The sequence below is a fragment of the Cervus canadensis genome, chromosome 16, assembly GCF_019320065.1.
Source record: "Cervus canadensis isolate Bull #8, Minnesota chromosome 16, ASM1932006v1, whole genome shotgun sequence".
Classification (NCBI taxonomy): domain Eukaryota; kingdom Metazoa; phylum Chordata; class Mammalia; order Artiodactyla; family Cervidae; genus Cervus; species Cervus canadensis.
In genome coordinates, this window is record NC_057401.1 from 7,558,661 (window position 1) to 7,630,749 (window position 72,089).

General features: G+C 40.4%; 2 protein-coding genes and 1 non-coding gene across 3 annotated transcripts; 2 read left to right on the forward strand and 1 right to left on the reverse strand.

The window, feature by feature from the left end:
• The first annotated feature begins 5,117 nt into the window (after positions 1–5,117).
• On the forward strand, positions 5,118–5,224 carry LOC122454686. The gene has a single exon (XR_006273492.1). It is a non-coding gene; the product is annotated as a U6 spliceosomal RNA (small nuclear RNA).
• A 7,479-nt stretch (positions 5,225–12,703) lies between these two features.
• On the reverse strand, positions 12,704–31,110 carry UTP15 (UTP15 small subunit processome component). Its single transcript, XM_043488761.1, has 13 exons — positions 30,972–31,110; positions 26,313–26,481; positions 25,250–25,342; positions 24,975–25,159; positions 23,656–23,834; positions 23,072–23,197; positions 21,566–21,701; positions 19,927–20,011; positions 18,410–18,559; positions 17,580–17,681; positions 15,923–16,056; positions 15,697–15,755; positions 12,704–15,243 (listed from the first exon to the last, which is right to left on the reverse strand). Exons 2-13 carry the CDS (start codon positions 26,400–26,402, stop codon positions 15,023–15,025), a joined length of 1,560 nt encoding a protein of 519 aa, XP_043344696.1. The 5' UTR covers positions 26,403–26,481; positions 30,972–31,110; the 3' UTR covers positions 12,704–15,022.
• A 115-nt stretch (positions 31,111–31,225) lies between these two features.
• ANKRA2 (ankyrin repeat family A member 2) lies at positions 31,226–41,598 on the forward strand. Its single transcript, XM_043488762.1, has 9 exons — positions 31,226–31,726; positions 33,650–34,041; positions 34,641–34,799; positions 36,797–36,862; positions 38,886–38,983; positions 39,470–39,595; positions 39,853–39,919; positions 40,426–40,506; positions 41,080–41,598. The coding sequence occupies exons 2-9, from the start codon at positions 33,753–33,755 to the stop codon at positions 41,133–41,135; spliced, it is 942 nt and encodes a 313-aa protein (XP_043344697.1). The 5' UTR covers positions 31,226–31,726; positions 33,650–33,752; the 3' UTR covers positions 41,136–41,598.
• The last annotated feature ends 30,491 nt before the right edge of the window (positions 41,599–72,089 follow it).

The following is a 72,089-nucleotide window of genomic DNA, read 5'->3' on the forward strand; positions in this document are numbered from 1 at the left end:
TGTTGCTGGTTAAGAGACAATGCTGAGTAGAAACAGCAGCCTTCGTCATCAGACAAACCTGACTTTCCCCTTGCTATTTTCCTCTAGCAAGTTAACTTTCAAGATGTGCTTCAGTCACCCTTAGTGTGAAGAACATAACAGGAACCTTACATGCATTTTTGAGACTCTGGTGAGGACTGGAGCTAGTACTCAGCCAGGACTTGGTGAAATGGTAGACTTCATTATTGTTTATGTCTTCCTTTCTGGATTCAAAGGTCTTCTGAAGGACAGGGCATGTCTCACTTATCTTTTTGTGAACCCCTAGTATCTAACACAGTAGCGGATGCCTTGACAAGAGCCATTTCAGCAGACAGAATTGTCAGCTGATAGATGCGTAAAAGCTCTAAAGCCAGCAGCACACAGGCCAGCCCACACCAGGGCAGTGAGTGTCACTGGCGCCTGGCAGTGCCCAGAGTCAGGAGGGAAGCAGTGGGGACTGAACCTCCCCAGGGGCGTTAAGGGACATTGTAGAATTCTCCTTGTGGGACATTTGAAATGCTGAGATTCCAGACACCTAGCGACTGTTGCTTCTTTTCCTTTTTTATGCGTCATAGTTTATAAATATGTTTTACATTAACGATGTTTCCTTTCTGTGCACTGAGGCAAGGTATTCATTTTAGAGTGCTTCCTGACAAACACCCCACTCTCAGCCCCTTGCGGGATGCCGTGATGCATTCAAGCCTGACCAGTCCCATCTGTGTTCCCTCCTTTTGAGAATCCACCTACATCAACATCTTCCATGGATGGTTGTGATGTAAGAAGCACAAAGGCTCTGCATAAGCTCCCCAGACCCACCCTTGTTTAATATAAGTCAAATTTCTAAAGCACAGGGCACCACGCCCTAATCCCTCTGGTTGCAAAGCTCTCTGTTCCTCTTGTCCTTTTATCTTTTGCCTCACCCCATCTCTTGACATTTGCACATGGGAGCATCAGATTGCAGGGTGGGAAGGGAAACGATCTGATTTCTTCTGTGTATTCAGGAAAACTACCCAGAAGCAGGGTGTGCCTGGCACGCATCTTTGCTCAGTGTATTCCCTTGTCGGGCTGTGGTCACACAGTTAGGCAGAGCCAGCCATGCTTTTCGACAAATCACCTGAAAGCCTCTTCCCCATCACTCATGCCTGGCCCCTACACCTGGAGGTACTGAGTCAGCAGATGCTGGGAACATCCTGAGTATGTGTAGTTTGAAAGTGCTCCCCAGGTAATTCTGTTAGGTTCTTCTCCAGTTCTGCCCTTGGGAAATACGTGTTCCCCGCGCTTCCCTTCTGAAGAACTACTGTTGGCATTGCTGCCTGAAAAGCCATTTCCTCACCAGCCACTGGTCTCATTCACCAGTGCTGTAAGGAATTTCACTATGGACCACAGCCTCAGAACCAAGACTACCACTGAGGCTTAGTACATACCAGGGCTCTTATACTAACTTATTTAACCCTTACAACACCACCCTGAAATACTTGTTTTACCAAGAAAGTAACTAATAAGTGGTAAAGGCCAGTTTTAAACTCAGACCATACTCGTAACTGATACTCTTCATGGTCTCTTGCAGTGAGTTTGAAAAGCCCTCAGAGGTCATATACTTCGTTATGGTCAAACTAACCCCCATCACCATGCTGACCGATCCTACCTTGGTCCATCTGGCTCCCTCACCAGCCCCAGTCTCCCCATCTCTTTGGTCTGCTCAGCCACATAGCTTCTAAAAACAGTATTTAAGATCTCAGTGTTAAAAAAAAAAAAAAAAAAAAAAAAAAAAAAAAAAAAAAGAAAGAAAGAAAAAAAAAAAAGATCTCGGTGTTTTTCTACTGATCTCCTAAGTCTACTGATCTCTGGTCTTAGCTCAGGCTCTGCTTCCAGAAATGTTCTTCCATGCCAAGCTCGATTAGGTAACTTATCTACACTTTCCTCTTGTTCTGTGCATTTCTTGATCACTAAACTTTTTATGCAGCATCGCGACGGTCTGTGTCTGCTTCCATCTCCCTCGGCTGACAGTTCACTAGGGTCAGGAGTATGTTTCAATCATCTCTGATTCTCTGACGCCCAGTACAAAATCTGGCAGAAGCAACAGATCACCATTTGTTTAATAAACATTGGCTTCTGGGGGGTGGGGGGCATCTCAGGGTCTTCTGTGACCTCACAGAACTGTCAAACTGTACAGTTTTCCAACTTGCCATATAAATGATGGTTTGCATTTTAGTTGCAACAATAAAAATCTTTTTTTTTTAAAGAATAAATAAATAAATAAACATTGGCTTCAGTGTTACCTCCACCCCTCACCTTACAGAAAGAGCTTGTCCATTCTCCCCTCGAGTCTTGGGTAAGAAGGAACATCGTCCAAAAGCCCCTTCATCTCTAGAGACCACAGACATATTATTTTCGTCTTTTCCTATTTTCCCTTTCAAACCCTCACCCCAATACACATATATTTTTTTATGCCTAAAGTGCCAGGGACACAAAAGTCTTGCTTAATATGCAAAAGATAAGCTCCCATTCAACCTCCAACTTTTCTAACAGACAAGTCACCTTTATCATCCTTAAATCTCTTTCCCACCCTACCTAGACTTGTTGGTAGGGGACTTACTGCAACAGGTGAAAATGGGGCCTCAGGACTTCTGAATGGAGGCTCCAAAATGTAGATGTGTGACAAATGGAAACATTTCATAGCCATCTGCAACCTCAAGGTTGTAGATACAAACTCTCTTGTCTTTCTCTTTTAAAATGCTAGGTCTTTGGAACTGCAGTTTGTGAGGTAGTGAGAGATGAGCAGGAACAGCCAATGGAACCACCCGGTGGTCAAGGAGCTCAATAAGCCAAGGAAGAAGGAACAAAGAATGGCAGGTGCTTTTCACAACTTCTCTGTAAAACTTTGCATCTGGTTTTATAGGTGACAAACATTTTTTATGGTTTCTACTAACAATTTTATAATTTCTATTGATCCCTAGAATGCTCATGATATACCCAGATTACTAAACATACTATCAACAAATCTCATTGTTCGTCACTTTCTCCCAGCTCCCCTGCCCCCATCATGCGTGTAGCTCAGGATCTATTCGTTCTGCCAGTCACTTCAGCACTGTTAAAATGTGCCACAGGTGGCTCAGACAGTAAAGAACCTGCCCGCAGTGCCGGAGACCTGGGTTCAGTCCTTGGGTGGAGAAGATCCCCTGGAGAAGGGAACAGCAACCCACTCCAGTATTCTTGCCTGGAGAATTCCATGGACAGAGGAGCCTGGCAAGCTACAGTCCGTGGGGTTGCAAAGAGTCAGACACGACTGAGCGACTAACACTATAACACACAAAATGGCTTTGATAACAAATACAGAATACCATCCTTAAAACATTCCTTAGTAGAAAACACTGCATTCTTCCTTCACACAATATGAGCTGTCTTAAGAAATAGGTGAAGAGCATTTGAGAGAAGGATGGATGTGGTGTCCCACAAAACCTTTAACATGCTGCTGGGTGACTTACACCTTTGATACTGACTACGTGACGAATGGTATAAACCATAATAAGCAAACGTTACACTGCAAGATCAAAGCCTCAGTGGGAAAGTACCATTAATCACACCAAACACGTATTTGCTTTTTTTGTTGGCATCAAAATGTAATTGTTTCTGTATAGTTGAACATACCTCATGGTACAATGCTGAGCCAAATCTGTGTAGCTGGCAACATAAAAGGAAAGCTTATCGTCTTTCATCCATTGTATGAATGTGTTTTCCTCCAACCAAAATGATCATCTTGCATTAAAGTTTATTCTGTCCTCCTCTATCTATGTTGCCAAACCCAGTGCTTCAGGTTTGAGTAAGTACAAAAGAATGATCTATGTTTGTCCACTGGGCAGATTAAAGAAACGGCTTCTTTAATCCGGAGGTAGAGGGAACGAGGTCACAGACATATTTGAGAATTTGGAAAAAAGCTCAGATTTTCATCCTAAAATAATACACATTCACTCATATTCACCCAATTGTGAATTTACTTTTCAGGAGGTTCTTAGCCCTACCAGAGCCCTACTCATGGTCCACAGGTTAAGAACTCATACATTTGAACAAAAATTTCATAGGGTACAGAAATTAAATCATTTGCATTTCTTGGTAGCAATCCTATTACCTAAGATTAAATATGACAACATTTTAAGTAGGATTTAGTAATAAACCAGTTTTTAGAAAGGAGCTTTGAGGATCCTTCCCCTTTTGACCCCTCACAAAGAGCTTGTCCATAAATATCAGCAAAGCACCCATCTGATAAGGGGGTATTACAGAAAAATATATAAGGAACTCATACAACTCAACAGCAGAAAAAGAATAATCCAATTAAAAAATGGATCCAAATAACATTTGGATAGTATTTTCCCAAAGACGTCATCCAAATGGCCAACAGGTACATGAAAAGGTGCTCAGCATCACTCATCACCAGGGAAATGCAAACAAAAACCACAGTCAGAGGGTGAAACTGGGAAAGCTTAAGCTGAATCAACTCTGAATATTCATAGGAGCTCCAACACTCTGGCCACATGGTGCGAAAAGCCGACTCATTGGAAAAGTCCCTGATGTTGAGAAAAATTGAGAGCAAGAGGAGAAGGGGGAGACAGAAAATGAGGTGGTTAAATGGCATCACTGACTCAATAAACGTACGTTCGAGCAAACTCCAGGAGATAGTGAAGGTCAGGGAAGCCTGGCACACCTCCATTCATGGGGTCACAAACAGTTGGACATGACTGAGTGACTGAATAACAACAACAAAAGCTGAAAATAGGATATCTGCATAATCTCAAAGTATCTCGGAGAGGACACTGGCAACCCACTCCAGTACTCTTGCTGGAAAATCCCATGGACAGAAGAGCCTGGTACACTGCGGTCCATGGGTCAGACACGACTGAGCGACTTCACTTTCACTTTTCACTCTCATGCGTTGGAGAAGGAAATGGCAACCCACTCCAGTGTTCTTGCCTTGAGAATCCCAGGGACGGCGGAGCCTGGTGGGCTGCTGTCTATGGGGTCGCACAGAGTCAGACACGACTGAAGTGACTTAGCAGCAGCGGCAGCAGCAGCAAAGCATCTCTCTTAAATATTTCTCAATTACAGTGCTCGCTTCGGCAGCACATATACTAAGGTTGGAACGATACAGAGAAGATTAGCATGGCCCCTGCGCAAGGATGACACGCAAATTCGTGAAGCGTTCCATATTTTTTAAAAAAAAAAGAGAAAAAAAAAATATTTCTCAATTACAAAGGGAAAAATAATAACCTAATGGTAGAGAAACCTGGCCTGCAATGCTTTAATTAACTAAGCGAGCAAAGCTAAAGTCACCAGTAATAAGACATATAGACATCATGAACACCTGACATGGCACTCTGAGAAAGACACAAGGTCACTTGTGTGATATTCTTGCTCAAAACTCGTAACCTGAATCTAATCATGAGAAAACATCAGACAATCTCAAATTGAGGCTCATTCTACAAAATAACTGACCAGTCTAAAGTTTCAAGGTCATGAAAAACAAGGAAAGTAAAAGTCGCTCAGCTGTGTCTGACTCTTTGCAACCTCATGGACTATACAGTTCATGGAATTCTCCAGGCCAGAATACTGGAGTAGGTAGCCTTATCTCTTCTCTGGGTTATCTTCCCAATCCAGGAATCAAACCCAGGTCTCCCTCATTGCAAGTGGATTCTTTACCAGCTGAGCCACCAGGGAAACCCAAGAATCCTGGAGTGGGTAGCCTATCCCTTCTCTAGCGGATTTTTCCCGAGCCAGGAATTAAACTGGGTTCTCCTGTTTTACAGGTGGATTCTTTACCAGCTGAGCAACCAGGGAAGCAAGACTAAGGAATCATCACAGATTGGAGGAGATTGAGGAGACACAACAATTAAATGCAATGTGGGGTCCTGAATTGGACCCTAGAACATAAAAGGAATATCAGGGAGAAAACTGGAGGACCTGGCATGTTCTCATTAACAGCCTTGCACCAATGTTCATTTCCTGGTTTTGATTGTTGTTAACTTTGGGGGAAGCTAGAAGCTGCACTATTCCTAAAACTTTTCTGTAAAACTAAAATGACTTCACAATAAAAACATGATAAAATAAAAATCCTAGGGTTTTGAAGCCTTATGTCCTTGAAGCTTCCATTTTTACTTAGTTCTCAGGCAAGAGCTAGAGATCTCATTCCTTTGTTTAGCCCTGAGGGAACAAGCCACCTTCCACTCTAGTAGCCCTACTCTCCTCCATCTCAAGTCTGACATTTGCCTCTGAGGATTCAGCGTTCAAGCAGCAAATATTTATTAGTATCTCCTTTCTGCCAGACCCTACACTTAAGGCAGGTATGGCTCTGTCTTCTCACAGCTTACTTCTTCTCTTATCCATTCAACATTTCGTCAATTACTATTTAAGTGAGTCACCACTCAGATTTTAAATACTGTACTTACCCCTGTCTTTCCAGGATGGATCTAAGAGATTCATATTTTTATCTCCTATACTGCTGAGAAAGAAACCCAGAGGAGAACTAATCCATGTTACTATTTGGACTATTAATGTAACAGTTTATATTGGTTGAGCTTAACATTATCATGAGTGTTCCTCTGACTATCAAGTGACCCTCATGTTCTGTTTTCTAAGAAAATCTATCATTGATCACACAGCTTCCTTATAGCTACAACAGAGACAATGTTCTATTTACAAGAACAACCAGTTACCTGAGGTTCTTTGCAAGAGCTTGATGTGTTCACCTTTTAATGACTTAGATTCACCACATCTGTGGTTAATTTTTTTTTTTTAAAGCAGCTTGTTCTTTTGTTCCCCTCAGCTTTACTGAGGTATAATTGACAAATAAAGAGTGTATATGTTTAAGTTCTACAGTGTGATGACTTGATATACATATACAGTGATTACTACAACCAAACTACATAACATATCCATCACCTCACAGTTATGACCTTGTTTATAATTGTGTTTTATTTGCATTAACTTAACACACTTACTGCAAAAACAGTAACTTTGATAGAGTAATAGTGCCAACTTCAAAGTTGTGAAAATTAATTAGTATATGTACATTGGTGAGAACAATGCCTTAGTAAGCATATTATTAGTATTAACCATTATTATCTTTCTTGTCCATCATTTTCCAGTTTTGATCACTCTTATACTTATTGTTAAAGCAGAATCAAACATGGTCTTCTTTACAAATTGACTCGAGAGATTGAAGGTGGGAGGAGAAGGGGACGACAGAGGATGAGATGGTTGGATGGCATCACCGATGCGATGGACATGAGTTTGAGCAAGCCCCAGGAGTTGGTGATGGGCAGGGGAGCCTGGTGTGCTGCAGTCCATGGGGTCGCAAAGAGTTGGAAACGACTGAGCGACTGAACTGAACTGAGAGAGTTTCCTACCACTAATGATGCACTATCTTGCACTATCTTAAATAACTTGTACTCACAACATAAGCAAATAAAACCACATTATGTGGATGTCTATGGTAATAATGTTGTGTAGAAAATCATGTGTATGACCTCAGAGCATTCTCCTAGAAATTATAGAAAAATGAAGTTCATATATGCTACTATCAACAAATTTCATGCAATTGTCTATTTTCAGTTCTTTCTCATCACGTGGATCTTTTCCCATTGAAAGATAAGAATGGGTTAGACAGGTGAGCCTCAAAATCTTTTTTCCTAAGGGGAAAACTGTAAAAGAAAAAAAAAAAAATCTGACCACTGCTTTCCACTTGTTTTCTATGAGGAAACTGTTTTTGACTCGAGCCTTCTGTTTTTTTAATTGGGAACACTTTGTCAAGAATCTATCTTAGTACACCTGAAACTAATATAACTTCAATTATATCTCAATTAAGAAAAACTTTATGTGAGTGCAGAGTTTTAGAGTAGCGTTTATTGAAAATTGTCAACCCTCATTAACAGAATTCTAAACTAAAACCCTTTTGGTCAATATAGCCATCACACAGTCACAGCTAGTACAGTAAATTTGAAGAAAGAAAAGTCTGCATTAATATATATGTTTAAAGACATAATCCTGCTTAAAATTTCTTCTATAGCACTAATAATCCAATGGGAACTCTCTTCTTACTTTCATGAATAGGGGTCTTATTTGTACATACTGCAAATCATACTATTTGCTTCCCAAACCAAAGACTTGTAAGCAGTCTCTCTCAAATCAGTTAAACCCCTTATTTTATAGTGTATACAATTAATTTATTTTAAAAACATCCTTTATATTAGAAAGCTTCAGCCTAACCTTTAAGTGATACAAATGATGTTAATAATCAGAGAAATTAAGAAAAAGCTCCAAAGAGGTTCAGGGCAAGCGTACTTTTCATAACCACAAACATGTGAGTAACACAGTAAAGCATCTAACACACTTTGGTATGTCATTGCATTTATCTTCACAACAATCCTACAAAGGAAGTGACATTAACTCCATGTGACAGATATGGAAGCTGAGGCCCAGGGACTTAGGCAAGATCACGTAGCTCGTGTTCCTTCCAAACATTGTTGAAAAGTTTCATCTTTAATTAAAAATGGGTGTTGGTTAGGTTTTGTTTCCACATTTCTGGCTAGCATCTAATAATTATTGATGACTTCTGAACCCACTGTGTCAACATTACAATAGCCAAATATCTTCATTGTTTTCTGAGGGAACTCACCTTACTACTCAGCACCACAAACTTGATGGAGAGAAAAGGCTATGGAAAAAGCAGGTTTCTCATGATTTTCAAAGTAACACTGCCACCTCGTGGACTACCAGTGAGCTAGTGGTTCTAATGCATGGTTTAAGTTCCACCTGATTAAAATTCCCAATGGGCAATAAGGCCAGTTTCCAGAAACATTTTACATTGCAGCTCTCAGAAAATACAACCACTTCATCTTGTACACAGTGACCACACTGCTGTTTTCATGTGAACCGCCCAAACTGGACCCAATAAGCATTCCTTCATTCCATTCAGTTATTCAGCACATTTACTAAGCACCAACTAGGAATCGTGGATAAAGTCAAGAATACAAAGAAGAATAAAGACATATTCCGTGTTTCTAGAATACTCCTGCAGTGGATGAAACTAGGTACTCTTCAACCAGACTGTCTAAGTTCAAATCCCAGATCTGGCACAAACCAGCTGTGTGATTTTAGACAAGTCACCTAAACTTACTGTGCCCCTTCAGGGTCACTATGTGTAGAATGGGAATAAGAGTAGCCCTTGCCCCCAATAAGGTTAAGTATCTTATTTACCCTAAGGGGCTTCCCTGGCGGCTCAGAAGGTAAGAATCTGCCTACAATGCAGGAGACCCCGGTTTGATCCCTGGGTCGGGAAGATCCCCTGAAGGAAATGGCAACCCGCTCCAGTATCCTTGCCTGAAGAATTCCATGGACAAGAGGAGTCTGATGGGCTATTGTCCACGGGGTGGACAGGAGTCAGACACGACTGAGCAACTTTTACTCACCCTCACTCAACCTATGGAATACAAAGTACCTGGGAGGAGAGAAGGTCTTCACTCTAGAATTAGGGTAATTCACATCAATTTATCCCAGTATACACACCTCAAAATGCACAAGAACTTACGAAAAAGCATACTCAATGTATAACTGTGTAAGAGTGGAGAGTCTAAATGCCCATCGAGGGAGGACTGGCTAAACTGATTATGGCCCATCTTGTTCAGCGAGATAGGGCAGGATAAAGAAAAGGATGAAGCAGAGCTCTGTGTACTAAGTTGGCAGATTCTCTGACGCACAGTAAGTGGAAGTGAAATGCAGAGCAGCAAGTATAACGTACTCCCATTTGTTTAGAGTTGAGGGTGTATGTGTGTGTGTTAGTCGCTCAATTGTGTCCGACTCTTTCCCAGCCATGGACTGTAGCCCACCAGGCCCCTCTGTCCATGGGATTCTCCAGGCAAGAATACTGGAGTTGTCATTCCCTTCTCCAGGGGGTCTTCCTGACTCAGGGATCGAGCCTAGGTCGCTTGCATCAAAGGTAGATTCTTTACCATCTGAGCCACCAGGGAAGCCCAGAGTTGAGGGTGTGTTTGCTCTTTTATTTAAAGACGTGTAGACTACTTGGGGAAGAATGTTGTGTGGATCGCCTTCCTGATCCTCTGCTCCAGACTCCTTCTAGGTTGTGTTCAGAACTGCAGAGCTGGAAGACTACAAACCACATCTCTCAGACTCCACTGCAGATAGTGCTCTGGATGCAGGATTCAGTTCAGTTCAGTCACTCAATCATGTCCAACTCTTTGCGACCCCATGAATCGCAGCACACCAGGCCTCCCTGTCCATCACCAACTCCCAGAGTCTACTCAAACCCATGTCCATCAAGTCGGTGATGCCATCCAGCCACCTCATCCTCTGTCGTCCCCTCCTCCTCCCAACCCCAATCCCTCCCAGCATCAGGGTCTTTTCCAATGAGTCAACTCGTCGCATGAGGTGGCCAAAGTATTGGAGTTTCAGCTTCAGCATCAGTCCTTCTAATGAACACCCAGGGCTGATCTCCTTTAGGATGGACTGGTTGGATATTCTTGCAGTCCAAAGGACTGTCAAGAGTCTTCTCCAACACCACAGTTTAAAAGCATCAATTCTTCGGCACTCAGCTTTCCTCACAGTCCAACTCTCACATCCATACATGACCACTGGAAAAACCATAGCCTTGACTAGACAGACCTTTGTGGACAAAGTAATCTCTCTGCTTTTTAATATGCTGTCTAGGTTGGTCATAACTTTCCTTCCAAGGAGTAAGCGTCTTTTAAATTCATGGCTGCAATCACCATCTGCAGCGATTTTGGAGCCCAAAAAAATAAAGTCTGACACTGTTTCCACTGTCTCCCCAGCTATTTCCCATGAAGTGATGGGACCAGATGCCATGATCTTAGTTTTCTGAATGTTGAGCTTTAAGCCAACTTTTTCACTCTCCTCCTTCACTTTCATCAAAAGGCTTTTTAGTTCCTCTTCACTTTCTGCCATAAGGGTGGTGTCATCTGTGTATCTGAGGTTATTGATATTTCTCCCGGCAATCTTGATTCCAGCTTGTGCTTCTTCCAGCCCAGCGTTTCTCATGATGCACTCTGCACATGTTACATAAGCAGGATGCAGGATTAGGCGCCACTAATCAGATACACTCACACAAGATGTGGAAGGCGGGAGGCAGAGGGGGCCAGCTTCCTCTGTGGTCCTCCTGAGTGCTGCTGATGCTGTCCCCACACCCCTCACACAGCTGTCCTAACAGGTAGGGCAGGTGAGCCTCAGTGCTTCTGGACCACCCTCCCCCATTCCTTCCCAAGAAAACCTCTTCTTAAACTTTGTCATTTGACTTCGTATGTAATACTCCACTTTATTGTTCATCAATAAGGGCCACTCTCTATTGATTCTTTTTTTTTTTAAATTACTTACTTTTTGGCTGCACTGGGTCTTCATTGCTACACATGGGCTTTTTCAAGTTGTGGCGAGCGGGGACTCCTCTCTTGTTGCAATGGCTTCTCTTGTTGCTGAGCCCCAGGGTGTGCGGGCTTCAGCAGTTGGGGCACACAGGCTTATGTTCCCTGCATTGGCAGGATTTCCAACCACTGGACCACCAGGGAAGTCTTCCCCATAGATTTTTCAACACTGTAGCTTCTCGCTTGCTGTCTCTCTCTGACGTTATACTTGGCTTTATTCCGTCATAATTCTTGGCTTGTTCACCAGCATATTTCATGTCTCCAGCTTACTACCTTTAACACACAAACTAACTCCTCAACTCCACACACACCAACAGTCCACCAACCCGGTCATTCTCACTCCCTGGTGACCTCATTTCCTTCTTACCCAGCTGTGACTCCGCGGTGCACTGTGCACTGCTTTCACGTCACAGCAATGCCCTGGTCCCTTTCTTAATTATTCTGCACTCACTGATGAAACCTCCGCTGGTGATTAAGTCCATACCTCAGCCTACCCCACATCTGCATCCTCAGAGCCAAACGTGACTAGAGAAAAATAGTCATGCTGACTGGGCTTGCCTGAAGTCTGTAACACTTCCCGCACATAGGCCTGAGCTCTGCTGGTAATGCTACTTCCCTTTCTAGTACTTTTATTCCCCCAACAATAATAAAAGCAAACAACAGAAATATTCTAGGTACTTTTATAGGCATTAACTCACTTAATTCTCACAGCCACTTTCTGTGGTTGTGTCTAATTAATAGATGAAGAAAATGAAATACAAAGTGGTAAAATAACTTGTCCAAAGTCACAGTCACACAGTCAGCGAGTGCCGAGCCAAGATTCACACTCAGGCAGACAGGCTCCGAAGTGTGAGCCTGTCTCATATCTCATATTGCCCTCTCTCATATCTACTCTGTGTTCTTTTCAAACTTTCAACACCTCTGATCTTCTCCAACCAGTTTCAGTTGGTTTTTTCTGCAATAAAGGAACTCATTAAAGAACTTCCACAAACCACCATCATCACCTCTACACACAATTGCATCTGTGTCGTATCTCTGTCCTTCTTCCCGAACAATGCCCCAACTATTCACACACTGTCTAAGCCAACCCTTCCCTTCGGGCACTCAGACCCGCGCCTCCTCCCAAGGACACTGACCCAGCCATTGGCATCCTCTCCTATAATCCTCAGTTTCCCCTTCTCTACAAAGGGATTATCCCCACGAGCATACACTGTCACTCCATTCAGAAAATTACTATATTTTAACAATCATTTTAAATGAGGCTTTTAATTAATGTTTGATAGAGCTGATTTAAGTTGAACAGACTAAATTTCTTTAAACAAACTTACTTATACTCCAGAGTCCTTTAAACAGCTTAATAGCATTTATACATTGAAGGTATTTGATTTTCTTGTAAATAGCACTTCAAATGCAACAAGCATTTGAAGAAACAAGCATCTGACCCAACAAGCAAACTTTCCATAGTACATAACTTTTATAAATAAAATAAATTAAATGTACAGTGAGTAAGTTCTCTGAAATACTTCAATATTTCTGCAAGTTTAATAACATCTTAAAATACATTTCAACTAAAATTCACAAATCTAAAAACCTGTTAGGCATTTTTAGGCGTTTTAAGTTGGAAATGAAGGCCCAATGTTACACTGTAATATGCCAATTACAAATACTACTTCAAATAGCAAATACTACAGTTTGTCCCAAACTTTAAAAACTATTCATGAACTTAACACTGAACTACTGATTGTTATGGGAATTGTTTCCTAGCCTTTTTGAAAATTTATAATTATTACATATCTCATCTAAAAACCGGCAGCACTCTGGTGAAGTTGTGTAAAGGGAATGAGTGGTTTTGGCCCCAGCAAGCAGGCCAGGTTACAGTGCTGGGATGAGGAACTCAAGCTTCGGGAATTCAAGGGTGAATTCAATGCTAAATGAGAATACCAACCCTGGATGGTTGTGGTAAGACCCAGATCAAATAATGCATGAGAAAACTCTTCTCAAAAAACTCTTATCTTCCAAAAAAGTTAGTTTTTTAGAAGAACCTCAACCTTTCAGCTTTACTAGTATCCCATTTATCAGTGTATTTATGAAATTTAAAAAAACTTATAAATTAACCCTTCTTTACATGAAGACACAGCTTCTGACCTTGACTAATCTCATAATTACTCAAGGAAGCAAATTCTTGATTTCTTATAAGCCACTGGGCTTCACAATGGCGTAAATCAATTCATGAAGGGAAATCCAGACTCTCTGAACATACATCCTTATCAGAACATAGGAATATTTCTTTCTGCTTTAAAAATACACATATAAATTCACAGAACTGAATGTGAATTTAAGAGGAGACTGCAGTTACAAAATCTTCCTTTAATTAAGGATTCTTCTAGCCTAAGACCTATTTCCTTACAGATAGTTAACTACTTCAGGAACTGGGGAAAGGTGAAAAAGGGACCAAGTGTAAAATCAGTGTGCCAAGTGTAAAATCAGTGTGCTAGAAATCAATAGTCAGTGACTATCCATCAGGAATTGATACATCCCAGAAAGTCAAGAAGAAAATAAGAGTCTCTTTATAAAAAAATGTGATTTATGTTGAACTTAAAAAAAAAGATACAAGGGGTTCTGAAACACAAAATGAAGTTAAGAATAGAGGAGGGAAAAATAACCTAAACACAGGCCAAAGAAAATGGTTTTCAGAGGTAGGTAGCTGCAAGATAAGCTCCAAATACACATTAAAAAAGGCTGAAATGCTATTGGTCACAAGAGAAATGGCAAATTTTATCATTCCCCTGACCTGAAACAAGCTGAAAAGCTGGTAGAAAGGCTGCATACTGAGGGGGAAGAGGAAAAATATGGTCCCGAAGGCTTACCTGCAGGCCCTGTTCTGAGCAGCACAGTCAAGATTACGGGAAGAAAAAGAAAACACAGGCTGGTGAGCACAATTTCTAGGTATCAAATCTACCTCATCACATTCTCTGAATACATGTCAAACTCGTGTCAAGTATTCGGAGTTGGCCACTAATCTGCCACACTGGCAACAGATACAGTCCAATTACCAGCTGAGATGGAACTTGTGACCTGGGATAAATGATGACAGCAAGGAAATGGGGCACACTCGGCTGGAGCCTGGGGACCCCAAGTGCACTGACTGGAGAATTTACTGGTTGTTGCCATTTGTATTTCCACGATAGAAGGAAAAAATAAAGCCCTGTTCCTTTGGCAGGATTCTTAAGTTGAAACCCTCTCCAGAGTTCTGAATGTCTACTCAAATGCTGAAACAGAACTCAGCTATATTAAAATTAATGTTGACCTGTCCAAGATGGACATACATTGTGACCAAAACTGAGATCTCTTCCAGCTGAAGATGCCACGAAATAATTCAAAGCAGAACATGGAAAACCATGTTTAAAAACAGTTTCTTATTTTCCAAGCATAGTCATTCCAGTCTCTTCTATAAAATTGCTTCTGCAAATAGATTTTTGTAATGTATCAGAGATTCTCTTCCCAATAGTTAATAGCATCAAATCTATTCCATGTTAGGAGTTCTTACATCTCCTGTTAAGCAGACACTATGATTCAATCTTATTGTTCTCTAGAAATCCATCAGATGTATCATGCTGCAATACAGAAGTGCTTTCTTTCCTTGTCATGGTAGCAAAAAGCATATCCATCATCCCCAAGGTTTCCAGCAGTTCTCTTTGGTAATCAATCTCTTTTTCTACTAGTCCTTGAAGTACCAAAAACTTTTTATCAACTACAGGTGACTGACCAATCACAGGTAGATATATATCTAGAAAGAGAGGAAACATTCACTATAAACATCTTTCTAAACAAAATGTGAACAGCAGAATTTAGAAAAAGTACAAAACTATTAAAGACACTGAAAAATCTGTACTTGTACAATTTATGTTTTACATAAACAATCCATCTGAATAAATGTATTTCAGAGAGAAATAATTAATTCTGACTTATTTTTCATTTTCTCATTAAAAATTAGTCATGGTCATTGTAGGTATTTAAAGAAAAAAACTTTTTAAATTATAATAACCCTAGTGCCAGCAATTGAAAGCCAATCCAATGTAAACATTTTACTCTATTTTAAAATGCACTGATTTACTATTATTGTTTTCTCCATGAAATCTTTGCTGGAGACTTGATAATGACAAGGTATTTCAATCTATTTGATTTCATTATCTGACACCTCTACTTCTTCAAGCATGCTAGAATTTTAGCAACTACTTACCAATAATTATTTCAGCAGCATTAATCAAAACAGGGGCAAATCTTGGCTGAGACAGATTCCTACAAAGCAAAAATTCTGTTTACTGAAACCTGCAAACTTTAAAAAAATCCTTAAAACAGATTTACTAAACTGTTCTGTCAGGTCTCTACAAACCTCAAACTAAAAGTAAATTTGGAGATAAAATTTCAGATGCAAAATACATGCATTTCAGAGACATAAAACATACCTTATCAAAAAATTAAGAACACGACTGATTTCCTTTTCATCTCGACCTGCAAGGGCGTTTGCAAGGACTCCTCTTCGATTTAGCTCCTTTATGATGGAAACTGTAATCTCGGGCGTCTTTATTGTACAAGTGGGCTAGAAAATTTTTCAGAGTCAACATGAGCAGCACAAGAAAAGAGTCACAGTCTTAGTACTCACTAATAATTACCAAATTTAAATGGGTTTTTTTTCCTTCCCAGTTTAGAGTCATGGCAAGAAACAAAATAATTCTTTTAAAAATAAACTCAATGAAAAAAAAAAAAAAAACCTCAATGTTACATGGCAGCCTGGATGGGAGGGGAACTTGGGAAAGAATGGATATATTTATAGCTGAATGGATACATGAACAGTTGAGTCCCTTCACTGTCTACCTGAAACTATCACAACACTGTTAACTGGCTATACCCCAATACAAAATAAAAAGTTTAAAATAAAAAATAATTTTTTTAAGCTCCGGAATTCCCTGGTGGCCTGGTGGTTGAGAATTTGCCTGCCAGTTCAGGGAACTCAGATTCAATCCCTGGCCTGGGATGATTTCACATGCCACAGGGCACTATAAGCCCATGCGCTGCAACTACTGAAGCCCGGCACTTTCAAGTTCATCAGTTCAGTTCAGTAGCTCAGTTGTGTCCAACCCCAGGACTGTAGCACATTAGGTTTCCTGTCCATCACCAACTCCCAGAGCTTGCTCAAACTCATGTCCATCAAGTCAGTGATGCCATCCAACCATCTCATTCTCTCTTGTCCCCTTCTCCTCCTGCCCTCAATCTATCCCAGCAACAGGGTCTTTTTAAATGAGTTAGTTCTTCACATTAGGTGGCCAAAGTATTGGAGTTCCAGCTTCAGCATCAGTCCTTCCAATGAATATTCAGGACTAATTTCCTTTCGGATTGACTGGTTGGATCTCCTTGCAGTCCAGGGGACTCTCGAGTCTTCTCTAACACCACAGTTCAAAAGCATTAATTCTTCAGTGCTCAGCTTTCTTTATGGTCCAACTCTCACATCCATACATAACTACTGGAAAAACCATAACTTTGACTAGACGGACCTTTGTCTACAAAGTAATGTCTCTGCTTTTTAATATGCTGTCTAGGTTGGTCATAGCTTTTCTTCTAAGAAGCAAGTGTCTTTTCATTTCATGGTTGCAGTCACCATCTGCAGTGATTTTGAAGCCCAAGAAAATAAAGTCTGTCACTGTTTCCCCACCTATTTGCCATGAAGTGACTGGACTGGATGCCATCCAATTTGGAACCGACTGGTTCCACGTTGGGAAAGAAGTACGTCAAGGCTAGCGTCCATGCACCACAACAAAAGGAGCCACCACGAGACACCCGTGAACCGTAACTAGAGAGAGACCTCACTTGTCGCAACTAGAGAAAGCCCACACAGCAATGAAGACCCACTGCAGCTAAAAATAAACTTAAAAAATTAAAACTAATGTCCTTGCAGGTTCATCAGTTGCAACAAATAAACCCCACAGGCTATGCATGTGTGGGGCAGACGGCAGATGGGAAAGCTCTGTACCTCCCCTCAATTAAGCTGTGAACCTAAAACTGCTCTTAAAAGAAAGTCTTTATAAAAAAAAAAAAAAAAAAATCACACACACTTTACTCACTCACCTCAAGGACTCTGTCAAGTGCCTTAGAGATCCGGAAGTTTTTCAGATCCCTGTCATACAATTCTAGGTGTTTCTTTGATGGCCTGTTGATCAAAATGTCATCCTGCATTGAAAAGTAAATTTACAAAGAAAAATCAATATCCAAATAGAGTTTTATTTGAAATAATCATAGCTCCACAGTGTCCTTGAACTCTATCATAAATAAGGGTCATAAGCCCATGAAGTCAAGCAAATAAAAACAGAATAATCTGCCACATCACCATGTTCTTGGTGCCCTGTGATTTTAACTTAGGATGCACACACAACACCCCACCCTCGCAGACACTGCTCACTGCAGTTCTGTTTACACAGCAGGCAGTGACTGAGCAGAGAGAGAAAACAGCAATCAGAGCGGCCACCTAGCCCCAACAAAGAGATCCTGGATCAATCACAACTTCTCTGTATCTCCATCTTCTCAGATGCCAAATGGAGATATTATTGGCTCTACTCTTTCTCAGGGTTATTTAGAAGCTCAAACCAGACAGTGTGTGAAAGACACGGTTCTGAGCACAACAACGTTGCTATGATTCAGGGCATTAAGAAGTATCATTAGACAGTTTCTTCAACAAATGGTTTTGGGAAAACCAGACAGTTCCATTCCCATTACTTATTAATTTAAAGTTCCTAATCCAGCAATCTGGAGATAAATACGAAGTAGAGAAAAGTAAAATGAAGCTAAAAATGAAGCTAACTGCCAGGTGAACTTAACAGTTTTTCAGTAATGTGCAGGGATGAAGCTGGCTACTCTAACAACTTTCATCTTTAAAAAATATATATGAAATATACAAATACCTGTTGTTTCATATAATTTTTCCCCTTAATAAAAGTTCGATATGCAGGCCTTCTTCTCCTGGGCACAGATTCCTTCTTTGCTTCAGATTTCCGATGTTTAACACTCAGTATTCCATTGGTCATTCCTACAACTATTGTCTCATCTTCATGCTAACAGCAATTAGAAAAGTAAGTTAGTGTACTAGGAACTCATAATTCACCTTGCTTTTTCTTCCAAATACCATTTATTATGTGCTTGCCACTTGTCCGTACTTTCAAGAGTTCCATTAAGATACTGATTCTCTGCCTAACAGTGACTGACCTATGTGAAAAGTTAAAGTAAAATCATTTTTATTCCTCCAAGATACTAGTGTTTGACAGGATCTGCTGGAGAAGGGATAGGCTACCCACTCCAGTATTCTCAGGCTTCCCTTTTGTGGCTCAGCTGGTAAAGAATCCACCTGCAATGAGGGAGACCTGGGTTCCATCCCTGAGTTGGGAAGATCCCCTGGAGAAGGGAAAGGCTACCACTGCAGTATTCTGGCCTGAAGAATTCCATGGACTGTATAGTCCATGGGGTCACAAAGAGTCAGACACCACTGAGAAATGTTCACTTTTTTAATTACACTTGGAAATTATTATTGCCAGTTGGTATAATAATACGCAGTTAATAACATATTGGGAAATATTTCCAAAATAATTTTTCCCCACACCCTCCTCCCAGAAAAGAATGACGTGGTGGCATGCGTGTGTGCATCCATGTTAAGCTGCTTCAGTCGTGTCCAACTCTTTTGTGACCCCATGGACTGTAGCCCACCAGGCTCCTCTGTCCCCAGGATTCTCCTGGCAAGAATACTGGAGTGGGTTGCCACGCCCTCCTCCAGGGGATCTTCCCGACCCAGGGACTGAACCCACGTCTCCTACATCTCCTGCACCAGCAGGTGTGTTCTCTCCCACGAGTGCCACCAGCGAAGCCCCAGCGGTGGCACGCCTTTCCAAAATCTTGTCAAGAAAATACTTTATGACTCTTTTCCACTCCCAGTTCAGATTTCCATATAAGGTGTCCAAATCTATTCCTCCTCCTCAATAGCTCATGAAACGTGACACTAAACACCCCAGAAAGAGCAGTTAACAGAGAAAAGGAGACATTTCATTTTGATGCCCCTTTGTCTCCCCCCACCGCCTTTCTTTTTGGCTTAGAGAGCCAACCTGACTTTTTGGAGTGTTTAACCCTTGAGTTAAATGTGCTGAAGAGAGATTTATCTACTTTCCAGGTCCTGCCCTTAGTGTTGACAATGCCTACACAACACTACAGTTAGTTTGAGGTGTTCAATAAGTGGGACCTAAATCTGAATTCATGCTTAGTTATTGAGACAACTCATATATTCCAGCAATTATCTTAACCCAATTATCTAATGTGACAAGAAGAAAATAATACTTATTCAAATACAAAGATAAACCCTAATACTTCATGTTAGTTTCATTTAACAGGCAAGGTTAGTCAAAGTTAAAAAAAAAAAAGAGCTAAAAGTACTTACTGCAAGTGCAAGACTCAAAATTGAAGCTGTATAATCAAAACTGTGGACTACTTTGTAGGAAGTTGTGCTATATACTTTCACCTTCCTAACCAAAAAAGAAAAAAAGAGCTGTGTCACAAAGCATCTTAGAGATGAGTATAAAAAATTACTATTTTTTAAAATTCAATACACGAATATTAAAACATACAACAATGAAGAAAAATGATTAGTAATATTAGTTACAAAGTAATCTATCACTGAATCTCTTTTAAAAATGACCTCTTTTTTATTGTTTGCATAAAGACTTCAACCAGCCACCAGAAGGATGGACCACTGTCTCCTGAAGATGAAACTCGAAACTAAAGAAACGGCATCAAAGTCCATGGAAGTCAGAGTAGGGTTCCCCAGCGGCATCACCATCACTGACACCGTGGGCAGGACAGTTCTCCGTCACGGTGGCTGTCCCTACTCTGCAGGGTGTTCAGGAGCATTCTCGACCTCTCCTCCCTGCATCCCAAGAACACCCCACCCCCAGGCTGTGACAATAACCAAAAGTGTCCGCAGAAGGTCACTCTGGGTTGAGAACTACTATGAATAGAGCTAACTTACCAATAGCTTTTGAAGGACACATCTAAAAATCAAGTCCCAAATTGCCTAGTAACACCACTGCAGGGAATTTGCTTTATATTTACATACCAAGTTCCTCTGGATCAGAAGTATTTTCTAGCTTTTAAAATATGTATACTTTTTAATAAATATGCTGAAAAACCAAGGCTTTACATAACAATGAAAAAAGAAATATGGAAATAAAAGGAGCAACAACAGATAAATGAAAGTAAATTCTAGAACTGGGTCATCACTCTAGCCACATGCGGCTAATGAGCACTTAAAATGTGGACAGTGAAAGAGAAGTGAATTTATTTTACTTAATTTTAAAACCGAGGCAGTATAAAAATACTTTTCTATTAAATACAACTATATTTCACTTTAATCATAAAGTATTATTATTGTATCATCGGGCATGTATATGAGGCTGAACTTGTTTCTGGTCTATCATTAATAATTTTATGCTGATTACATACTAAAATAATATTTTAGAGTAAATATTATTATTAAATTAATTTTACCTATTAAACATGGCTGGCAAAACTGAAAATTACATAGTAACTCACACTGTGTTTCTGTTGTACAGCACTGTTATGGAACATAAACTAATAAAACACTAATACCTACTGAAAATAGTAATATTTAGAAATATGTAACTTCTATACATTAACACATAGGAATTTTTACATGAAGTTTTAAATTTTAAAGAATATAAGCTAGAATATATATATATACATACTCATAAATATTTCAAAATATACAATAATGATTTTAAAAGAAAACTACAGAATAACAAATTATTTTAAAAGAATATTCAAATGATTCAATAAATTCCTGAAGTATATTAATTAAAGCAAAAAATTATATCAAGGGAGAAAATAAGCTTGCTATATATAAATGTAAGGTCAAAACTATTTTCAACTCAACAGATTTTTCCATGGAAATCATCTGGCAGCAGATTAATGCTATCACAAGTTGTGCAGAAATAACATTTCTTCAAGCAGTAAATATATGCACACTAAGAATGATTAAGAAAGAAAATTAAAATGCTAACCTATCCAGTGAGCCAGAGAGTAACCTCTGTCCAGAGCTGCTGAGACATAAACATGTCACAGTTTTATGATGATTTTTCAAAGACACGAGCAACTGTCCTCCTTTCAGCATGTCCCAGACTTTAACATACCGACCTCCTATGAAAAGAAACAATCGTTAGTTTAATTTGGAAAACAACTGAAAAGCACCATAAAATCATTCTTCAAAGGAATTTTGTGCAAAAATGGAAAAGAATAATGAAGATATAGTTTCCTAAAAATTCTGTGAATCCCAACAAAACTGAAAAACTTCTCTATAACTTTTACTCTAAGAGCTAGAAGCATTCTTAAAGGCAATTTAATCCAACGGTTTAAAAAGAAATTTTTTAATACGGCATCTTTTCTTTCAGCGAAGTATTATGCAAAGGTCTAGCAGGTAAAACAGAAAAAGAGGCTGGGGAGCTAGGGGTGGGTGGGGACAAAGTTCTTACCTATCCTGACTGTGAAAAAGGAGCTGGAACCCAATTCTCAGTCCCTGTCTCCCCAGACCACAGTTTGAAACTACTGACTTCATCCAGTGGTCAAAGGCAGACCTCTCATTTTCAAGGTCTATCTATACTGGTTAAGGGATTGCCCAAAGGTCACACAATAATTAGTGACAGACAGAGGTCAGTATACAGACATCCGTTCTTTCTGTTCAACTTGCAAATACTTCAATTTCTCAAAATAACAGAAAGAAAAATAGAAACTCTGACAATATTATCAACTTATTTTGAAATCAAATAGGTACTGGGGAAAGGAGTATAAAACGGGATAACTTCTATTTGGATTTTAGAATTAAGCAAAAAAACAAAGCAAAGCTATACACTACCTACGTATTCTTCTAACGCCAACACACGAGTTTTGACTTAACAAATGAAAAAAGCCAGTTTACTACTTTCATTATAAATATGAAAATGCACTATGAACAAAAATGAAAAAAACACCTCAGTTTCAACTTGACGAAAACTACACGGAGGCCAACCTGAGTCCATGTTGCCTCCTCCTCCAGCACCATCAGTTCTTTGCTGGGCAAGGCTGTTTCAACCAAGAGTCACATAGAAAGAGCAAAGCCTAATTCTAGGTCTGAAAGAACCTGCGTTTTCAAAAGCAGCTACAGATCTTGTATGTAGGAACAGCAGGAGTCTGACCTGGATTTCTGGGTAAGTACACAACACAGGCTCTCAAATTCTGAGATCGCTGATTTGCTACTTACCACTTTCTCTTGGACAAATTACTTAAAACTTTGTCTTTATTTTGTAAAACAGAGAAAACTATCTTTTAAGCACATCTAGGGGACTGGAGATAATACGTTTATAAAAGCACAGTGCCTGGCTCATAGTACATACTCAGGAAATGAAAACTGCTTGCCTATCCCACTTATCAACTGTCTGAGCAAAAAACTAAATGTGCGATTCAAGGGCACACTGACAAAGACACACCTGACTTGAGACAAACAATACTGGTGAAACGATTTTTAAAAGAAATACCTGCTGACACCAGAAGACCTCCAGAGGGAAAAAGCAGGACACTCTCCACTGGCTGTCCATGCTCAGCAGAGATAACATTCTGGTTTGCCCGTGCATCAAACATCTTCACAGTGTGATCATATGACCCTAAAACAAAAACGTGTCTCTGTGTGCATATTCAAGCAAAACTTTTAAAAGGAGAAAAGGCTTAGATGAAATTCTAAAAAGACATATGTATACTCAAGAAGATACAGTACTTCTAAACCCTCTGTTACCACTGTCTGTTTCTGAAACACTAACCTACATGGAACCTTAAACTATTCCTAGCTTCAGACGACTGAATCATCTGGGAGCCTTAAACAGACACTCATGAAGACTGAACCGCATGACCTCTGCTTCCTGACCACTGGGGAACCTCTGAACACCAGAGCCCGATGTTTCAAATCACATGTGGAGGACAATTAAGAACAATCCCCCAAAGAAGAAAAAGAAAATAAAACAACAGGAGAAACACATACATATTTCTTTGAAAAAGAATCCCAAAGAAACATGCAAGTATTATCAATAAAATTACCAACTTCAAGAAAGAAAAAGATTTCACTAACCTGTGACAAAGAGATCTGGGTTCAGTTTGCTAGCACATCCACACCTCACATAATCAGAATGTTCTTTGAATGTCAGAATTTCTTTGGAGTTTGGAATATCCCATAATTTAACTGTATAATCATCGGCCCCAGAAACCACATGGTATTTGTCAGCTGTAAAATCTACTGAATGAACTGCTCTGAAAAATCAAGAATCAATATATCAAAAAGCAAGAAAAAATTATTTCTGCTATCTTCTAACATCTGAAATAACAAGAAAAGCAGCTCATTTTCAGTAAGTAATTGTAGAGCGAAATCATGAGAGAAAAAGAAAATCTTAAAAATCTTTAAAACAGATGTTTATCCTCAAGCCAATTTAAAATGTATATATCCCTGGTACTATGAAGTTGATAAAAATACTGAACAATGGCCCTAAAATTATATTTTCTAACACGTTAACATTTCTACTTTGCTGCTCAGTGGGATGTTCTAAATGTTGGCACAAAGGTACTTTAATTTAAAAAATTTTTAAATGGGTAGTTCCTAAAAAATCCTAAGGAGACTTGCCACTAAGCAGGATCATGTTCCATGAATTTGCTATATTTAAAACATTTCACTGATGAACTAAGACTATCCTGATAATATACTATTAAAAAAAACACTTTTGAGATTTAAAATCAACAGTAAATTTCAGCAATGACATTGGTAATCCTGAAACAAAGTTATAAAACTGCCTTTGGCTGTTTAATTTATAAAGAAGCAAAACACCAAATACAAGTAGGAAAAAAAAAAATCCCACCTTCCAACTTGATTTCAAAAAAACAAACTCCAATACAATCCAGGCCTCTTGAGTTCTCCATAACAGTTGTGAGGTTGCCTTTAGAACCTCAATGGGGTCACGAAACTCACTGAGAAGTTAATGAAAGCTACAGGACGTCTACATAGAGAAACACACATTTCCTAAAATGTCGCAAAAAATTCTAGGGAATTCATGAGCCCCATCAAGCTGGACCATAGGACTGAACCAAGTTATGCACGCTGTCTTAGAACAACCAGAAAATAATGGTAGTCCGTACTGGAATAATGGAAGTCCATAATGGTACATAATCTTCACAGAACTGTTTCTTTCAAAGCCTGTAAAACCAACAGAACTTACAACAAAACAGAAAAGCAACTATCTGTAACTGTATGGTGACAGATATCAAGCAGTTTATTGTGACAATCATTACACAATATATACAAATACTGAATCATTATGTTGTACACCTGAAACTAATAGAATGTATGCTAATTATACTTCAATTAAAACAAAACAAAACAAAACAACATCTGTCTCTTACTTAGTATGGCCTTCAAACTGTCTGAGGGGAGCCCTCCCGCTTATATCAAAAAGCTGAACACCACCATCTTCACTGCCAGCCACAAGGAGTCTTCCATCCTGTCGAAAAGTAGCACAGTAGGCTGTGTCTTTAAATCGTGAAAAGGTTTTTATAGGTTCTTGGGAGTATCGGCCATAAATGTGAATCTACAACAAGATAAAAAACATAGTATTTTACTAGATGGCTCAAGAACAGCAGTAAATATAAACTATATAAAAGAAAAATATTACATTTACCCTTGAAGAAGCTGTGACTGCATAGTTATATGGAGGCTGGGGAGAAAAGTCTACTTTTGACACTGCACCAAACTCCTTGATCTGAACAGGCGTCTTAATGAAAAATAACAGAGTATTAACAGAGTTACAACCATGCAGGCTACTTTGTACCTTGCCTTTTTTTCCACTAACACATCTTAGCTAACTTTTCATATGAGCAATAGCTTTACCATCCATTGTAAGATATATCATAATTTACTTTACCAGTCCACTACTAACAAACAGGTTTTTCTGAGATTTCTAATATTACAGAAATTTCAATGAGAATCTTTACACATAAGGATAACATACACAAATTTTGGAGAGTATATTCACTGATTAAGTTCCAAGCTATGTAATTTACAAGACCACAAGTTATTTTTATTTTAACAGATAATGCCAGAATTGCCCTCTGGAAAGTTTGCGTCAATTTTCCCTACCTCAAGTATCAATGATCATCAAATTTTTTCATTTGTGCCAACAAATACATGAAAAGGTATCTAAATTATTATCCAATAATTATCCAGTTATTGTTTTAATTTGCATTTATTCAATTATGAGTGAAGTTGGAGCTCTTTTAATACATTTATTGGCCACTTAAATTTCTTTTTCCATAAACCTCCCAATCCCAACCTTTTTCCATTTTTCTATTAAGTCAATCATCTTTTTTATAAAGAAAGATCATTTAATTAGCTTTTGCAGATAACACAGAATTCATTTTACATCTCTTCCTCCTGAGATTAAGAAAAAAAATTTTTTAAAACCTTCTTTCATATGAGATTCAAGTTCTAAAATTTAATTTACTTGAACTGATTAATCATCTATTCTGTGTTAGATACCTGTATTATTAAACTGATTAAGGAATGTGGATATTTATATAACTCCAAAAAAAAAACCAGACATCAAATTTTCCACCCAAACTATAAGCTGCTGACAGATTATTTTTAGTTATTAATTCTTTACTAGCATATCCAAAGTATAACAAATGCTGGAGAAATTGGCATTAAGTGCAAAACAGCCCCCCCTTAATTTTGTCTCCACTTACCTTATAGTTATTCCAGTACAGTGTATCTTGGGTGATTTTTTCACCAAGTATAGGATATGTCTGGATTGCTACAGGCTTATAACCAGCCATACTTTCATATAGTTGCAGTTATCCAAGGGTAACTAGTTTGAAACTGGTGTTAGAAATAATTAAAGTGACTGTCTTACGTCTGAAAAAGAAAATATTTTATATACACATTACTACTATTCATAAACCTATATAGAGTCATGATTCTCACTCTGTGTCTTTTCTAAAGGTTGTGTGGTAGCTTACAGATTAGTGATCAGTAACCATTTAATCTTAATCCAGAAGAGACAATCTAAAGAAAGCAAGAAGAAAACAGACAGGGCTACCATAGTGTACCATCTGCTCAGTTATACGCAGAGACCACACACAAATGTTCCCACACCTAGCTGACCAATTTACAACATCTGGGAATAAATCTGGCTCAGCCATCCAGTTGCCAAAGCAGAGAGAAACACACTGGCTTGGAACGCTCATTTATTAACAACAGAAAATGTTAACATGGAACTGCAAATACAAATGCTTCCTAAAATTAAACTTAAGACAACATTTAATCTCTAAGAACATAGTCTAGGGACCTAGGGCTTCCCTGGTGGCTCAGAGGGTAAAGCGTCTGCCTACAATGTGGGAGACCCGGGTTCAATCCCTGGGTCAGGAAGATCCCATGGAGAAGGAAATGGCAACCCACTCCAGTATTCTTGCCTGGAAAATTCCATGGACAGAGAAGCCTGGTAGGCCACAGTCCATGGGGTCGCAAAGAGTTGGACACGACTGAGCAACTTTACTTCACTAGGGACCTGACTTCCTGAAAGCCTAAAACTGCCAAGAAGAAAGCAGAGCTGATATTTTAACGTAGAAGAATAAAATTAAATTTAAAAGCTTAAAATATGAATCTAATATTCTGATGTAAAAGATTAAAATTAAGTTAGTTGATTTTAAAAGGCTTAAACATAAGAAAGAAAACAAGAATAAAACAATTCTGAAATGAAATTCTAAATTAAAGTGACAGAAAAAAGATTAATTAAAGCTTTTATAATTCCACATTTGTTTTATTAAGTTCAGTTCAGTTCAGTTCAGTTCAGTTGCTCAGTCGTGTCCGACTCTTTGCGACCCCATGAATCGCAGCACGCCAGGCCTCCCTGTCCATCACCAACTCCCGGAGTTTACTCAAACTCATGTCCATCGAGTCGCTGGTGCCATCCAGCCATCTCATCCTCTGTCGTCCCCTTCTCCTCCTGCCCCCAATCCCTCCCAGCATCAGGGTCTTTTCCAATGAGTCAACTCTTCGCATGAGGTGGCCAAAGTATTGCAGCTTCAGCTTCAGCATAAATCTAAGGTTTAAAAAAATAACTTTTCACAACATGAAGAGTGTTTCTTTGCACAAACTTCTTCACATCCCATAAGATCTTTACAATACCTTTACCTAAATGTTTTACAATGTTGTGCTAGTTTCTGCCATACAACAACTAATTAAAACTTTTAACTGACATGTAATTAAGTTGAAATGTCTTTCCAGAACCATTTAATTGCAACAAGGGAATGACTCAGTGGAGCAATTCATATATTCTGGAAAGTCTGAAAACACTGTATCAGTAACACCAAAATACACAGGTGCAACATATTTTAAAGGCATGGCAATCCATGATTTAAAAAAGGGAAACTTTTCTTTTCACTGAAGTACCTACAAAGTAACACACTGTTTTAGGCACTGGGGTGCAATGCTGAGTGAAACAGACATGGTCAGTGCCTTCATACACTGAGACTCTTCAATTCAGCTGGTAATTAGCACCAGCTAGGAATCTGGAATCAGTCTTAACTTGTCGTTCCTTCTCACTTCTAACATATAATATTTAGCAAGAGCTGCTGATTTTACCTTTCAAATCTTTCTAAACTTCATAATGTCCACACCACCTAGTCAGACTGCTCTAATTCACATCTTCTCAACTACTGAAATAGTGCAATATAAGGTCTCCCTGACTGTCTTGTCTGTCTTCCAAATAGCCGTCAAAGTTACTAAACTACCATGCAAATCTAGCTTTTGCTACAAAACCCAAAACTGCCCAAAGAAGGTGCAAGCTCCTTCAAACAGAAGGAAGGCCCTCCATAATCTTGCCCTTGCTTATCTTTCCAGCTTCACTTCTTTTTACTCACTTAACACACCATGGTCCTTTTTGTCTCAGTATCTGTCTTCATCTGTCCTCTCTGGCAAGAATGATCTCTTTCTACCTACCTCCTATTTATCATTTAAAATTCAAGAATCATATCCTCCAGGAAACCTCTGACCTTCTTAACTAGGTTAGGGGCTTGTCTTTTATAAACCTACTTGACTGTATTTCTACCAATTCACATAATCATATGGCATCATTATGATCTTTTTTCCTCATTAGTCAAAGCAATGGCTTTTCCAGTAGTCATGTATGGATATTAGAGCAGGACCATAAAGAAAGCTCAGTGTCTAAGAATTGATGTTTTTGAACTGTGGTGTTGGAAAAGACTCTTGAGAGTCCTTTGGACTCCAAGGAGATCAAACCAGTCAGTCCTAAAGGAAATCAGTTCTGAATATTCATTGAAAGGACTGATGCTGAAGCTGAAACTCCAATACTATGGCCACCTGATGGGAAGAACTGACTCACTGGAAAAAAGCCTGATGCTGCAAAAGATTGAAGGCAGGAGGAGAAGGGTATGACAGAGGATGAAATGGTCAGATGGCATCACCGACTCAAAGGACACGTGTTTGAGCAGGCTCCGGAAGTTGGTGATGGACAAGGAAGCTTGGCATGCTGCAGTCCGTGGGGTGGCAAAGAATCAGACACAACTGAGCAGCCGAACTGAAACTGAACATTTCATATTTGGAAGACTAAAAACAATTGCTCAATGGGGGCTTCCTTGGCTCAGACAGTAAAGAATCTGCCTGCAATGCAAAAGATGTGGGTTTGATTCCTGGGTCAGGAAGATCCCCTGGAAAAGGGAATGGCTATACCCACTCCAGTGTTCTTGCCTGGAGAATCCCACGGACAGAGCAGCCTCGTGGGCTACAGTCCATTGAATCGCAAAAGGTCAGACATGACTGAGCAACTAACATTTCAGTTTCAAAGAAATATTTGTGAAAGGAACAAAAGGAAGCATTGTGCTAGGTTATATGGGAAACAAAATTAAAACCATGAGTGGTGCAAACACTGCTATAAAGCACAAGTTCACAGAGTTTTTCTGTAAAAGGCCAAAGAATAAATATTTTAGGCTCTGTAGGCCAGCAGGCAAAATGGAGGATATTATGTAGTTACTTATACACCAAGAAAGAGAAAATTCCAAATTCTTTACTAACAAGCTACCCCCAAATAACTATGATACTCTGTTTATGAGTGAAAGAGACTCTTTGGAGAAGGGAGAGAAAGTTTCATGCACTTTGAATGATGGGTCCTGTCATCAAATAGGGCTTCCCTGGTGGCAAAGTGGTAAAGAACCCGCCTGTCAATTCAGGAGATGCAGGAGACTCAGGTTCAATCCCTGGCTCGGGAAGATACCCCAGAGGAGGGCATGGCAACCCTCTGTCCATGACAGAGAAGCCTGGGGAGCTAAGGCCCATAGGGTCACAGCGAGACACAACTGAAGCGACTTAGTACATATTCATCATCATACAAATCGCCAACATTCATCTATAAAAAGCATACTTGGCTCACTGAGGATCCCAAAACAGACAGTAGGCCAGATCTAGCCTGTCTGTGGGCCTTAGCCCCTCACTAGAGCAGGGCTGACCCTTGAACAGCACAGTTTTGAATTGTGCGGGTCTGCTTAGAAGCAGATTTATTTCAACAGTAATACCACAGTACTACAGAATTCTGGCTTGTTGAAAGCACAAGTGGAGCCTAGGATGTGAAGGAATCCCATACATGGAGAGTCCACTGTAAGTTATCCCTCCCAGGAAGGTCGGGGCCCCTAAAGCTGCCTCACCGCAGTGTTCAAGGGTCAACTATATAAGCGATGGAAAACATAACGCTGCCTTGAAAGAAGTACTTTACAGTGGTTTGCCAGGTTAAAGTGAGGAACAGCATCAGGCAGGAGAGGGGCAGCAAGACGCTTCAAAAGCATGGATGCAAGAAGTGACGTGAAAATGAACAGGAAGAAAATAATCAGAGAGTGGTAACAGCCTGAAAAAACCGGGACTGAATGAAAACTAGATACTACTACATCACAAGGCAGAATACCAAAAGTATGCTATAAGTAATATACAGAAAACACAACGTTCAGACGAGACTTTAACTGGGAGGCTACCAGAAACATTCAAAGCGTGCACTTCAGTTGGGCATTTAATATAATATTAAAACTAATTAACCACTTAATAAGAGCGGGCACTGCAACCTGAGACAATCACATAATCAAAGACAGAGATGGAAATCCGCCTACTGCTTTGAAAGGGTGTGGATTACTCCAGGGACTCATAATGGTGAACAGTAGGAGTGGACAGTGACCGCAGAGGAGGAAAATCTAGATCAAAACTAAATTGCGAGGATCCTGAGAGGTTGCTTAAGAAGTTTAGCCACTCCGCGGAGACCGGGAAGCCCTAGGGAAACATGCTAGATACCAAGAAAGGCCTGATGTGAGTCTGGGGTACCCTCGTTGGGAGCCCCCTTTACCTACCTCCGTGGGCCCGGACGGTCCGCCGAGACACCCCAGCGTCAAAGAGAATTTCTTGGACTCCGCCAGTCCCCTTCCTGGACTGTGCAAGAGAACAAGCAGAAGATCACGTGGATACTGTAAGAAACCCCTGAAACACGCCGCGAACAGAAGAGCCCGTCGGGTCGCACGAAGGTGACGTCAGGGCGCAGGCTCCCGAGACGCACGCCGCCCGGGTGACGCAGGGGCGGGCCCGGTGGGCGGGGCCATGGTGGAAGAGGAGGCGTGGCCAGAGGGCGAGGTAAAGCCTGATAGACCCAGAGCCGTGGCTGAAATGACGCTATCTCCGTAGTTACTGGGAACGTAAAGATCGCTCAGCACAGCGGCGGGAAAATACCTGGAAATCCTCTCCGCTGCAACAACGCTGAACGTTTTTGGCCGGAAACCGAAAGCAGAAATCGGAAGTGACGTCGCTATCAAAACAAGCCGGGGCTTGGTTGGGGCCCTGCAGTGAGTCTGGCCGCAGATGGAGAGGCCCGACTCTCTGTGGGCTGTCGAGAGTGGTCGCCAGGCCCTGCGCCCCCACCCGGGCAGCCTCCAGTCCCTGTTCCCGGGACCAGCCCGCCGCGGTTGAGCCAGTTTCCGCCCGCCGTGCCGGAGCCGCGCTGGGATTTTTTTCGGGCAGAGCTGGCGGGTGGCGACAGAGCGAGACTTCCCTCCCTGCCACAGTCTCCCCTCCAGCGGGTTCCTGTCCTGGGACGCCGGGACACCTGTCGCCTGTGAGGCATCATTCATTCTCATAGCACCTTCCTTTCCTCGTAGGGCAACTCCAGGATGAAGAAGAACGGGGGGCCGGGGGTTCCTGTTATTAGCACCCACTGGGGAATAACCCAGTTGCCCATTTTATTTCGTTAGGGCCGCTCTCCCCTTCTCCCTGGGCTCTGACAGGTTGAGGTGATCTAGCTTTACCTCTTTTTTTCTCACCGCCTCCTTCTGGATCGTCTCCCCCTGCCCGCCCCTTCTTGTCTTATACTTCAAAATTACGGCTTAACCGGTCAGTTTTGCCTCTCCTCCTCTCTAGACTGGTGCCAAGATAAGCGTTCTAGTTTCACGTGGTTTAGAAAGAATTGGTTTCTTTTGCTTCAGTGCTGCTTTTTATTTTAATGAACAGAGTGATGGGAGTCATGAGCTCCCTGTTTCTCTTCTCTACGGTGGACATTGATTATGATTACCTGCCCTGACTACTCAAAGGATTGTTATAAAAATTAAATAAAAACATAAAAAGGATTGTTATAAAAATCTTGGAAGGTGTTTTAAAACTGTAAACAGGGGCTATCTGTAAAATGTATGATTTGCCAACTTTGGCTCCACTGTGATCCTCTTTTAGTTCCATTTAATTACAACTTTAAAACACCCTGCACCCTCAAAATTTCTGAGGCAGTAAGCCTTAACCTGATAAAATTGTTTTGTTTAGTCCCTAAGTCCTGTCCCACTCTTTTTGCGACTCCGTGGACCGCAGCCTGCCAGGATCCTCTGTCCATGGGATTTCTCAAGCGAGAATACTGGAATGGGTTGCCATTTCCTTCTTCCCGACACAGGGATTGAACCCGCATCTCCTACATTGGCAGGCGAATTTTTTTACCACTGAGCCGCTGGGAAGGTTATGAAAAAATTAACTGAATGCTATTTATTTTCTTCCTGTCTCGGTGACTATATATCTAGGACAATTATATATCTTGGAGTTCTTTTTTTAGAAGCAAATTTAGGTACAAAAATGAAATTTCTCTTCAGATTATATATATTAAGGTCCATAGGAAAGTGCTAGTGATTACCTTACTGAAAACTCATTTAAAACAGTGGTGAATGACTCAGTAACAGGTGTGCTTATAACCTGTATTTTGAGAATTCACATTTATTGGGTTTATGTCTTGACAATCAATATTTGGTTAAAAATCATTAACCCTTATTTCTTAATACTTATTTCAAAAATTATACTTAAATCTTAATATACTAGAGATGCTAAAGCAAAGGAAACCATAATCTATTTTTTATTTTTCATATTAATAAAAACCTGGATTAAGTTGCTAATACTTGATCTGAACAAAAACTGATTAATAAATATGTCTTCAGTTATCATAACCAAGACTTTGTAAAACATTTCACTACTCAGGAATCAAGGATACTGTAGTTGCTGATTCATTTGGGTACAAATGGGTTCTACCTTTTTCTTAAATTCAAACTGAGAGCCAGTTATAAACAACATGTTAAAAAATGAACTCAGAGGTTAATATTTTTTACATGAAAAGTTTATTTTTGTTGTTAGCCTGATTTTTAAAAAATCCTGTTGGTGGTATTCAGGAATAGGAAAGGGACGGTAAGGGTAAGTACAGTTGGTTGGGACCTAGTAGTGGAGGTGAAAGTGTTACTGTATTTCATCTGATCTTTGCCAGGATTCTGTGAGATTATTGGTATATCCCCACTTTACAAGTGAGACTGAGGCTTAGAGAGGTTGAGGAACTTAAACAGATTCACATCAGCTGATAAATGGTGAAACTTGGACTCAGACCCAGGTTTTTCTACCTCTGAACATTGTATGCTTTTTATTATCTATCGATGCTTGTAAGAGCACTGTTTACATATGTGATTGAAAATGATTATTTTCTGTACGCTAAGTTGATATATTTTTAATTTTTTTCTTTCAGATGTTTTAATACCCAAATTCAAAGAATACATAGTATACCATTCTTCTCAAACCAAGAGGAAATCATGAAGGAATGTTTTAACTGTTGAAACTCAGTTGAAATCATGGCTACATCAGCAAATCTGGATATTGGAGCGCAGCTGATAGTGGAAGAGTGTCCTAGCAGTTACAGTCTAAGTGGCATGCCAGACATTAAAATAGAACGTCAGCTGGACTCAAGTGCGGAAGAAGGACCGGCTCAGGGCGTTGCTGTGGGGATGAAGTTCATACTGCCTAACCGGTTTGATATGAATGTCTGCTCTCGGTTTGTGAAGTCCTTGAATGAAGAGGACAGTAAAAATATTCAAGATCAGGTTAACTCTGACCTGGAGGTGGCATCTGTCTTATTTAAAGGTTGAAAGTTATGGTATAAATATCTGCATTTGTTTTGTTTTTGTTTGTTTTTTCTTTTCTGTTCATGAAATTTTAGTTTGGGAAGAGAGTTTGGAAGTCACCTTTTAATATGGTTTTCTAGAATCTCACAGAAAGCAGAATTAAATAATTTCATGTCCATAAGTACATGTTGATTTTTTATTTCTTGCTTGACCTATGTTTACTTACAAATTCTCTACTAAAGTTTCTTATTGTACCTTTTAAAATTACAGGAGAAAAAAATATGTGCCTTTTATAAATGAATTAATTCCATGAATATGTGATTGGCATTAGCTTTCTGTGCTTTAATGCAGTGAAATCTGTCATCATACTGTAGATTTACTTTTATAACCATCTATTGAATAAAAAAAAACTTCTCTTTGGATAATATTGCTCAAGATTAATATTGATTTTTTTTTTTCTGGAACTTGTACAAATTTTTTATGTCAAAAAATGTCACTTGAGAACCAGTTGAAGATATTATACATCTTGTATTTTTTTAATGTAAACATTGACATAGAACTTTGAAATGCTTTGTTGTTAAAATATTGTTTTAATGTGTTTAAATTAATTTTACCTAGCTGAATGCAATATCCATACATCTCCTTCTCCGGGAATTCAAGTAAGGCATGTCTACACTCCGTCTACAACAAAGCACTTCTCACCCATAAAGCAGTCAACTACTTTAACCAACAAACACAGAGGAAATGAGGTCTCAACCACACCTCTGTTAGCAAATTGTAAGTATTTCCCACTGCTGTATGAAAATATTGTTATTGCTATTGTAAGAGTTTCAAGAGTTTGGCTTTGAGACATTATTTTCATTAAATGCATATCCTGTTTTGGAAAGCCTAAGTAATATCCTGATAGTTTTAGTAATTTAAAACTTTAACATATTATTGCATATTCGAGTATATCATGTTTTATGTTTCTCTGTTGAGAATGGATTGAAATTTTAATTCTTAAAACCTTTACAGTTTTACTATAAAAACTATAGTAAAAAAATGAATTATAGCAACATAAAAAATGAGTTGTTCTGAACCTTGGGCAAAGCAAGACATTGTGTTTTTGTGTTCTTGGAGTGGGTTTTACGTGTAAACTAGATCACTGATCAATAAATAATTTGTAGTAAAACTGAGTGATCTCTAATATAATTTTTAATCAGAATATAAATGAATATGAAACCACCTCTTTAAAAACTTTGAATTTACAATTTTTTAAATGTAGAGTTATTCTGAAAGAAATAAAACGGAAGATTTTCTGTATAAATTAGAAAATACTCTATATAGTTCAGATTTCTTAATGAGAGAAAACCAGTCAGCAGTTTGATGTTAGGAACTGTATTTGAGAATATAAGGTAAATGTATCTATATTCTAAAGCCTGGTGAAATATATGTCTTTACTTTGGAAACATTAAATCCTTCCAGATTTTGAATCATATGCTGTGACAGGTAAGCCAGAAAGAATTCATGACTCTTAACTCCACCTCAGGCTGATTTTTGTTTTATTGACATTTATATAAATTTGCATGTGGCTCCCAATTGCTTTTCTTTCTGTATTAAGGCCACCCAGTCATATCACCTGAAGTCAAGGATCGAGTGATACTAATTTTAAAGTGAGCTGTGATATAACTGTGCCTGTTTGGCTTTGTTTTAAAATAAAGAGATTACTTTAAAATATTCCAGCCATAGATTTTTTTTTTTTTTAACCATACTGAGAGGCTTAAGGGATCGTAGTTCCCCAACCAGGGATCAAACCCAGGCCCCTGCAGTTAGAGCACTGAGTCCTAACCACTGGACCACCAGCGAGTTCCCCAAAACCAAATAGACCTTAAAAAAAAACAGCTGGAGATCATGTGGTTCACATCCCTCATGATACAGACAAAAGTGTTTAATCAGCTCTCCAGGCTCACACAGCTAATTGGCCAGAGCTAGATCTGCACCCAAGAATTTACTCTCAAGGCTAGGTTTTCATTTATTTCCTCAGTTCTCCTAAAGTTAAGAAATACCCATTATTTCAAGAAATAATATTTGGGACTTATATTAATTCAGTCAGTTAAAACACAAGAGTCTTTTAAACCCATCCTCCTTATCAGCTTGGATAAAGAAAGATTTTAAACTTTTTATTTATTTATTATTTTTGTCTGTGCCAGGTCTTATTTGGGGCAGGATCTAGTTCCCTGACTAGGGATTGAACCCGGGCCCCCTGCATTGGGAGCACAGAGTCTTAGACACTGGACCACCAGGAAAGTCCCAAGAGAGATTTTAAAAATTAAGTACCTAAACCATTTCTTTAATTGATAAAATCAGTAACAATTCAAATTGTTAATAATTGGTCAAAAATTTGCATATTCATTGACAGTAACACTTTGCAGCTGTCAGAATTACCTTAAACATATATGAGTCAATTCTCAGACTCATATATTTAAGATAATGCTGACATTTGCAAATGTTAGGCTATATTTTAAGTTGAAAAGTGAAAGTGTTACCCACTCAGTGGTATCCGACTCTTTGCGACCCTGTGGACTGCCAGGCTCCTCTGTCTATGTTCTTCTCCAGGCAAGAATAGTGGCGTGGGTAACCATTGCCTTCCCAACCCAGGGATTGAACGCACGTCTCCTAAACAATAAAATGATGGATTGTTTTTTGGAGAAGAAAATTGCTACACAAACATAAACAATGAGATGATGATGATATAGCCTACAGATACGTGAAACTTTTTTATGGTACTGTTTCAGCTTTATCTGTTCACCAGCTGGCTGCCCAGGGAGAGATGCTCTACCTGGCTACTCGAATCGAACAAGGTACTAGCCTATTCTTAAGAATGTATTTAAAACAAATTTAATAGGATTTGTCAGATTTGTTATTATTTTATTTTTATACAAGAGAGTATAAAAATAAAAAAGAAATAGTTGCCAAAAAAAAAAAAAAGAAATAGTTGCATAATCTCACCAGGCAGATAACCCAATAGATACTTTTTAAAAAATAGTAATGTCATGTATAGAAGTTACAGCTTCACTTACCACCCTAGATTTTTCTCCAAATGCACACACTGTAAGTTTCTTATATTTTCAGAAGACTTTTCTGGAGGATATTTCTATTTATACTTGGGGCTACATGTGAGACTAAGTGTGTGCTTTTTTGAAAAAAAATATACACACTGCATTGCACTTTACTTTTTTTCACTTAAATTCTGAGATATTTCCATGTAAACACACAAAGACTGTTTCATTCTTTTTTAATAGGTCTGTGGTTTTGCATCATATTGCATTTATTATATATGCTATGTTCTTTATTTTTTAGTGAGTCCCCCTGGTAGTAGTTGATTCCAGTTTGTTTTTATTAAGTAACAATATTGTTGGCATTGTTTTGAAGTATATCCATAGGGTAAATTCCTACAAGTATATTTACTGAGTCAAAAGGTATATGAATTTTTATTTTTGTATACATGTAACCAGATGTTTGCCCTGTTCTCACACCAGAGTTAAGAGTTTCTACTTCCCCATAACTTCACTGACACGAATACTATCAGACTTTAATCTTTGCTGATCTCATGGGTATTTCATACTGGTTTTGTTTGCCTTTTTCAAATTATGGTCTATTTGAATTTCTTTTTGTGTGAACTGCCTGTTTTATATTGATTTATATGAGCTCTTACCTAAATTAAAGAAGTTCACTTTTATGCTTTATGTTGCTTTTTTTTTTCCCAGTTTCCCATTTTTCCTTTGACTTTATGATATTTTCAAACAAAGCTTAACATTTTTAAGTGGTAAACTTTTATCCTTGTGACATCTAAGTTTTGTATCTTGCCTAGAGATGATTTCATACTCCAAGTTTATAAATAAATTCACTCATGCCTTATTCTAGAATTTCTGTGGTTTCCTTTTTTACATTTCTTTAACCTATGTGGAACATGTTTTGGTGTAATGAGGTAAAGATAGAGCTTTACTCTTATTTTCATTTTTCGAAAAACTAGCCAGTTGTCCCAACATTATCAGTTGAATGCAGGGCATATGATTAAATAGTGGTTTTTTTTAATCATGTCATTCTTTGATAAGAAAGACTCATTTCATCATTTAGAATCATGCCATTCTTTTATAAGAAAGACTTATTTTATCTTTTGTTTGTTTATAAATATATGAAGGTCTTATTCTCAATATACTAAATAAATTTAGGGACAAAACTGTGGACCCAGTAGACTGAGTCTAGGGAACAAAAATGGTTTTGAGGTAAAATTGCATAAAACTGTTTTTCAAATCATTCAGTTTTCATTCACATTATAATACCCAAAATTTGAGAAAATTCAAAGGCAGCAATGTTAACTATGGAGTAAAAATAGCTTTAATAAGATTTTGGACTTTCTGTAATATATATTTATATAATGCTAAGGGCTATCATTAACCTAATTTTTATCATTATCCTCCCACTTTTACATTGAGATGAGCAGGGTTTTATTCTGGATGTTAGAGAAGTTAAATGATATGCCTAGAGTCACACTGCTGGAAAGCGACAGTCAGCATTCACACTCTGGTCTCCTGATTCTGAGTCCGGTGTTCTACGGACTGTCCTGTACCTAGCATTATATTGTATCCAGTAGTTTATACTTTTAATAATGTACTGTTTGAACTCAACTATGTACATTGAGGCATATTTTAATACATTCAGACTGAAAATTGCAAAAACACAGTAGGAGTTCAGTGAACCCAAATCTGCACAATGTGAACCTCACTGAGTAATAGTCACCTTTTTAGAATGCCAGTATTTTCATAGCAGTATTAATATGTGGTTGTTAAATTAGATCACAAAACTTGCTTTTCTTTTAAATAGAAAATGTTATCAACCACACGGACGAAGAAGGATTTACCCCTCTGATGTGGGCTGCAGCACACGGGCAAATAGCTGTGGTAGAGTTTCTACTTCAGAATGTAAGGAAAACGCCTCAGACAATGTATATGTACAGTTACTCAAGTTCAGTTAAGTATATAGTAGTTTTTGTATCTCCAGCCAGCTAGATGTAATGGTAGAGGATCAAAAAAAAAGAAAGTTTACATGCTCTTCTATTCTTGTGGAACTTGGATCTAGTTAAACAGGCAAGTCTAATCATTCATGAAGCAGTGAGAGACAAGTGAATGCCCAGCCCCTACTAAGCGCAATGGGAACAAAAGTCTATAGGAGAAGCTTCTTGGAGAAGCTGTAATTTGGCCCCAAGTGGCAAGATAGTTAGGATCCAGGTAGAGGGAAGAAGGAAGACCTTCAGACAACCTTGATAACGGAGCATCCAGGGGTAGACGTTTGTGTTAGTACTGTGTTAACCCCAGAATGTTACCTGACCTATAATTATTATTGACGAAAGTAACAATGTTCTTATTTTCAAAAAACTGAGAAGTCTTTTGTCTCCATTCCCACTCCAGGGCGCAGATCCCCAGCTTTTAGGAAAAGGTCGGGAAAGTGCTCTGTCGTTGGCCTGTAGTAAGGGCTACACAGACATCGTCAAAATGCTGCTGGATTGTGGAGTTGATGTAAATGAGTATGATTGGGTGAGATATACTGATTTTTAGGTTTTGGAAAACTATATTTTATTAAATACTTAGAAGAATAATTAATTACCTTTAGTTAATGAAACACCTAGAAGAAAAAGTTACTGTCCTAATTTTGATTTAAGTATTGCTCACAAAATTTTAAAATTAGCTTAAACTACTTTTACATGCCCAGTTCTTAGTAAAGCTTCACACAGCAGCACTAAATTATTTGAATCCTATTCTTGAAAAGCTAAATCACCTTTTTTTTCCCCCAGAATGGAGGGACACCTTTGCTTTACGCTGTACATGGAAATCATGTGAAATGTGTAAAAATGCTCTTAGGTAAGCAGATAAAAGTGGAAATATTTAGAAAATGCCACATGAAGACATTATATTTTTACAAGCTGGCCTCACGGGAATCATAAGCTGTCACTGAGACATTATGCAGCCCCGGAGCAGCCCCTTCCCTGAGGTTCTCATGTTAAGCCACAGCTCCATCACACAGCACGCCTGCAGTCACAGCATCTGTCCTTGCTGCTTTGCTTTCAGAGCTCACGTGTGAACCCATGGCTTTTTTCTCTTTTCCCTATCTACATTGTCTTTAAGCCGAAGTTCTGTCTGTAGTTGTGTATTAGGCTCTAGAGGATGCCTGAATGTTTAAAGTGTCTTCCCTCTGACCCGCCAGAGTGAATTCTGCGCCCTTCCTGTACTCTGTACTTTGTCAGACCATCCTGAAAATGCCTTCCAAATTTGCTAACAATCTGTCCTGCTATTTGCACATGAGCCACCATGGGCAAACATATCCATGTTTTCATTTTGTTTATATAGATGTTTCTATTTTGGTATAGAAAATGGAGCGGACCCAACAATTGAAACTGACTCTGGGTATAATTCTATGGATCTAGCTGTAGCCCTGGGCTATAGAAGTGGTAAGTGTTTTAGAATTCTCAGGTTCCATTTTAGTAAAGTTCTATAATAATAGAAGCCAGTGGTCTAAACTGTTCTCACCACTTGCAGTTATGGAACATGTATGTTATCCTAACTCCTGACATATACTTTTAATTGTGGGCAAAATCAACAGATTCCTAGAAAGTCTAAAAATGAGTTTGTTACTGTTACTTTTCACCCACCCAAATAATTAGTTGCTGGAGAATAAGTGCACACCTATTTACAGATGTGTTTAATGTTTCATAGCAAACTGTTTATACAATGCTTGGTAGTTGCCCTTTCTCTGTTCCTTAGAACAACCTTGTGTTCTGGACTCTTCTTCAGTTCTAAAATTTAGAAACCAAAAACAGAAAAATCTAATAACTTGAACAACTATTAAAGTCAGTGATAGACTAAGTTTTACGTATTGCATTATAATCTTATCTCCCTCAAACTATAAGTATATCCTAATTACAAATTATTTTAGGAAAAAGTTGGTGAGGTTAAGTTGAATTTGATAGTTTTAAAAATTTTGTAATGAGCGTGCTATAGTCTTGATCACCTGTCTGTTTTAGTTCAACAGGTTATTGAGTCCCATTTATTGAAACTGCTTCAGAACATCAAGGAGTAGACAGAGTCATCAGAAAGTGTCGTCTGCCCTTCGGTTTACTTTTGGCCCTTACAAATGATAGTTTTGTTTACTTATAAATTTTTACCTCAGTTGCAATATTTACTGATTTTTAGTAAGTTTTAATAAGTATTCCTCTGAGTCACTGGTTTATAAAAAAGTTAATGTTGATGCTTTTTTTATAAATGTGTTTTACTGCATATTTAAAATTATAAAAGTGAGTGTTTTGTGGCATGTAAATTTTTATGGTACAGATGGTTATCTGTCTTTGTATCAAGTGCTGTAATTTAACGTTTTCAGAAATTATTCCTCCCTATTCATCTTCACTCTTGTATTAACTCATTGACTTTATATAGGGTTTGCTATAAATCCATAGAAAAAAATTTGTTATTATTGAATTTCAAAATGCACAGTGTGATTGTTTACAAAATGATGTTATAAATGAATAAAGTCCTTCTTTGCTGTTTGCCTGCAGGTTTTTCTTTATAATTACTTAAGATTATTAAGGGAATTGTTTAGGATTTTTAGTTTAACCCTTCTGTCCTGCCAGGGTACTCCATTAGATCAAACAATACAGTTAAAATAAATTCAATGTAAGTTAATCAACATAGACTTATTACCATTTCTAGAAGTATATTGAGAATATTTTTCTCCCGTGAATAAGCTTTTCAGTAGGAAAAGTCGTCTGGGAAAGAGAACTCATTTCTTCAATAAAAGTCAGATGTTCTTCACTTCCACTCCAGGAGCACTATAAACTCACTTCCACTCCAGGAGCACTATAAACTCACGCTGCACCAACATCTGGAAGAGAGAGCATGAGCTTGCAGTTGGTGTGACCACTGAGGGTGGGACTCGGGTTAAATCACTTCATCTGGAAAACAGGTGTGACATCAGTTACTACAGTGGGTTGCAAGCCACATAAACTTGATCTAGCTAATTTAAGCAAAAGGGAATTAATGGAAGGAAAAGCTGAAGAAGTAGGCAGTCCCAAAGGCTGAAACTAGACCAGCTATCTCAATCAGGAAGTCATGGCCAGCCATGTTGGGTGCCTCTTTGGTAATGCTTAAATCCCCTCATTGGTCATTGGGCTCAGGATTAAGTTTTCCAGGAGGCAAAAATCCATTTCCCCTGGATATAAATGCACCACTGTATGGAGTTGAGGGGAGAACGGAGATGACTGTTTAACAACCCATGCTTGCCCCCAGACCACCTGGAAGGCAGGAGGCACAGTCTCCTAAGGAAAACCACGGGAAGAAAAAAATGATAGATGTTCGCTCCAAAGGCAAGCTCAGTCATATGTGAAAATAGTACCAGTGTTTCCCCCATGTCAGGCATATACTTTAAACTGATTTTACCTAAAACCATTTACCCTTCCATTTGGTTCTTTTTCTTACTAAGGGCCCATATCCACGAAGTGTTAGTTCCTATTCATACTGTGTGTGTGTGTGTCTGTGTGGGTATATGTGCTCAGTCACATCTAACTCTGTGATCCCATAGACTGTAGCTCGCCAGGCTACTCTGTCCATGGAAGTTTCCAGGCATGAATACTGGGGCGGGTTGCCATTTCCTCTTCCAAGGGATCTTCCCAACCCCAGGATAGAACCAACATCTCTTGTATCTCCTGCATTACAGGCCAATTTGTTACTGCTGAACCATAAAGTAACAAAATCCAGTGATCCATTTGGGTGTATCACTCTTGAGTATTGTCTGCAAGTGCTCTCCACAACAGAACAGGCACCAAAAAACCTATGCTAGGATTGACTCTAAAATGACCACTTCTCTCCTGATCTGACTCAGGTTGACAACCAACAGATCTCAGAGAATATATTGAAGAAAATTCCCCTTTCCAGTGCTATGCCTTTTAGCCCCAGGGTCCCTGATAACAAGCCCCAGAAAACTCCTTTAAGAAATAGACAAAGTTAATCAAAACAACAGGACCGGTTATAAATGGTAGGCCCTATAAACAACAGGGCCAGTTATAAAATTCCTCTTTTAAAAATTAAATACCTTTTAGGTAGTGTTTGTTGATTGCATAAAAATTTATTTAGAGCTCATGTACCAGACACTGCTTGATGTGAGGGTTAAATATTGAGCAAAAAATACTGTTTATAATAGCCAGGACATGGAAGCAACCTAGATGCCCATCAACAGACGAATGGATAAGGAAGCTGTGGTACATATACACCATGGAATATTACTCAGCCATTAAAAAGTATTCATTTGAATCAGTTCTAATGAGATGGATGAAACTGGAGCCCATTATACAGAGTGAAGTAAGCCAGAAAGATAAAGAACATTACAGCATACTAACACATATATATGGAATTTAGAAATATGGTAATGATAACCCTATATGCAAAACAGAAAAAGAGACACAGATGTACAGAACAGACTTTTGGACTCTGTGGGAGAAGGCGAGGGTGGGATGTTTCAAGAGAACAGCATCGAAACATGTATATTATCTATGGTGAAACAGATCACCAGCCCAGACTGGATGCATGAGACAAGTGCTCGGGCCTGGTGCACTGGGAAGACCCAGAGGGATCGGGTAGAGAGCGAGGTGGGAGGGGGGATCGGGATGGGGAATACATGTAAATCCATGGCTGATTCAGGTCAATGTATGACAAAAACCACTACAATATTGTAAAGTAATTAGCCTCCAACTAATAAATGAAAAAAAAAAGAAAAATTGTATTTCTAGTTATCTAGCAATGAATAATTAAAAAGGAAATTAAAATAATTCCAGTTTTTTTTTTATAATTCCAGTTTTAACTGCATCAAAAATAAAACATTTAGGAATGAAGTTAAAAAAAAAATACTGAACAAAAACAGTCCCACTGTCAAGGTGCTCACTGCCTAGTATAGGACTAGGGCTCATTACTGCCACAGAGTGAAATACATTAGCAAAATTTTTCAAGGAACTTGCCTGGCCATCCAGTGGTTAAGAATTCATGCTTCCCAATGGGAATTTGTTGTATGACTCGGAACTAAAACCGGGGCACTGCGATGACCTAAAAGGGTGGGGTGGGGAGGGAGGCTCAAGAGGGGGGACATATACCTATGGCTGATTCATGTTGGTATTTGGCAGAAACCAACAAAATACTATAAAGCAATTATCCTTCAATTAAAAATAAATTTTAAAAAATAGCAGATCAAGTAATCATCAAGTATTAAAGTAGAAAAGCAAGCTACAACTGTTATCTCTACAAAGAAAATATTGACAATAAACATTTTGAATAGAAAAAAAAAAGAATCCTTGCTTCCACTGTAGGGGTGTGGGTTTTTCCCTGGTTGGAGAATTAAAATCCCACATGCTGCATGGAAAGATCAAAAATTTAAAAAAAAAAAAAACAACTCCAGTTTTCAAAAGGTTTAAAACTTTTATGCTTATGTAAGTTTAAGTTGAACACCTGTCAAAGATTTTATTCAGCTAATTAACTGGTAAGGAAACCAGTAAGACGTTAAAACTAATTCCAAGAGCTAGGTATTTTAAGCAATATTAGTAAAAGATTGCTGAGTTAGACACAATCTGATTAATGTCCAACTAGGTCATAAACCCTAACCTTTAATCATAAACCATAATCTTTTCCACAGGACAGAAATTACTGGCATCTCTAAGGACAGAAATCTACAAGCTAACATGTGACTTCACTAAAACTGGTACTTTCAGTCAACAATAAACAGTTTTACCTCTTGATGAAAGTGAAAGAGAAGAATGAAAAAGCTGGCTTAAAACTCAACATTCAAAAAATGAAGATCATGGCATCTGGTCCCATCACTTCATGGCAAATAGATGGGGAAACAATGGAAACAGTGACAGACTTTATTTTCTTGGGCTCCAAAATCACTATAGATGGTGACTGCAGCCACAAAATTAAAAGATGCTTGTTCCTTGGAAGGAAAGTTATGACAAACCTGGACAGCGTATTAAAAGGCAGAGACATTACTTTGCAGACAAAGGTCCATCTAGTCAAGGCTACGGTTTTTCCAGCAGTCATGTATGGATGTGAGAGTTGGGCCATAAAGAACGCTAAACGCCCAAGAAATTGATGCTTTTGAACTGTGGTGTTGGAGAAGACTCTTGAGAGTCCCTTGGACAGCAAGGAAATCCAACCTAAAGGAAATCAGTCCTGAATATTCATTAGAAGGACTGATGCTGAAACTCCAATACTTTGGCCACCTGATGCAATGAACTGACTCCTTGGAAAAGACCCTGATGCTGGGAAAGACTGAAGGCAGGAGGGAAAGGGGATGACAGAGGATGAGATGGTTGGATGGCATCACTGACTCAATGGACATGAATTTGAGCAAGCTCTTGGAGATGGTGAAGGACAGGGAAGACTAGCAAAGAGTTAGACACGTCTGAGAGGCTGAACAACAGTAGTGAGCTGGATTAAGCAGTTTCCCCTGGATTAATTGATTAATTCTCAAATTTTAGTGTGTATCAGAACCATCTGTTCAGTTCAGTTCAGTTGCTGAGTCGTGTCCTACTCTTTGCGACCCCATGGACTATAGCACGCCAGGCTTCCCTGTCCATCACCAACTCCCGGAGCTTGCTCAAACTCATGTCCATCATGAGTCAGTGATGACATCCAACCATCTCATCCTCTGTCGTTCCCTTCTCCTATCCTCAATCTTTACCAGCATTAGGGTCTTTTCCAATGAATCGGTTCTTTGCATCAGGTGGCCAAAGTATTAGAGTTTCAACTTCAGCATCAGTCCTTCCAATGAATATTCAGGACTGATTTCCTTTAGGGTGGACTAGTTGGATCTCCTTGCTGTCCAAGGGACTTTCAAGAGTCTTCTCCAACACCACAGTTCAAAAGCATCAATTCTTCAGTGCTCAACTTTCTTTATAGTCCAACTCTCACATCCATACATGACTACTGGAAAAACCATAGCTTTGACTAGACAGACCTTTGTCTGCAAAGTAATGTTTCTGCTTTTTAATATGCTGTCTAGGTTGGTCATAGCTTTTCTTCCAAGGAGTAAACATCTTTTAACTTCATGGCTGCAGTCACCATCTGCAGTAATTTTGGAGCCCCCCAAAATAAAATCTCTCACTGTTTCCACTGTTTGCCCATCTATTTGCCATGAAGTGACGGGACCGGATGCCATGATCTTAGTTTTCTGAATGTTGAGTTTTAAGCCAACTTTTTCACTCTCCTCTTTCACTTTCAACAAGAGGCTCTTTAGTTCTTCTTCACTTTCTGCCGTAAAGGTGGTGTCATTTGCCTATCTGAAGTTATTGATATTTCTCCCAGCAATCTTGATTCCAGTTTGTGCTTTATCTAGCCCGGCATTTTGCATAATGTATTCTGCATACAAGTTAAATAAGCAGCATGACAATATACAGCCTTGACATACCCCTTTTCCTATTTGGAACCAGTCTGTTGTTCCATGTCCAGTTCTAACTGTTGCTTCCTGACCTGCATACAGATTTCTCAGCAGGCAGGTCAAGTGGTCTGGTATTCCCGTTTCTTGAAGAATTTTCCACAATTTGTTGTGATCCACACAGTCAGAGGCTTTGGCATAGTCAATAAAGCAGAAGTAGATTTTTTTTTTTTGGAATTCTCTTGCTTTTTTGATTATCCAATGGATTTTGGCAATTTGATCTCTGGTTCCTCTGCCTTTTCTAAATCCAGTTTGAACATCTGGAATTTCACGGTTCACATACTGTTGAAGCTTGGCTTGGAGAATTTTGAGCATTACTTTGCTAGTGTGTGAGATGAGTGCAATCGTGAGGTAGTTTGGAGAAGGGAATGGCAAACCACTTCAGTATTCTTGCCTTGAGAACCCCATGAACAGTATGAAAAGAACCACCTAAGGGCTTGTTAAAATACATATTTCTGGGTCCCACCCACAGAGTTTCTGATTCAGTCAGTCTGGGTTGGGACTCAAGAATTTTAAGTTCTAACAAGATTCCAGGTAATGCTGGAAATGGACTGTCATTATGTAAACCTGAATCCTTAAAATGTTTCCAAGTTAGCAATTTCTGTAAGAAAAATATTTTTCTTAAAATTCTAGCATACAAAATACTAGAGGAGGTTCAGTTTCTTTGTCTTCTGGGATTTAAAGGAATATTTGGCTCATATAAGTGACTATGTTTATAAACTAATCATAACAGTGCTCCTTTAAGAGGTATCATAACCTCGCTTTTTAATAGCCTCTAGTGTTAGGAAAATATTTCTATTACACAATGAGAGGTGAAGGCCTTTCTTAATTAAAGACACGCAGACACACAGAGGGAAAACTTCTATCTTTGCATGTTAGCTACAAATCAGAAGTGAACCAGAAACACAAAAACTTAGGGTTACTTTTCTTACAGTGAGCACGTATTTCTTAGTTGATTTAAGGTTGCAATTAGACAAACAGATTTGTTAAAAAGCAAAAACAAAGAAGAAGACTACTGACTGGATTCTCTGTCATCTCTCACCCAACAGAGAACAGGTCTTCATTAGAGATCACCAAGTAGTCAGACCATAATAGCACAAACCCATCATTGCTGCTCTCAGTTCAGACTAACTTATTGAAGGTGTACAAGCCAGACAGAAAAACAAGTACATAATATCAGTAGAAAAAGAAAAAAATAACTAGAGAGTTGTGTTATCACCCGGGATTCGCTTCAAAAGCCAAGAAAACATGTGCAGGCAAATAGATTTAGTTTGTCTCCATCGGGTTAATCCTCTCAGCCATCTCAGTGGATGACCTTCAAAACTGATCAAATACAACTTCCAAAAGGTTACATGACTCTCTAATGTGAATAAAATGAACATGTGACAAAGACTTAATTCAGCTTATTAACTGATGATGTAAGGGGTCCAGCTGCTTGCCGTTTAAAAGCCAATAAAGAGGTAACGTTGGTGGAAAGGAATGTGCTTCGTTCTGGATGCTGGCAACTGGCAGGTGGGGTGGGGAACACCTGTCCAATGGCCATCTCCACCTCCTACAACCAGTGGGCAAGAGCTTTTATAGACAGTTGGAGGGAGCTATATACATCAGCAGTACAGTCAGCTCTGACTGTCATCTTGAAATTGGTCCCGAGTGGTCTGACCAGCATCATATTGATTGTTTTAAGTACAGTTAATCTTCAGCACCAAGGCCAGTGTGTTCCACATTTCTTGAGGCAAATTCTCAGAATTGTGGCAGCTTATGTCATGGCTATGGTCTGGTCATCCTGTAGTTAACTTCTTCCACTTTGCGGGAGTTCCAGTATCTAAGACAGCTCACGGATATGGCTCAGAATATTGTTTATAGCCCTTGATAAGGAACTAAAGGTCCTTGAATATGCTTAATGACTAAACAATTATTATTTGGTTTCTTGGTATTGGTATTTACCAATTTACTTGGTATTGGTATTATTGGTATTCTTGGACTGTTTTCCTTTGTTTCTGCGTTTTCTCACTTCTCTGATTAAACTTATTCTTTGGCTAAAGTTTTTCCACAGACAAAAGGCAGGCAGAGGACATGAGGGACAAGGGTCATAGGTTCTTGCTCCGTTTCAGTGAGAAAACCAGTAAGATATGAAAACTGAGGGGGGGATCTTTTCCCAAATGACAGAAGAAATTTCTTCTCTATCAGACAGAAATATCCAAATTAACATGTAACTTCACTAAGTCTGGGACCTTGAATAAACAGTATGTGGTGAATCAAATCACATTTCTCTAGGTAATCCTCAGGTGGCCTTCATCTCATATGGCACTGAGGAAGGCCATGTGACCATGACCCTTCTTAGTACCTCAGTGAAAGCCAGCCTGGGGTTAAGCTCATCACCCTTGTAACAGCTCTTCTGCCATCAGCTGAGAGGTAAACTAACATAAGTATTCCAGTTGGTGACAATGCCTCTCTCATATCCTCCTCCTGACTCTATCACATAATTCACTCCACAATGAAAGAAGCTGTGAACCAGAGAACTCAGTGAAAAAGGTTAGTCATTTTAATATTCTTGAACTTTTCAAAAAATATTGCCAATAGCTTGAAAAATGGTTGTTTTTATGGAAGATGTAATGGGGGTGTTAACCACTAAACTCTGAAGATGTTTAAAGTCTGTAGCTTAGAATTTTCTCCTAAAATGCCAATTAGCGACTGATATTTTAAAAGGCTATAATTTCATTATCATTTCATATCTTTCTTTCCATACCAAAAGTTAAAATTAATAATATATTTTAGTAGAACAAACTGGTTGCATGTGAATATGCTATCTGTATTTACATGCTTCATGCAACATCACTATTTATATTTCCAGTAGGTGGCATTGAATGCATTTCTATCCATTGGGTGATTTTCTGTGTGATAAATAGAGTTTCCAAATCTGATAGTTGCAAAGAGAATAAATAGAATGAAAGGTAGGCCAAACTCTGGCTATTTTAAAAGCCTTAAGTGTCCTTTCTCTCTAAGATTCAAACGTTCTCTGTGACAGTGCTTCTCAAGTTTATACACCTAACAAGAGCTTCAGGAGTTTACCTCCTCACTCCTTGTAGTGGATACTACTGACAAAACTCAGGATGGCAAGAGCAACTGTTTACATTTTTTTGTTGCCTAGAAATTTTTACAATATGTATAGGTTGGTTTTAAAATAGCAATAAAGATATGGAACGGGATTGTAACATGACTGAAACTTTTTTAGGTATGCCTTCAGACAGGAGTGCAATCATTTAAGAGAAGGAGTACAAACGACAGATATTCATGGAAACGTTTTCTGATGAAAGTAAACTTCAGAGGTTTATGGTCTGTTGTGTCGATTTTCCTGTTCAGACAGTGAAGCTTTTTCTGAGCTATATAATAAGAGCTGGTGCACTCAATCACGATCGACCGGCATTACTATCATGTCAGTGACGGGAATCATGAAACTGTTAGTGGTGAGCTTATGCTCTGGGGTTGAAAGTATGATTGGATATGAAATTGTTGCACTGACACTAGACCTTCCCAGACTCACTGCCTGCTGAGTTTTCTTTTCTGTGAAACAGAGTACGGACCACTATATGGTACGTTTGCCCTGTGTTTTATTGTTTTTTCGTTAACTCAGTGACATTGTTCTCCGCTCAGATTTGTTCATGTTACTTTATGAACCTGGGAAGTGCCTTAAACTTGTAGATGTTCCTGTTATTTTCCTTCTTCACGTTCCCTGAGAACAGTCAGATGTATTCATATCCCAGAATCAATTTATGAAAAGTATCTTAAATAGTTTCTTGGTGCTCAGTGATTTTATGCTCACCGTCTCTCCTCCAAAAGGTTAAATGTTTGAAACAAGAAATTTCCCCCTAACAGCTATTCAAGCCACCTCAACACACATGTATCAAGCCCACGCTCTGTGCTGGCCTGGCCGGGCCCCAAGGACGCAGTGGAGACTAGCGTGGACCCAGGGCCCTGCCCTGCACTGCAGATCTTACACAGTGACTCTGCATACCAGGCGAGATTGGCTTTGCTGAAACTCATCTCCCCTCATTCCATACAAGCTCAAAATGTCATGTACTCAGGTGAATGGATAAAGAAGATGTGGTACGTATAGACAATGGGACACTACTCAGATAGAAAAAAATAATGAAATAATGCTATGTGCAGCAACATGGATGCAACTAGAGATGATCACAGTGAAGTAACTCAGAAGAGAACAAAATACCGTATTGTATCACTTACATGTGGAATCTGAAATATGACCCAAATGAACCTATCTACTAGAGAACAGACTTGTGCTTGCCAAGGGGGAGGGAGTCGGGGGAGGGAAGGATTGGGAGGTTGGGGTTAGCAGATGCAAACTATTATGTACAGGATGGATAAACAACAGGTCCTACTGCATAGCACAGAAAATTATATTCAATATCCTATGACAGGGGCTTCCCAGGTGGTGTGAGTGGTAAAGAGCCTGCCTGCCAATGCAGGAGGATATAAGAGACGCTTGGAGAAGAATATAAAAGAGAATGTATATATGTATAACTGAATCACCTTGATGTATAGCAGAAATTAACACAACATTGTAAATCAACTATGCCTCAATGAATAAGTGTCATGTAATAACTGAGGTATGTTCAAGGCTTGTTGTTGCTTTTGAGTCGCTATGTTGTGTCCAACTCTTTGCGACCCTACAGACTGCAGCACGCCAGGCTTCCCTGTCCTTCTCTATCTCCTGGAGTTTGCTCAGACTCATATCCATTGAGTTGGTGATGCTATCCAACCATCTCGTCCTCTCATCCCACCAGGGAAGCCCCTCAAGTCTTGAATATGTGTATTACAGAGTTTCCCACATGCCACTTGTTCCACTGTGTCAAAGCATCAGTTCTCCTACTGACACAACAGAAACTCCTACATCCTGAGAGGAAGCAGAGGGCCCAGAGAGAGTGGTGGCAGAAACTTCCATTCCAAGGGCAGCTGGTTCTCAATTCCCATGATCAACCAGCTGGAGAGGTTTAGAAAACTCTGAGGCCTGCCCCACTCCAAAGCCCAGAGAGTCTGATTTTTCCGTCTAGGATGCCTTATGGGGACATATCGCTTTCCGGGTGATTCTAATGTACAGGCAAAGCTGAGAACCACTGCTCTAAGGGAGATTAGCTCCTGGCTGGTGGAACCAGTATATTTCAAACCACATCCTAACATTTGCCTCTCACATTGCCATCTTTGTCTATAAAGAAACTAGCTTATCCTTTCTGGCCTGTTGGTACCTGCTCTGATTTTTTGGTAAAGATTAACATGTTCCTTTTCAAACCTATGTGACAAAATAAAGAATTTTGAAACCCTAATCTTAGCTTTTGTGAGTAATTCACCTTGTCATTCAGCAAGCTATTAGTTATGATTCAACATCACTTGTTAACCTGCATTTCTGAAAGACAGAGGCCACATCTGATGCCTCGTAACTGTGTACTTATCTTGCTTACCTTTTGGATAAAAAGGAGTCCTGAACACCCAGGACAGAAGTTGGCACCCAGAAATACCAAAGAGCTTATCCTGTTATTTTTGTGTTCTAGGATTTCCTTGGAGACACAGGCACTGACTTAAGCCTTGGCCTCCTGAACCCACGCCAACTCACAGGGTTCATGTACAGGACCAGGTAACCCCTCCTCCCTGATGCATGCCTGTATGAAAACTCTCTCCTACTTGCTGTCATGGTGTTTGCCTTTCGTCCAGGGAGGCTGTCGATAAGAAGTAAGTCAATTGCATGCACCTCTGTCTCAGTGAGTCCCTTTCTCAGAGGCCCCCTCATCTGTGTCAGGAATAGGGTGTCAGTATTTTTTTAAAACATTTTTTTGATGCAGACCATTTTTAAAGTCTTTGTTGAATTTATTACATTATTGCTTCTGTTTTATGTTTTGATTTTTTGTCCACAAGATGTGGGATTAGCTCCCTGACCTGGGATTTTTTTTTTGTGGGATTAGCTCCCTGACCTGGGATTAAACCCACATCCCCCGCATTGGTAGGTGGAATCTTAACAACTGGACTACCGGGAAAGTCCCCAGAGTATCAGTATTTAAAGAAGAGCCCATTTACCCAACCGAGCCAGAGTTTGGCTTGACCACACTCTTTAGAAAATAAACCACTGTGTGCTGTTGCATAGTTCTTCTTTCAGAGATAATGCTGCCCTACCTACGCTGATGAGATGTTATAGGGCCCTCTCCAAGAGAGTACGGTGTCCTTGGTCAGCTTTCACGTAGCCTCCTACTTGGGGACAGATCAGATAGATCAACCACTATTGTCTTACAGCTTAGCACAAATGTCAAGCTTTGTGCTGGCTGCGGGGGTCATGGTTACAGTGCCTCACGGCTCTCAATGTTACACAGATTAACCAACCACAGAGCACTATGATATAGTAGATAACAAAAGCCATTGTCTAGCAGGAATGAACTGGGGGAAGAAAAGTCTATCTATGGCCTTAGGAAGCAAATGTCAGATCTCTAGTACTTATGCATTTTAAAACATTGATCTTTATTACTTTTTTGAATATAAAAGTAATGTATACTTCTTCTATCTGTTATTAGGATGCTTTTAGCTGTAAAATAAGACAACACTATTGATACTATGTATAAAACTGGTAACTAATGAGACTCTGGGCTTCCCAGGTAGCTCAGTGGGTAAAGAATCCACCTGCAATGCAAGAGACCTGAGTTTGCTCTCTGGGTCGGGAAGATCCCCTGGGGAAAGAAAGGGCTGTCCACTCCAGTATTCTTCCCTGGAGAATCCCACGGACAGAGGAGCCTGCCTGCTGCAGTCCATGGGGTCACAAGAGTCCGACACAGCTGAGGCAACCGAGCACACCGCAGGGAGAATATACGCTGGAGCACAGAGAGTATCTATTCTCACAGTGAGAATGAATTCTCAATGCCCTGTGGCGACCTCAGTGGGAAGGCCATCCCAAAGGGAGAGGACACGTGCGTGTGTGGGGGCTGCCGTCTATGGGGCCGCACAGAGTCGGACACGACTGAAGTAACTTAGCAGCATGGCTGGTTCGCTTTGCTCGTAGTAGAAACGAACACAGTGTCATAAAGCAACTATACTCCAATACAAGTTAACTGAAGTAGAGAAAGACCCACCTATGAGGGCTTAAACAAACAAGTGAATGTGTTTGCTCCCACGGGAGGAAGTCCAGAGTCAGGCCCCCTGCAAGGCTGGCTTAGGGCAGCTCAGCAGTGCGTCAAGTCAGACCCAGATTTCTTCAGACTGCGCTCTGCTGGCTACAGTTCAGCTTTATCCTGTCTGGTTGCCCTAGGTCTCATAGTGTGACTTCCAATAACAGGGACTATTTGCCCCCTGGTTTCTGTCCAGTCCACAGGGAGAAAGCGGTGTCCCATACCCCTTCCAGCAGAGTGAGGAGGAACTTCTCCAGAAGCTTCCAGGAAACCTCTCCTCTAGCCTCATTCACTGCAGTCAGGTCACAGGCTTATTTCTGAACTGGTCAGAGAGACTGAGATTACCCTAGTACCCACCAGTCAGACCCATGCAACGGAGAGCCAGCATCTTGTGGAGCACCTGGGCTGAATGGGGAGAAGCACTGGCATTCCACACAGGAGAGAGAGGAGCAAATACAATACACATGAAATTCACCTTGGCGAGGCCTGACCAGTGGATAAGCGAAAGAATAATACAGAACTAAAAAGCTAACAGAGAAGATAAAGTGGAATGATAATTTAAAAAATACACTTGATTGATTCAAAGAGGGCAGGAAATGAAAAATATGGGAACAAAGAATCAGTTCAGTTCAGTTCAGTTCAGTCACTCAGTCGTGTCCGACTCTTTGCGACCCCATGAATCGCAGCACGCCAGGCCTCCCTGTCCATCACCAACTCCCAGAGTTTACTCAAACTCGTGCCCATCGAGTCGCTGATGCCATCCAGCCATCTCATCCTCTGTCGTCCCCTTCTCCTCCTGCCCCCAATCCCTCCCAGCATCAGGGTCTTTTCCAACGAGTCAACTCTTCGCATTAGGCGACCAAAGTATTGGAGTTTCAGCTTCAGCATCAGTCCTTCCAATGAACACCCAGGACTGATCTCCTTTAAGATGGACTGGTTGGATCTCCTTGCAGTCCAAGGGACTCTCAAGAGTCTTCGCCAACACCGCAGTTCAAAAGCATCAATTTTTTGGCACTCAGCTTTCTTCACAGTACAACTCTCACATCCATACATGACCACTGGAAAAATCATAGCCTTGACTAGACAGACATTTGTTGGCAAAGTAATGTCTCTGCTTTTTAATATGCTATCTAGGTTGGTCATAACTTTCCTTCCAAGGAGCAAGCGTCTTTTAATTTCATGGCTGCAATCACCATCTGCAGTGATTTTGGAGCCCAAAAAAATAAAGTCTGACACTGTTTCCACTGTCTCCCCATCTATTTTCCATGAGGTGATGGGACCAGATGCCATGATCTTAGTTTTCTGAATGTTAAGCTTTAAACCAACTTTTTCACTCTCCTCCTTCACTTTCATCAAGAGGCTCTTTAGTTCCTCTTCACTTTTTGCCATAAGGGTGGTGTCATCTGCATATCTGAGGTTATTGATATTTCTCCCAGCAATCTTGATTCCAGTTTGTGCTTCTTCCAGTCCAGCATTTCTCATGATGTACTCTGCATATAAATTAAATAAGCAGGGTGACAATATACAGCCTTGACATACTCCTTTTCCTATTTGGAACCAGTCTGTTGTTCCATGTCCAGTTCTAAGAATAGGTGGGACAAATAGAAAACAAATGGCAAAATGGTAGACTTAAATTCAATCTTAAATGTACAATTCTAAACATTCTGGTTGAGAGACTGGACTAAAGAAACCAACAAGAATTACTTATGACTATTTTGAAGAAATACGCTTTGATTAATATCAGCATATGGAAATGGATGGTCAAAACTTGAAAAACAATGTAGAAGAATTAAATTACCCATCTCAAGACTTACTATAAAGCAACAGTGATTAAAACAGGTGTTGACAAAGCAAATAAACCCATTGAACAGAATAGAGACTCTAGAAACAGACGTGTACACACGTGTCAATTAATTTACACAAATACACCACTGAGACTCGGTGGAGCAAATATTTTTTTTTTCAATAAACAGCCCTGGGTCGTTAAATATCACTGTGCAAAAAAAATTAAATTTCAGCTCTCACATCTTACTAAAAAGTTATCTAGAGATGGATTATAGATCTAGACCTATAACAAATCTTTGGAGGAACATGTAGGAGAATACCTTCATGATCTTTGAGTAGGTGAAGACTGTTCATCATCCCTGCAGGGTTTATAAAATGGTAGCTTGTTTCCACTTTAATTTACAATTCTTTAATTGCAAGCAAGAGTGGACACCTTTTCACAAGCTAAGCCATTGGTATTTAAGTGTTCACTTGTCCCACTTTTCCGTTAGGTTATTGTCCTTTTTCTTGTGTAAAAAGTTCTTTATATACTAAGGAAATGTATATACCAAGGAATATTTCTTAATGTTTTAAAAAAAAAATTATTTTTGGTTGTGCCGGCTCTTCTCTGCTTTGTGCAGGCTTTGGGCAGAGGGCGGAGGCTGCTCTTCATTGCAGGGCCCAGGCCTCTCATTGTAGGGCCCAGGCTCTAGGGCTCATGGCTTCAGTAGCTGGGGCTCACAGGCTCTAGAGCGTGGGCTAGTAGTTGTGGGCATGGGCTTACCTGCTCCACAGCATGGGGGATCGTCCTGGACCAGGAATTGAAATCGTGTCCCCTGCACTGATAGGCAGACTATTATCCACTGTGCCACTGGGAAGTCCCTACTTTTTAATTTTTAAGAACTTTAGTTTTTAGGGCAATTTTAGGCTGACAGCAAAATTAAGTGAAGATACAGAAATTTCCCATATATCACTGTTCCCTCACATGCACCCTTATCAATATCCCCGCCACAGTGCTGGATACCCGTGGAACCCGTGTTACAAATGATGATTAAAATATGATTAAAATATGAGGTATATTTTAACCCCTCAAAGTCCGTGGTTTACATTAGGGTTCACCTTTGGCGTTATACACTCTATGGGTTTGGACAATTGTGTAATGGTGTGTATCCATGTCATTCAAACAAACTATATTTGTTAAAAACAAATTGTCTTAGAACTTTTTCTTTCTTTCCTCTTCTTTTCTACATAAAGGTAAGTATAAAGATAACTGGCTGATTCATCTTAAAACAAATTTATTCTGACAATCAGTTTGTCATTATCTTTGGTTTTATGCTAACTTTTACAGACCAGGCATATTTTATTTCCTGTGTAAATTCACCCATTCCCTGGTGCTCCTAAAGTCAGTTCAGTCACTCAGCCGTGTCCAGCTCTTTGTGAACCCACAGACTGCAGCATGCCAGGCTTCCCTGTCCATCACCAACTCCTGGAGCTTGCTCAAACTCATGTCCATTGAGTTGGTGATGCCATCCAACCATCTCATCCTCTGTCATCCCCTTCTCCTCCTGCCTTCAACCTTTCCCAGCATCAGGGTCTTTTCTAAGGAGTCAGTTCTTCACATCAGGTGGTCAAAGTAATGGAGTTTCAGCATCAGTCCTTCTAATGAACATTCAAGACTGATTTCCTTTAGGATTGACTGGTTGGATCTCCTTGCTGTCCATGGGACTCTCAAGAGTCTTCTCCAACACCACAGTTCAAAAGCACCAATTCTTCAGCACTCAGCTTTCTTTATAGTCCAACTCTCACATCCATACATGACTACTGGAAAAACCACAGCTTTGACTAGACAGATCTTTGTCGGCAAAGTAACGTCTTTGGTTTTTAATATGCTATCTAGGTTGGTCATAGCTTTTCTTCCAAGGAGCAAGCATCTTTTAATTTCATGGCTGCAGTTAGCATCTGCAGTAATTTTGGAGCTCAAAAAAATATAGTCTCTCACTGTTTCCATTGTTTCCCCATCTATTTTCCATGAGGTGATGGGACCAGATGCCATGATCTTAGTTTTCTGAATGTTGAGTTTTAAGACAGCTTTTTCACTCTCCTCTTTCACTTTCATTAAAAGGCTCTTCAGTTCCTCTTCACTTTCTGCCATAAGGGTGGTATCACCTGCATATCTTAGGTTATTGATATTTCTCCCTGCAGTCTTGATTCCAGCTTGTGCTCCATCCAGCCTGGTATTTCTCATGATGTACTCTGCATATAAGTTAAATAAGCAGGGTGACGACATACAGCCTCAACACACTCCTTTCCCGATTTGGAACCAGTCTGTTGTTCCATGTCTGGTTCTAACTCTTCTTCTTGATCTGCATATAGATTTCTCAGGAAGCAGGTAAAGTGGCCTGGTATTCCCATCTCTTGAAGAATTTTCCAGTTTGTTGTGATCCACACAGTCACTCACTCACTCTCACAGTCAAAGGCCTTGGCGTAATCAATAAAGCAGAAGTAGGTGTGCTCCTAAAACAATGTCTCAATCACTTCCCTTTAAAGAAGCCAGAAAGCCAGCTACTCCTTTACCCAGCCTACCTTGCAGCTAAAATGCAACTATGTGATGAAGGTTTAACCAATCAGACGCTCCCACTCCAGACTTTTTATTGGTTTATTGAACAAAGCACTGAGAACAGTGGAGTCCATAGCAGCGGCAGCAGTGAGCAGAGCAATGTCCAGTTTCTGGGAGAGGCAGATGCTGTACAAAGTGTCACAGTCACATCCTCACTGGCAAGACATCACTCTGGGCCTGCAGATGCCTGGTCTCCCTTATTCCAGCCTTCCGCCAGCCTGCCTTCCAAGCTTCCTGGTATTTCTGTGAAATGATGGCTTTTCAGTCCATTCCTTTTCTGTTCAACCACAGTTGATTTTTGATGCTAAACTTTTTAACAGGTGTAAGGAAACAAGGAGAAAATCCCTCTCCCAAACTCTGTGTCCTACTTTGCCATCTGAATGCTAAAAACTTTTCAGAGAAACAGCTCCTTATGTACCAACAATATACAAACAGTTTGTATAGCTCAATTAAAAAACAAACAAACAAAAACACACCTCAATCTAGAAAATAGGTAGAAGACCTAAACAGACATTTCTCCAAAGAAGACATACAGACAGCCAATAGGCACATGAAATAAACAACTGCTAATTATTAGAAACTGAAACGGAGAAGGCAATGGCACCCCACTCCAGTCCTCTTGCCTGGAGAATCCCAGGGACGGGGGAGCCTGGTAGGCTGCAGTCCATGGGGTCGCTAAGGGTCGGACATGACTGAGTGACTTCACTTTCATTTTTCACTTTCATGCATTGGAGAAGGCAATGGCACCCACTCCAGTACTCTTGCCTGGAAAATCCCATGGATGGGGGAGCCTGGTGGGCTGCAGTCCATGGGGTCGCTAAGGGTGGGACATGACTGAAGTGACCTAGTAGTTAGCAGAAAGTGAAAAGTGAAAGTCACTCAGTTGTATCGACTCTTTGCCAGCCCCATGGACAAATTCTTCAGGCCAGAATACTGGAGTGGGTAGCCTTTCCCTTCTCCAGGGGATCTTCCCAACCCAGGGATCGAACCCAGGTCTCCCACATTGCAGGAGGATTCTTTACCAGCTGAGCCACCAGGGAAGCCCAAGAATACTGGAGTGGGCAGCCTATCCCTACTCCAGTGGATCTTCCTGACCCAGGATTCAAACCAGGATATCCCGCATTGCAGGCATATTCTTTACCAGCTGAGCTACCAGAGAAGTCCAATTATTAGAAAAAAGCAAACCCAAACCATGATAACCCTAACCTCATAACAATCAGAAGAGCCATCATTAAAAAGTTTACAAATAACCAATGCTGGAGAGGGTATGGAGAAAAGAGAACCCTCATATACTGTTGATGGGAATGTAAACTGGTGCAGCCTCCTATGGAGAACAGTATGGAGGTTCCTTAAAAAAGTAAAAAACAGAGCTACCATATGATCCCGCAATCCAACCCCTGGGCATATTATCCAGATAAGATGAGAACGCTAACTCAAAAAGATACATGCACCCCATGTTCACACAGCACTATTTACAGGGACTAAGACATGGAAGCAACCTAAATGTCCATCAACACATGAATGGACCAAGAAGACGTGATTGATATATACATGATATAATATTACTCAGTCATGAAAAAGAATGGAATAATGCCATTTGAGGCAACATGGATGGGCCTAGAGACTATCATATTAAGTGAAGTAAGTCAAAAAGTGACAAATATCATATGATATCACTTATAACGCAGAATCTAAAAAGTAATGCAAATTAATCTATATACGAAACTAAAATAGACTCACAGACATAGAAAACAAACTTACGGTTACCAGAGAGGGTAGCAGGGTAGGGATAAATTAGAAGTTTGGGATTAACAGATATACACTTCTATATATAAAATAAACAACAAGGACCCACTATATAGCATGGGGAACTATATTCAACATCCTGTAATAACTTACAATAAAAAAATCTGAAGAAGAATATAGATAGATGTATAACTGAATCTCTCTGCTGTATGCCTGAAACTAAAACAACATTGTAAATCAACTATACTTCGATTTAAAAAAATCAAACCCAGCTCCTTTAGTCCTGGTTGCATTTGCTCACCCTCCCCCACCCCTCCCCTCTCTCTAAGGCTCAGGTACGATTTCAGATTTCAGAGGACCAGCCCAGGAGCCAGGATCAGGCGCATTCAGCTTGCTCTCTCTCCATCCCTCGCTGTCTGAACCTCTTCCACCAACCTTCCCACAGAAGAGCCTCCACCCCAAACAACATGGCTCCTATAATGCATCCATCTGCCCAGACAAGTCTAACCGCCTGGAGAGGACACAATTTGTGCTTGGCTTAGAACTCCTACATATTGAGAAACAGGATACTTTCTGCAAAAAGATCCTTCTAGATTATCTTTAGTAGGACTAAATGATTCTTGTTGAACCTGACACCTGCTTGCTAAAAGCTTGGACCCTGCCAGTTTCCTCCTTTCCTCCTTCCCTCCCCTCTCCCTCTCTTTCACCAGCATTCACAGAGCAGCCTTAAATGAGGCAAGATGGCAGAGCCTCAGCTCAGCCGTCCCTCAGAGAACTCTCGCTTCACTCCAGAATGTTCTGTAACCCCAAGTAAATTACTGTGTATCAGAATAGTCAAGCCTGTTCCTTCTCTTACAGGTGGCGGAAGTCTCTCCTTTCTCCACTGCAAAGGAAATGCCTTCAGATCTGAGTCGTAAAAAAAGGTGACATTTCTAATTTTTGGAAAAATAAATAAAATGACTCTACAAAACAAGAATATTTGGGTCACATCCCGGAGCCACCCAATGATACCTTCTCTGTGTTTTAGCCAATGGCTTCAAGGCACCTAAAGTATCAGCAGGGGTTTTCCAAACTCTGCTGGCTCCTGGACAACTTTACCTGGAGGGCAGCGGCAGGTAAATCCTGAGTAACCAAGCTGGTGGGTGTTAAATCAGCTGCCTGGGTCATACTTAGTTCCTTGGGGTTCCCAGGGGGTTAAGATTCGGCACCAGAATGGCTCAGGTGCATCCATGGCCAGTCACTTCCAATAATCAAAACTTCCCATAAATGTCAATGTGCTTATACTGATGAATGAACATGACACACACACATATATATACACACATTATATAATAGTTTCATTATAGAGACATTTTAATAAAGTTAACTATATGCATAAGCACATATCGTCTCCAATTAAGTTTTTGCCCTAAAATTGGTAAACAGGCTAACCTAGTTACCAAATAATAGAAACCAGCCATGATTTTCATTGCCGCTAAAAACAACTTTCCATGATCATGACCGAAGGAGATTTTTTGCAGCCCACGGGTCCCAGAGGTCAGATTTTCTTCATCACCCAGTGCCAGGGTCACACACACTTACAATCCTTCTGTCAGACAAATAGTCAGGACCTGGGGAGGATTATTCCAATTTGGGGCCATCAAGAGGAGATGAAGAGAGGAATCCCCAAGTGAGGAAGCCCCGGAAGCATTCACCTGCTTCGAGGGGCCCTGAGTCTGCTCCCCACTGGGTCCCTGAGTCACAAGCTTCCCACAACCTCAAGGGCTCATTTTGGAGACTATGAGGGCTCTGAAGTTTGGCTGCCTGAAGAAAGGGGTTTATGCCAGGGAGTCCCCATGCCCCTGCCAGGTAAGCGTACACCCAAGAGAAAGTTGAGGCTGCTCTTGGGTGGGCTTCCCAGCAACCTGTCCCTGCCCACTGGCAATGGAATGCCATCACTGCCAGGGGGTCAATGGCCATCCCATAGGATAACAGCTTGTCATCATTTTTAAACCTGAAAGTTGGCCAAATTCTTAACCACACACAGACTTAGATCCAACCCTTGGATTCTGTTCCAAAATTACTTTAAAAAAAATTTAAATTGGGAAGTTTTGTTTCTACCACTTCAGACACTTGCCAAAACACTCTCCAAGAATTGTTTCAGTCATTTTCATTAAACATTTGCAGAAAGCTTTTAAGAGATACCAAAATGCATCTGCACATCGCCTCACTGGCTTCACATAGGAGTCCCTCAGAGCTGGGAGGATGGGTGAGTGTATCCATCAGTCAAGGAGACTGACACCCAGAGAAGTGCAAGGCTCACACAACTAGTAAACAGTAAAGGAACCAGACCTCCCGTAGGAGCCAGCGTGTGTGCATGTTCACAGTACAAACGTACCGAGGGCTGCCCCTTGGCACACCGAGGGACAAAAAGCACCCGCTACCTATCTCATGAGGTCTGCTACTAACTTTCTTACTTGAAAGGGAAGGAGTTGACTGTGAATAACTCTCTATCTATATTTTCTGAAAGGAAAGAGAGAGAGAGAAAAAGGAAGGTGATCAGGACTAAATTATATACTGATGTAAGAGCCTTTTCTCTCGACAGGTGAAAGGCACCCACTCCAGTGTTCTTGCCTGGAGGATCCCAGGGACAGGGGAGCCTGGTGGGCTGCCGTCCATGGGGTTGCAGAGAGCCGGACACGACTGAAGTGACTGAGCAGCAGCAGGCAACAAGCACAGCTTCTGTGAGGCTGTACTGGCAGCTGTCACCTCCTTTGTGCAATAGTGACATTTCATCGACGTCGTGCATCTACTGGGATTTAATAAATCAAGCCATATTTTTAAAAACCAGAGACATTATTTAAGGATCTAATATGAAAATTTTATGTAAAAAATAATGTCATTAATATGTTTTATGCAAATATATCCTGTTTCAACAATTCTAAAGTACACTCTTTTTTTTTCTCATTTTTACCTCTAAAATTAGCATCCATCTGGGAAAACGGGATGCAGTCAATATGTCATACAACAACTGTCCGCCAGGTGGCAGTCATGATGTAAAGAAAGAAAGTGAAGTCACTCAGTCGTGTCCGACTCTGCGACCCCATGGACTGCAGCCTGCCAGGCTCCTCCGTCCATGGGATTGTCCAGGCAGGAGTGAGTACTGGATTGGGTTGCCATTTCCTTATCCATGATGTCATGATGTAATTACAAGAAATTTTCCGTTGACTGCATTCCAGCAGGATGGAGAAACCATCAGTCTCAAAAGCACCTTGGGTTAGATTTGATGAAATGGGTAACAGCTTCTTTGAAGCAAGATACAGCTGCAACAAGTGTTCATTTAAAATAAGACCCCTTGTTGTTTAGTCGCTAAATTGTGTCTGACTGTTCTTCAATCCCATGGACTGTAGCCCGCCAGGCTCCTCTGTCCATGGGATTTTCCAGGCAAGAATACTAGAGTGGGTTGCCATTTCATTCTCCAGAGGATCTTCCCAACCCAGGGATATCTCCTTCATTGGCAGGTGGATTCTTTACCACTGTGCCACCAGGGAAGCCCTAAATAATACTAAGAACTAGGTTATATTCTCACACTAGCTTTAGAATTCACCAATAAACCTAACCTGTGAAACCCTAGGCACTCTGCCTTCCACCCCAGTAAAGGCAGAGCCCTGGGTCTCACTGCTCCACACCCAACCCCGCTGTGTGACCCCAGGTGTGCTCTCAACCCTCCAGGACTTTTGAATAATAAAACTTATTTTTTCAAAGTTCCCTAATGCAATCAGTTGTTGCTGAGGTACAATTTGCAACTGTAATAAGAACCCGAGGGCAGGTCCATTCCACAACCAACAACATTGGTTGGGGAAATGACTATGGGGGGTCTCTCAAGAAGTAGGAGCTGCCAGGGTGAGCACCCCCAGACATTTTTCACTGAGAACATCACTATCCATAGGCTGAGACCAGACGCAAAACAACTGTGTTCTCCTAAATAGCTCACACCATTATTTCGTGACCTTTTATAGTTGGCAGCTTACACAGAACATTTCAAGTACACATTTTACACTAGGCAGATAATTATTTCCTTCTTCTCCACTCCAGCCTCCTATGAATCTGTCCTCACTATACATTTCATAAGCACACTAATCAGTATGATTAAAATGTTCCTAAAAAGGCAGCCAACCTTCAAAGAAGCCAATAAGACATGACCCATTTCATCAAAAGAAAGAAAGAAAAAAGTTGGTTCAAAAACAGCTGAAATGTCAACATGGTTTGAAAGAAACCAATCAGTAATACAGATATAAAGATGCTATGCTTGTGATTAGCTTGATTAACAAAATAACAAAATAATAAAGCCAATTAGAAAAATATTAATAAAACATTCTGGTGATGAAAGCTTATCTCTGATGAGTTGGAAAAGCAAAGAAAAATAATCCAAAGCTATTCCCTAGTTTAGAAAGATTTTGTTTATCCTTCTTTGTTAGACTTGGAGCCAACCATTCTGATGGTTTGGATTAGCTGTTAATATTTCCAGCCATTTGAGTATTCACATCAACAGTGCATTTCTGGGAACAGACTACATCACCACGGATGGCAGGCTGTGGAACGACGCTTCTCCACACCTAAGTCACAAGTCTTCCTGTCCATTCACCACCTCAATCAGTGGCCTTTAGTGGAAACTGGGCAAAGGCAAGTCAGTGACCCCGGGATATCAACACAGCCAGGTCCGCATGGTGGCCATGGGCCCGTCTCCATCCCCAGGGTTTCCGTGAGCGAGGCTGCCGAGCAAGAATCCAGGCTTGCAGCCAGTTAACCCTCCCTGTTGTGCATCTTAATCACTTGTTTTTTAACATTATGGAAGGTGAGGCAGTGAAACAGTAACAGAGGAAGAGGGGCAGTTAGTGTGGATAAGAGACTCATACAATTCTCGAGATTTGAGAGAGATGAGTCCTTTTATCAGGAAACCTATTTTAGACTTGAATAGAATTCATGGGTTCACTTATTCATTCACTTTACAAATCCATTCTCTCTTCAAATGAGTACATATATAAGATTCATAACATAGTGGAAATAATTGGAGTTTTAGAATTATTCTGACCTGGATTCAGCTCCTGATTTGAACAACATTTTTTCTGAGCCTGTTCCATCACCTGTAAATTTAGAATAATCACATTATCTTTGAGGGTTTTTCTAAGATTTCCAAAAATGTGTGTAACATTACTGGCACATAGTAAACAATCAATCGGAGCTATAGCTAGTACTATTTTATTATTATCACCGCTACTTCTGCCAAGCAGTACAAGACCCCAGTTCAGTCCTTCGTATTCACCTGAGGATGAGTCTTCCTCTCAGCCAGCTGCTTCAGCCCGACAGAAATTCAGATTCCCACTGGGTTTTGTTAACTTACCTCAGCCTGGCCACTCTCAGCCTCTAGCAGACTTCTTTCCTGACAAACCTTAATCAGCTCCTCCTGTAACAGCACAAGCTCACTGCCTGACGCATGTAGAAGCCATGGTACTGGCTTTTGAGCTGCTGCTGCTGCTAAGTCACTTCAGTCGTGTCCGACCCCAGAGACGGCAGCCCACCAGGCTCCCCTGTCCCTGGGATTCTCCAGGCAAGAACACTGGAGTGGGTTGCCATTTCCTTCTCCAATGCATGAAAGTGAAGAGTGAAAGAGAAGTCACTCAGTCGTGTCCGACTCCCAGCGACCCCATGGACTGCAGCCCACCAGGCTCCTCCGTCCATGGGATTTTCCAGGCAAGAGTACTGGAGTGGGGTGCCATTGCCTTCTCTATGGCTTTTGAGAACAGGTTTTATTTCAAGGTCAGCTGACAAGGAGGCAAGAAACCTGGCTGAAATCTGTGTCTCTGAGCCAGGGTTCAGGCAAAATGTAAGGATTAGGGGAATTTCAAACTTTGGAAGCTGATTGGTTAGTCTGATATCAGTCCTTATATGCTACCGGTGCTTCTGGAAGCCAGATTTTCTCTATTGGAGGATTTCTCATTTTGTAAAGGGCTCTGGTAGAAGCATTTCTATTCTTTGAGTTCTGTAGTCTGAAGATTCTTGGTTCTGGGTTCATCCTGGAGACCTGGGTTCTCATCTAGCATGTATGTAGTGCTGTCTCTAAAATAATTCAAGGTTTGATGAATCAATCAACCTATTTCAGGAGCAAAGTCAGTTTAAGCTGGTCAGTATTTTACCCGCTGATTTACTCTCAACCCTCTTCTTGACTTGACCTTTGCCTGCTGGGCCCAGTCTTGGCACAGTTCTTCCTAAGCCAGTTTAGTGAGAATCTCCCACTCTTGATAGGTAATCAACTTGGCAATTCTTTAGTAAGAATCCAGTTTATCAAGAGTCCCTCTACCCTTGATTAAATTCCTCCTAGTAACTTTTCATCCACTGACCCCCTCATTCTGCTTGTTGGCCATAAACCCCCAGTTTCCATTGCTGTATCTGGAGTTTAGATTCTCTCTGCTCTTGAAATATTCTCAAAATAAGCATTCCCTGTTGTTCTAATTGGCTCAGTAGTTAAAAATTCCATCTGCCAGTGCAGGAGACACAAGAGACATGGCTTCAGGCCCTGGATCGGGAGATCCCCTAGAATAGCAAATGGCAACCCACTCCAGTATTCTTGCCCGGAGAATCCCATGGACAGAGTAGCCTGGTGGGCTGCAGTCCATGGGGTCACAAAGAGTCAGATATGACTGAGCACACGCATGCACAGTTCTAACAAGTGTCAGAATAACTTCTTTTACACCCTTCACCTCTGCGTGTCTGTTTCTGACTAGATGGTGTCACTGCCCATTAAGACAGAAAATGGCACTCAGCCTCCTGTAGGGTCAGGATGACTCCCTGGGGGAAACTCAGTCGGTTCCTCTGAAGCAGGACCACCTCTCATCCATGGGCCATACTGGACATTCATCTTCTGAAACAGAACCACAGAGCTGGCTGCGCTCAGATCCATGAAAGAAGTGAGATGGCTCCACTCCAGGCCCAGACCTCTCCAACATGTTGAACCCCAGACAACCACACTGCTGCCCCCCACAACCGCCTCTGTCTCTCCTTGAAGGCCTGCCCTTGTCCTCTCTTGGCTAGTTCCTCTGCTTGAAAGCCACGCATCCTGTTTCCCCAGTCCCTTGGAGCCTTGCAGAGTGACTCACTGAAGGACTATTAGGAGCGAACTGCTGATGCTGACTCCGGGCCCTTCCTCTCAGAGCCACGCTCGCAGTGTATCTGGGGCTTTTTGACGACCAGCCGAGGCCCCAGTGCTCAGCAAGCCCTGTGTTTTCCTGATGATAGCAATGAGTTGAGGCCCTTGTCAAATGCAAGTTAATAGGCATCGCCCCCTAGATATTCCAAACCTGGGTTGGGGCCCAGGAATGCAGGTTTTTAAGAAACACTCCAAGGGATTCTTCTCTTCAGGGAATATTGGGAGACCCTGAAATTCTATCAAAACCCTGAATATTTTTACAGAAGTGGAAGCCGAGGCCTGCACAGGGGCAATGGCTCCCTTGGCAAATCCAAGTCCAGGGTCAGGCTGCCGACTCCTAGCGCAGTCATTGTGCCCTATAGTTTTGGCTCAGAGAAGCAGGCGTCTCAGGCTGGGAGTGTGTGCAGCCCATTGGCCAGTGGGGGAGTAGTCCACTGCACTCATGATAACCCCTCTCCTACTGCCCGGCGGCCTGCCTGCGGTCGAGTTTACCTCTCAGTTAAAACAGGAAGCGAGCAGGCAGTGCAGACAATGACTGCTGCACCCTGCCCTCTGTGGATCTGTCCCCTGTGCCGAGCGAGGGTCAGGAGAGCCAGCTACAGTCTCTAGCGACCTTGAACCAGAGCCATTTTATCCATCTAGGCCCCAGTTTTTTCATGTATAAAATGAGGTAGTTGAACTAGATTAAGAATTCAAAATTTTTCCCAAGAAGGAGAGTCCTCCTGTTAGATCCAGGAGCTCCGTATAGAATTACAGTAAGACTTGGGGCTGACATCAGGGAAGAAGAAAGAGGAAGAAATGGAATCTGTGGGCACTGCTCAGAGGTGAGCCATCTTGGAGTGGGAAGGGAATAAGAGAGCTTTCTCAGGTGTAAATTCCTCAAAGCAGGTGATGAATGGAACCCTTCACGTTCTTGGGAAATTATTACAGACCCAAGCTATTATTTTAATTTTTAATATAATGTTTTTTCTACATGTACAACCCTAAAAATGTATAAACTCCATGTTTATAGGTTAATATATACATTGCGGAGCAAAATTGAAATCAAATATCATAAAGCTAATGAAATTCAAATTCATATTAATTTAATGTGATAGGTAAGCAGATAACATTGTCTTACATAAACTAAATTGCCAATTTGCAGCTAGTAATAGAAAAATGTTAGCTCAGATCTGGCCATATATTTGGGCTTCCCCGGTGGCACTAGTGGTAAAAGAACCTGCCTACTAATGCAGGAGATGTAAGAGACATGGGTTCAATCCCTGGGTTGGGAAGATCCCTGGAGAAGGAAATGGCAACCTACTCCGGTATTCTTGCCTGGAAAATCCCATGGACAGAGAAGCCTGGCAGGCTCCTGTCCATAGGGTCGCAGAGTCAGACACGGCTGAAGGGAATGAGCATGCACATGCGGTCATATATTTAGTCTTTTCCTATAATGTAAGTTTGAAAATATAACTTCCAAGAACATCTGTTTGCACATAAAACAGCGGTTTTAATACACGCCAGCCTTTGTTTGTAATTCAGGAGCAGGAGAACTACCATTTAACCAACATTCTGTAAGTGAGCAACGCAGATGTCACTTGATAACTCTGAAAAGTTTTCCCTTTGATTTGAAGATATTCATCTGCATTTAATGGACAACTAATCCAATTATTGCTGTACTCCAGAACAGAGCCATTCTTCAAGGCACACTGACTACTAAAATTGTTGTTAATTGAATCATTGAAAATTGATATTTTCAAAGATGGAGACCACAGTGCACATCTACTAGAAATGTAAACATGAACATTATGAGGCAAATTCCTTTTTAGTCTGACACGCCTGTATTTTGTGTGTCCTGAGATGATTCAGTTCTCCCACATTTCCATGTTCAGCCTGTGGCAAGAAATCTCAGTGACAGAGTATACCAAGAAGTCAATTGGATTTCACTTGATATAAACTCAAAGAGAAACACATCAAAACAGAAACACAAGCATTCTGATGGTACATATCACTACTCAAGTGTAGTCATCTGGAGGAGTCAGAATCTGTTTATAACAGCTGTGACAGATTATCATCACTATTAAAACAAAAATTTAAATTCCTCATAGAGAATCTACAGGTCTTTGAGAAATTGACCAACCCTGAGAAAGGAGAATTTAGCAGGAAAAGTTAAACTCTGTTTGATTTTAGGAGGCTGAAGTGCAAGTCTGACTCTGTCACTAACTGGCTCTGGAAGGTTGGGCAAGTGTTCACATCTTTAGGCTTCTGTTTCCTCATCTATGAAACAGTCCTACAACCCCCTTACCTCACAGGATCACTCTGATGGTGAAGGAGACAGCTTAGGTGAAGGTGCTTAAACTATCCACTTCCTGCTTACAAATGGAAAACAATCACCATGGCAGGGCCAAGTGGCTAGAGGTTGACTTCCGAACACTTTGAAATGTCCTGGCCAGTTATCCTTGAGGAGCCGGGGCCAGATGTATCTCTTGGCCATTCCAGTCCTTCCTGTCCAGGCCTCTCCTGAGGAAGTAAGGGTGATGCAGTTGATTAAGCTTTCTGAAAGCATCGAAGAGGGCCCATTCCTTGCTCTCTGCTGCCCTCTCCAGTACAGAAGTTGGCATTGCATCAGATGGGTTCACAGCCATCGGAAGTACTGTGCAGGCCCAGGCCTTACTGTCCTCTGGGCGCCTCAGTCAGCCCCAGCCATTACTCAGATCCACAGCCTGGCCTCCATTCACTGCAGGCTTCAGACCCCCAAGCCTTGAGCAAGCTCCTCTGTTCATTTTTCAGTCTGCACACTTCCTTCTCCCACTTTCTTGGTTGGTAGGGCTTAGTTAAGATGACTTTAGGGCCCAGAGACCCCATAAAGTTTCCTCATGTCTGCTGACCTGCAATGAAATCATTTCCAATTACATGTTAGCCACTGAGGTAATAGAGACATGCTTTGTTCTAATTCTATTTTAATGTTTGAGGTCTATTTGAATACCTAATTCTATTTTAATGACTAGCATTTGCATTAGCCTTGAGGCTGCGGTACTAAATGAACAAGGACTTCTTAAAAGTGGATTTTTTGTTTGCCATTCACAGCCTCATTATTCTTTTGAATAGAAAAGTAATTTCTAAATGAACCACATGGGACTTACAAGAGGCTCCAGTAGGTTCAGGGAAGAAAATATTAGGACTTTTATTTTTATATAGTATATTTAATTTTAGTCTTCTAAAATTTCAGTCTTGGACAATATTTTACAACATACATAATATACTAGCAGACCAGTACGGGCATAGAATTTACACATAAATTTGTTTGAGAATTTTTTTTAATTGAAGTATAGTTGATTTACAATGTTGTGTTAATGTCTGCTGTAAAGTGATTCAGTTATGTATATATATTTTATATATATATATATATACACATATTCTTTTTTAATATATTCTTTTCCATTACAGTTTATCACAGGATATTGAATATAGTCCCCGGTGCTATACAGTAGGACCTTGTTGTGTATATACATAAATGTTTATATATTTAACAGGAATGCTAGTTTCATTTGATTTATTTGTTTTGTTCCTGAAGGGATATATTATACAATGATAAAAGATTAGAGAGCTCTTTTCTAGAAGAGTATCCCCCTTTTCTGGGTTTCAGAGTAACAAAGTCAAAGTGAAAGTCTCTCAGTCTGTCCGACTCTTTGCGACCTCATGGACTGTACAGTCCATGGAATTCTCCAGGCCAGAATACTGGAGTGGGTAGCCTTTCCCTTCTCCAGGGGATCTTCCCAACCCAGGGATCAAACCCAGGTCTCCCGCATTGCCGGTGGATTCTTTACCAGCTGAGCCACAAGGGAAGCCAGAGTAACAAAGGGAGCTTCAGTAAAGTGTATTATGCTCTAACCCCATCCCAGACAGTAATCCACCATCTTCAGGAGTGAAGTTTGTGATATATGAATTTTTAAAAAGCACCCCCTGGTGATTCTGACACAAAGCCCTCTGCTAAAAGTCACGTAGTTTAGACTGCCAGCTCACTGAGAGCAAACGGCATCAGTCTTGTTCATCATTTACCTGAGTAGCCTAACACACTGCCTGACACAGACGTTCTGTAAATATTTGCTGAAGGAGTGAATGATGAACAAATGAATCACCATCTGGAGAGGGCCACTGCTAGCACCCTGGACTTTGTTTTTTTTTGTGTTTGTTTGTTTTTCTATTTTTATTTATTTGGCTGCATAGAGTCTTAGTTGTGGCATGTGGGATCTAGTTCCCTAACCAGGAATCGAACCCAGCCCCCCTGTATCAGGAGCATAGAGTCTTAGCCACTGGACCACAAGGGAATTCCCTGGACTTTGTTTTTATGTTTTGTGTTCCTCTCTGATTATTTTGCACAGTTGAGAACCAACTACATATAAAAGTGAGTAGCTTATCTGATCAGTTTTAGTAAACAGATGTTCAATATTAAAAATGACTGAAGTATTTCAGCATTGTTTAGCATTTGGCATCGCCTATTTCAAATCACACTAGGTAAAAAAATCTTTTTACATAGAACTGTCTTCTATATACCTAATTATAGGTAGAGGATAGAGTCCCAGAGTGGGATTTTCAAGGACTGAGAACATTTTAAAGGCTGTAGCTGCTGTGGGAAGGACGAAGGAACACGGACCCCAGGAGCGGGAGGCTGTGGTTTCGGGAACAAGAACTCTCCGGTGTTTGTGATCTAGTAGAGGAAGGATCTTCAGTGGAGCCCTCTGGGGCGGCAAGAAACCGCGGTGTGTCTCATGGCATCTGAGGCCCTGCTTCCACGACTCCTGGGCTGTGACCCTTAGATTCTTCAAGCCTAAGTTTCTCTACCAATAATGTGACTTTTCACAGCCACACGACAGGACAGTTGACTCTGAAGCACTACTAGGTGTTAGAAACAAAATAATGTTTACACTTGTCAGAGGGACGGAAAAAGCCTTGGAGTCTGGGAGTGGTTTCCATGAAAAGATGTCATTCTGTCTCTCCCAATACACTGTTGACCCACAAGGCAGGGTGACCGCAGACCCAGGCCCCCGAAGAAGGTGCAGAGATGCTAGGAATTCTGGCCAATGCGTCGCCTCAGAAATATCAAGGGTGTG

Coding starts and splice junctions, on each gene's coding strand:
- ANKRA2 (XM_043488762.1), top strand. CDS start 33,753: ATGGCTACATCAGCAAATCTGGATATTGGAGCGCAGCTGATAGTGGAA. Junction 36,863..38,885: donor GGCTACTCGAATCGAACAAG/GTACTAGCCTAT, acceptor TCTTTTAAATAG/AAAATGTTATCAACCACACG. Junction 38,984..39,469: donor TAGAGTTTCTACTTCAGAAT/GTAAGGAAAACG, acceptor TTCCCACTCCAG/GGCGCAGATCCCCAGCTTTT.
- UTP15 (XM_043488761.1), bottom strand. CDS start 26,402: ATGGCTGGTTATAAGCCTGTAGCAATCCAGACATATCCTATACTTGGT. Junction 18,560..19,926: donor TTTTGAGTCTTGCACTTGCA/GTAAGTACTTTT, acceptor AATTGCTGTTAG/CATGAAGATGAGACAATAGT. Junction 15,756..15,922: donor GTTCTTAATTTTTTGATAAG/GTATGTTTTATG, acceptor TTTGCTTTGTAG/GAATCTGTCTCAGCCAAGAT.